Raw genomic sequence first — 72089 nt, forward strand, 5'->3', positions numbered from 1 at the left:
GCCTCCGAGTCTGCCAAGAGTATGTTATGATTCTAGTTATCAGTCCAGCCCTCCTTCTCTGCATTCCTAAGCTACTGAATCGCATCAATAGTTTCCGTCATGGTCTAGCCTTTACGTCTCCATGTAAGAGAAATACTGTATTAATGGTCATTTAATATTCCTCAACACACACTACATGTAGAATAATGCATGCACCAGTCTTAGAGTCTGTTAGCCTTTACCCTGATAACTTTTAGATTCTATCAACATGTTCTCTAAACATCAGATACTAGATAGTGTTTAGGTACATGTCGCTCTGACTCCCCAGACTTCAGTCTCTCCTCCTAGCGCAGAAGTCATAGCCCCCAGCTTCTCCTAGTAACACGTCATTGTCAGTTTGCGCGTACCACTAGGTTAGAGGTCCCGGCTCCTTAGGTAGCCCCCTCCATGTTTCCGCCCCATTTATGACATATTCTGTTACGTTTACATCACATGTCTATGTTCACGCCTCTTGTTACACCTACTTTCAGCCTTATCTTTCGCGACTGTTACAGGCCCCACCCACTATCACGCCTATTGTATGTACTGTAATGCAATTGTTTTAGTATATATACTTGTGTATTGTTATTAAAAGCTAGCGCGCTCATTCCAGATCCTGCCCGACAGCTGTCGGGGCCCCCTGTTGGCTAGCCATCCCAGATTTTGTCCGTGCAGGTTGTCCTGTTCCTGTCCTTTATGCTGTATTAAACCTGCAAACTCCTACTACCTCGAATCTTGACTCTTATTTATTGAGCTATCTGTTATCGTGAAATCCAGTCAAAAATAGGGTATTATTTATTTATTTACCACATAATGGCGCCCGAACAGGAACCTGCCCTTTCCCCACGCGCCGGTGAAGCCACGCAAGCCCCCTGATCCTCTGCAGCCGTGACGGAACCATACCGTGCACGTGCAGATATTTCTGCTTCAAGTATCCCTCAGGCCCACGGAGGAGACGGAGGTTGCGGTCCAGCATCCAGACGAGGCGGTGGAGGAACGCGGCGAGTCCCGACCAGAGCCCAAGCCGAGAGTCCAAGGTCCGAGGTATCCGGAGGCCCACCCGTAACAGAAGTCCGAAGTTCGTCCGTCCGGCGTCGAAGCAGTCCAGTCCAGTCCGAGGCCTTCCGTTCTTGCTGCCCGGTGAGTACTGTTGCTGGGGTAGTATCTAGACAGGGTCAATCTAATTGACTCTGGTCCGTGGGTTTGGTGGTACACAGACCCAACACGAAGTGTCCACTCAGGTGGATGCGGGTCCTGACGTGTCTCTTTATGAGACCGGTAAGTTTCGTACTGTTTTAGCAGTGCATCTAGTTTCTGTTCTAGTCCGTTCTGTTCTCGAGAAATTCTGTATTGTGTTTTCAGTATTCCAGGTAGTATTTTGTCAGAACTGTTATTTTTTGTCATTCATGTATTTTAATGTCGTGGTATGAAAGTGGTGTAATTATCGTGTTTTATTGTGTATTGTATTGTGTCTAGATTACAGTCCAGTCATGCCTTTGTTTTCCAAACTACGTCAGTTAAAAACTAGAAAAGGTCTGTTAGAAGAAGCAGTTCCTGTCCCGCCTAGGGACAGTCCAGGTCATTTTATGTATCAAAAGCATGGCATAAGTGCCATATTATATCTAGATTTATGGGTGGAGTACACCAAAGAGTTAGAAGAAAAGTATAGATGGCCCGTATCAGGTACGTGGGATGCAGAGTGCATCATGCGAGTAGAAGAAGCGTTGTGGAAAAAGAAAGCCAGACAGTCACAGAAAGATGCCATCGAGTTATGGCGCAAAGAATCTCATAAAAGAACCGAAAAAGAAATCAGAAAGTCAGAATTAAGTAGAGAATCCTCAGAAAGAGCCCAAGAAAGGGAATTAATCGAAATAGGTGAACGAGTTAAAACTGAACAGTCAGACAGACAGAGGAATGCCCTCATTAAGGGTATGTATCCTCTTCTTGCCGAGGGCTTGCCAAAAGCAACCCCGGAGGCATCCAGTAATTTCCCGCCACCCTTAGTTCCGACCAAGCTACGTCACAAACCGACCGCAGCTGATATTTTTATTTCGTCCTATTTGGACGACACAGTCCCAGAATATGCAAATCCTGTTCCGCCAGTTCCTGTAAATCATGTAATCCCTGCTCCCCCAGACACCGGGGCACCTCTTGCAGTACCTGCTACGGTACCCCCGGTCCAGCCCGTAGTACAACTTCCCGCCACATCAGTCACTCTGCCAGCACGAAGAGTATCAGTTGACGATTCCAGTATAGGGGCCGCAGGAGGAGGTCCTCCTGGTACCCCGCCGCCACACCAACGTGTAACGTTAGTCGAGTTACATGAACGTGCGTTACAGCGTACGCCTAAATTTAAGTCCGTTGCAGAAATCAGGCGAGCTCTTACTGAATGCTGTTACGATCCAGTCCCAGGCGAGGATAGCATGGTTATATATTCCATACGTATAAGACAGGTGTCCGAGTATTTGGTCACCCTACCGAACATGAAAGAAGATCTAGACAGAATGTATCGTTTCATTCGTACAGGACAAGATCCAGAAAGTATTGCTGACGTCATGTCTCACAGGAAATCCGAAACCCAGTTTATGCTATTAAAGTTTCTGATCAATTGTTTAATACGGGAACAAGATACCCCGACTAAAGATCCGACAGAAATGAGAACCCTGACAAGGTGGAGTGATAATATAGCCGAGGGTAAGCACAAGACACTCAATAGTATAGAGCATATGTACAAGAAAATACGTAAAGAAATAATAAGGTTACACGAACAACGCAAAGAAGCACAAGTAAGCGAGAAAGAAAATGACTCTTTTACTGAAGAGGTAGAGGACGAGAATACTGCCAGAATAGCGTATGTAGGTAAATCTAGATTTCCAGACCGACATTTACGCCTAGAACACAAGAAAGTCTTTCATCTTCCAGCACCAGAACAAGGCTCTCTAGAACAAGTATTTCAAGCTACCGATCACATTCTGAAATCACGAATCGGTTATAGTGAGTTAAGTACCATGCATGAACAAGAACTAGCCCGATCAGCAGTCCGATGGGCTACTGATTCTACCACTTTTCCAGACGAAATAGTGGCACAAATGTTTCTGAAACTGCCCCCAGCCGAGCAGCGACTGGTGGGTATGTATATGATCCAGCACCTCATCACTCTGTATGAGGGTCAACATTCTGATCCAGGTCCGTTACATGATGTCCTGAACGAGTTACTCCAGTATAGGTGGAAAGGTTTAGGTACAGATTTAATTAGTGTCATTCTAGAACAGCGCCACAAATATAGTACGTTTTTGAACCCGCATTTTGTTCATGTCTCACCTCCAGAAAGTAAACCGTTTTACATAGATAGACAGCATCCGCTACGAGAAGTACACCCAGTTAGGACAGCGGCTGGTGAAATGCAACGAGTATTTGTTTACACCCCAGTTACCAAGATGGAACTCTTAGAGATGAAGAAATTAATTCCCTGTCACGACAAAGATCCAGCAGGGTTCCACCGAGAATTAAAAGACATGCTCCGTATGGGAGAATACACGTATCCAGATATTATTAAAATGTTAAAAGTCCTGTTGCCCGCGGGCATATATGAAAAACTCAAGGAAAAAGATTGGGAGGTGGGAGAGAAAAAGATCGATTGGGCAGTTCTAGAAGCTGAAGATAAGACACGAGTACCAGGTACCGGTCTTGGAGACAAATGTAAAGACTTACCAGAATTATTAATACAAGTTTTACCTAGATTATTGGCCACTAAAAAGGAAGACTGGGATGCAATCTCAGCCTGTAAACAGAAACAAGACGAAGACACTAGTGATTTTTATTCTAGATTTGAAAAATGTTTCATAATAAACAGTGGCTTGAAGACGAGTAGTGAGTCATACCCTCATCTTTTTGTTACTAAATTAGTCGAGAATTCAAGTCCACAAGTTAAGAATAGAGTTTTGAAAGTCGAAAGTACATGGCAAGCTAGTACCCCGTCCCAGATGTTACAGATGCTCCAGTATCACCAGAATAGAATCAGAGAAGAGCAAGAACACGAGAGAAGACGTATGAAAGACACGAAAATGAAAGTACTGGTTGCACAATCTGTTCCTCAAGACAGTCAGAAGAGGGGTCCGAATCAAGCCAGTCATCCTGCAGCTCCCGTTAAAGGGACATGCAATTACTGCAAGCAGCCAGGTCATTTTATAAACGAGTGTGCAGTTCTGAAACACAATATAGCCACTGGTAAAACTAAAGAAAGACCACGTCCGCCTAGACAAGAACAAATTTCACAGACTTCTCAGCCACAGAACGCACAACAGACAGTTCCAGCGCCGCAGCCTATTGCTGCAACACAGCATGTTACACAGCAAATGTACCAGTATGCCCAGTCTGAGTATCCAGAGTATCAACAGTATTCATGAAACAGCCTAGAGAGGGAGGTAGGCTTGCTTCTCATCGAGATTCCTGTAGATCAAGAGGGTCCCTATGTTCATAGCCAAGTACTAGGGAAAGACAGAAAGTTTCTGATTGATACAGGGGCAAGTAGGACTACCATAAGTCACGACGAGGTTCCAGGGGCTCCGCTCTCAGGCTCTAGAAATGTTTCCCTTGGATTTTCAGGAAAGCCTATTGTAAACGAGATTTCTAAACCAGTTACTCTAGAAGTAGGTCCATTGTCCCGAACTACTGATCTATTACTTACGAAATCATGTCCAGAAAATTTGTTAGGCATTAAGACACTGAAAGAATTAGGTGCAGTTATTTGCTGTTCCCCAGAGGGAATACGTTTGTTTTTACGTGACTTCAAGGGTCACTATGTATTACGAGATTTTGATCCAAGATTGTCTAATGTCCCGCAGCATCTATGGGCACAAGGTCCAACTGATGTAGGTTTCATGCAAATCACACCCCATCGTGTGACTCTCAAGCAAGGTGTAGTGTTACCACGAATCAGACAGTACAGATTGCCACCTGAGGCTGTAGCGGCCTTATCCAAAATTATTGACGAGCTCATGGCTCAAGGAGTAGTTGTAGAAACTGACTCCAATGTATGTAATTCTCCTATCATTCCAGTCATGAAACGTACTGATCCAAATGCACCCCCAGTATATCGATTAGTGATTGACCTTCGAGAACTCAATAAATGTATTATTCCCCAGTATCCAGTAGTTCCAGATATTTCATCCCTATTGACAGCCATTGATTCTGAGGCAATATTCTTTACCGTAATTGACCTCAAGAACGCATTTTTCAGTGTTCCAATTCATCCAGATAGCCAGTACCTTTTCGGTTTTTGTTTAAATGGAAGGAGCTATAAATTCACACGAGCTCCTCAAGGATTCACAGAAAGTCCTAGTATTTACAGTCAAGCACTTAAGAGACAACTAGACAACATTCACATGCCAACAGACACTGCCCTGCTCCAGTATGTCGATGATCTACTGATCACAGCCCGTTCTGAACGTGCTTGCGAGCGAGCGTCACTTACAGTTCTGTATTTCCTAGCCGAGATGGGGCACAAGGTGTCCCCTTCAAAGCTTCAATTCTGTGTCCAGCAAGTGATCTACTTAGGCCACTTACTGTCCAAGTGGGGTAGGCAGTTGACACCTGATCGCATCCAGTTAATAGCGAGTCTTCCTCAGCCCAAGACACAGAAGGAGGTGCGTGCTTTTATCGGCCTTACTTCTTATTGCAGACAATGGATTCCTCAGTATGCATTTCTAGCCAAGCCACTGATACAGTTAACGACACAGGAGGCAGCCGTATCGACTGTTCTCCCTTGGACATCTGAACATACACTTAGTTTCAATGAGTTAAAGAAAGCTCTATGCCAAGCTCCTGTTCTAGCTACACCGAATTACAGTAAGCCTTTTACACTTTTCGTCACAGAACGTGATGGTACAGCATTATCTGTTCTTACACAAGATCAAGCAGGACAATACAAGCCCTGTGCTTATTTTTCGAGCACATTAGATCCAGTAGCCCAGGCTCTGCCTGCGTGCCTCAAGTCAGTTGCAGCCACAGCACTAGCTATCAGACAAAGTGATTCCCTAGTATTAGGACACTCCTTGACAGTACAAGTTCCACACTCCGTGGAAGTTCTTTTAAACCGAACACAGACTCAGCACTTGACGATTGCACGTTTGACAGGTTATGAACTGACACTGTTCCAGCCACACATAGAAATCAGACGCTGCAACGTTCTAAATCCTGCTACACTGTTACCGTCAGTTAATTCAAATCCTGCCACACATGATTGTGTGGAAGTAGTTAACACTATGACTAAGCCAAGACAAGATCTGACAGATATTCCATTACCAAATCCTGACCTGACACTTTATGTGGATGGTTCATGTATGAGAACAAGTACAGGAGAACTAGTAGCCGCGTATGCAGTGACTACTGACACTGAAGTTATTGAAACACACCGTATTGACACCCTGTCTGCTCAAGCAGCAGAGCTAGTTGCTCTGACCCAAGCCTGCATACACGCCAAGAACCTGAAAGTTAATGTTTACACAGATTCACGTTACGCATTCGGAGTTGTACACGACTTTGGAGTGCTCTGGCAGGAGAGAGGTTTCATGACTTCTCATGGAACCAAGATTCAGCATGGTCTCCTTATTCAAGCTCTGTTAGATGCAATACATTTACCGACATCTATTGCTATCATGAAGTGCAAAGCACACACGAAAGTTACTGACATTATTTCCCAAGGTAATGATCTAGCAGATCGAACAGCCAAGCTTACAGCTCAGACACCAGACATACCAGTTAACAAGACACCGACATCCACTCTAGAACAGACTACTTGTATGACAGTTAAGGACCCCACTCAAGATGTCATAGATATCCAGTTACATGCTACTCCCGATGAAATCAAGAAATGGTCCGAACAAGGAGGGGTCTGGAGTTCTGGACTTTTTGGTTCCGTCCAGAGGTGTCAGGGATAACACCCGAAGACCCCGGAGTTCCACCTGTCTCGGTGCACAAACAAACAGAAACACGGGCTTCTCGATGGTGGCGTCAAAGACCAAAGGTTTATTACTGCAGGGACACAGAAGTCACAGAAACTACACATGGGCAGTATCTAGGAGCCTGTTCGATTTGTACAAAGAGGGTTGCTCCTTATATACTAAATATTGGGCTTCAGGCAAATTCTTTACATGTTACCACAGTTCTAAACATTCGTGTCTTAAACAATAAATATTTGGCGTTGCACAGGGATCGTCAACAGTATCTGATGTCAAAACATTACAAATGAGGGGTTCCCACTAGTCCATCATAATCCCATGTCAATTCTTCATTCAAGACCCGGGCCGCCTCATCGTAAATTTCGTTACCTCCCCCTAATAAAGGCCCCGAAGGAAAGGAGCAGAGCCAGGTGCAGAAGATAGAAAGACAGGATAAGAAATGTTTGTGGGTCGTAAATGGGCACGGTTACCAGCTTCGGCCGCCTAATCATGATCAGGCCAACGAACACAAGAACCAGTATAGCAGGACTGGCCTCAGGCTGGGGAGGCAGTTCTTGCCGAGTCATGCTGCCACAGCGTTGCTGGCCTAAGGTGCACGTGTCACTAGCAAGGTGAATCGCCGGTTAAGGCCTACGTGTCCTTAAATAAAAAGAAGTCATTGCGTGTCCATTGACTATGTGAGGGCAAGGAATACAAAATGGCTTCCGTGTTCTAAGATGGATGCCATGGGTAAATCATAAATGTGTTGGTAACAGGAGTGCTCTTGCTCGTAGCATCGCGAAAATACCAGGGTATACTAAATGGATCATTTGCGGTTCACTGATACCAAAATTATGTATTTACGACAATGTTAAAAACACGAGTCAAATCGTCACGGAACCTCAGACCCTCCTTTTGCCCTTACATAGGCAATTACTCAGTCTATATCAGAGTCAGAGTCTAATTCTATGCTCATTAGGTCACTGACATGTTGTTGTATCATCATCCTGTCTCGTGCCTTTTCTCCTAATGCAGGTGGTTTTCTGAAACAGGTTGCAGCACAGAGGCTACATAGAGCGGGACCGCATTGGATAATAAGACAGCACGAGAACAGAAATACTAGGATGACACCAATAACCATCAGAACCTTCCATCCCCACGCTGATACCAGAGTCCAAAACCACTCCATGAAGGACCAGTTTCCCTTATCTACGTGTATAGAGTCGGAAATCTTATGTAGCTTAGAGATTGCTTCATAGACTGTTGGAGCATTATTTGGAATAAAGACACAGCAGCTCGATTGGATCATTCTGCATACCCCACCTCGATCTGCAAGTATTACGTCTAGAACCATACGGTTCTGCAACGTCATGAGACGATCCGCCTGAAGCTCAGCTGTTAAGTTACTAAGGGCACCAGCAGTTTCTGTAATAGTAGATTCAACTACCCGTGTTAGTTGACGAAGATTTCTACTATTGGCCATAGGCCCCCAAAACGGAAGGAAACCTTTGAAGAAGTCTCCAGCTTCTTGACCAGCGGTATCTTCCTTGCTGAAGACACCTCTTGCTACTCTGGTTTTGTGATAATCTGAAGAAGCAGTGTATGTCGGGGGTAACAATCGAGCAATATAACATGAACCTGAAAAGTCAGCAGGCAGCCATGTATATGCTCTGTCCTGACAAATGAAGTAGGTACCCCTAGCAGTCAGAAAGGCAGGGGAGGAGTTAGACGGAAATACGTAAGTCTCAACGCACTCACTCCTCTCTAGCTGAGCTCTCAGATTTCTCCCATTTCCTTGCAAACAGACCTGACCTCGGTGAGGCACGACCCAAACTGAAGTGGAGCTTTTACGCTTGCTTTCTCCCAAACTAAGGCGATACTCTGTAGAGTTCCAACTCAAATACACCAGTAATTCATCTCTAGGATAAGATGGAGTATTATTGACGTTTTTAATCATGTCAATAATTCCCTGGACTAAAGCTTTGTTGGCTGAGTTGTATTTAGTGGACCGTGGTGGACGCGGAGGATAGGTCTCAAGGGCATATGAAAAAATGGTCTGAAAGGCCTGAAATGATCCATTATAGCTGAAAGGCAAGACTAGATAGGGAATGCCTTTATCCATAGTGTGAGGTATCAAGCCACACACCCAGCAGTCTGTAGTATTAACTATCAGTTGGTGTTGATGCAAGAGCTGTACAAATGTATTGTTAATAAATTCTGAGCGTCGAGCTTGTTCGTGTTCAGGAAATGAGTGAAAAGAATGCATAGAAGAAACCGTAGAAGTAGTAGGATCAAGGGGAGGTACTGTAGTTACTGGCATAAAAATCAAATGTACACCAAAGACGATTCCACCCACCAACGTTATCAAAACAATTAAAAATGTAACTGCACATTGCATTAGAAAGCATTTGCTGTGTAGTATTCTGTACAGTCTATTTCTGCGAACATAAATTACATTTTCTCGTTGTAGCTCAGGAAGCTCCATCTTCTACGACCGTTCGCGACCACTGATGATGTGTACGTAGATGAAAATGCCTCTATCAGCCCTGGGAGTTCCCAGAACTAACAGAAAGATCGACCTTGTGTCTGACCCCCGCAGATTCAACTAGGCACACAGCCACGACCCTACGGCTACCCAGACGGCAAGGCAATTTTAAAACAAAAAAGAAACAATACAAAGTATTAGCAAACTTCCTGGCTGGAGGCAATGTATAGCAAATTCAAATCTGAAAATAGGCAGTTTCCTGCTTTATTTGTCCATATTGCGAGAACGTAAGTTGTATCTCAGTTTTGCAGGAGCTGTCTGATCTGGAAACAATGTATTTTCAGCTGACGTTGCAATGTTCACGTTCGCAGATGGCAAATGTTCATTGGGTGTGGATGACAAATGTTCAGGGTTCAAAAGAGCAGTTTCAGGAGGAGAGTCAGAATTTGGTGAATCCGTGATCAGTTCTGCATCGCTGAAAGGTATGAACCTGGGGATTTGTTCCGTTTCAGAGGCACCGATTCCTTTCTTTACCCAGTTGTCGTAAGGAAGTGGCAGAGGCACACGTTTAGCATGTGTCGTATGGATCCAATTTTTCCTTCCGGCCACACGAATAGCAGTTCTTGTTGCTAGCAGGACTTGGAAAGGGCCAATGAATCTGGGCTGAAGATTTTTTGTTCTTGCAAAATTTCTGATGACCACCTGATCACCCGGTTTCAGCTGATGGCCTGGACTCTCCGGTGGCTTTGGCAATGCATCGAAAACCTGTTGGTGAATAAGACTCAATTTAGCAGTCAAGTCGAAAAGGTAATCAATTAACATTGGGTATTCCAGCTGCTTAAATTCTTTCGGTCTAGGTACCCCCCAAACATTTGCAGGACGGCCCAAAACTATTTCGTAAGGACTAAGCCCTACTCTAGAATGTACAGTTGCTCTTGTTGATAGCAAAGCCAAAGGCAATGCGTCTGGCCAGGACAAACCCGTGGATGCTTGTATCTTAGCGAGTTTCAGTTTAAGGGTGCCATTGTAACCCTCGACTAAACCCGCGGACTGGGGATGATTCGCACTATGAAATTTCTGTCTAATCCCTAGGCCGGCACACACACTCTGCATAACTTTCCCTACGAACTCACTTCCGTTGTCTGACCATACAATCCGTGGCATTCCGTATCTGGGGAAGTATTCTTTAAGAAGAATTTTGGCAGTGGATAAGGCAGTATTGTCCTTCAGTGGGTATGCTTCGATCCATCTGGAGAAAGCACAAACTACCACTAGGACGTATTTCAGATTATTGCAACGATCCATGTGAATGAAGTCTAGCTGGATCACCTCAAAGGGGCAGGAAGGAGGAGCGAAGTGACCTGCAGGTGTGGGGATTCCCTTGCCAGGATTATGCATCAAGCATACCATGCAATTCCTCACCACTCTCTCTGCACACTTACTAATCCCGTCATTCTTCCAGACCGGAGCCAACATCTTACAAATCCCTTTTGAACTGATGTGCGCTGTTCCATGTGCCATCGTTACTACTGCAAGCACATATGCATCAGGCAACATCCAGCGCTGTTGTTCCGACAAGTCAATCCAACACCCACTCGAGTCCAATTTACCCGTGCTCTCTCTCCATGCAAGTTTTTCCTCCTCAGTCGCCTCTTTCTGAATTTCCTTCACGCTTTCCACTGTGTTCTCACACATTCCAGACTCAGAAATCCATCTTGCAGACGTTGCAACATACATTCTACTCATCATATTTCTAGCTGTCTGTTTTGCAATCTCATCAGCAAAAGCATTCCCACGACCAACATCATCCGTGATTGCTTTATGAGCACTGCATTTCACAATCGCAACTTCAGTCGGCAAGGTTAGAGATTCCAACAAGTCATTAACTAGCTGACCATGTTGAATCTTAGTCCCATGGGACGTAATGAAACCTCTTTCTTTCCACAAACGGCCAAAACTATGGGCCACGCCGAACGCGTACTGACTATCTGTGAACACATTCACTCTCTTTCCCTTAGCTAAAACGCACGCTCTTGTTAGCGCGGTCAATTCTGCAGCCTGGGCAGAATTCTGACTTACTCTTGCAGTTTCCACAATCGTACTCAAAGTTGTTACTGCATAAGCAGCAGTCACATCACCATTCTCCAATTTGAAGCAAGACCCGTCAACATACAACGTGCCATCTGGATCTGACAACGGAGTGTCTTTTAGATCGATTCGTCCTTTTGTTTCTTCCTCAGTTTTGAAACAACAGTCGTGTGGTTCGGAATCACTCGACTCTTGGCTAGTCGGCAACAATGTTGCTGGATTCAATACATTGCATCTTTTGATCTGAATATGACTAGCTAACAGTGTCAGTTCATAACCTGATAATCTACCACTGGTAAGGTGTTGCGTCTTGGTTCGGTTCATGAGTGTATCCACAGCATGAGGAACCATAACTACTAGCATGTTGTTCATTACTACACCAGCAGATTGTCGAATGGAAGCTGCAGCTGCGGCTGTAGCTCTCAAGCAACTAGGCAACGCTCTAGCTACTGGATCTAATGTTGATGAAAAATACGCACAAGGGCGTTGTTTATCACCAAATTTCTGCGTCAAAACACTCAATGCACAACCTTCTCTCTCGTGGACATAGGGAAGTTTGACATTTGCTTTCAAAGTTACTACATAGGGTGGAATTTCCAATAGACCTACATCATTAGGACCAGTCGCCCAAAGAGTATCAGGGAGTGAACGCAGCTCTGGTGGGAGCGCATCCATCGACAAGTACATCGGAGAGATTATTCTTTTACCCAACGTAAGCTGTACTCCTGCTGGAGAACAGTACAATGTCGCGTACAGGCGTTTTAACAAGTCTAAACCAAGCAGATTTTCGTTACAACCTGTCGTCAAAATCAGGGGTGCTTTCAATTGACGGGGTCCAACAGAAATAGACAAAGGACCAGAAACAGGGTTGTGAACAGGGGCGCCTGAAAAACCTACTGAAACGTTTGTTGAGCCAGACAAAGGTGCGCCAGGGAGTTTCGCATGTATGATAGAACTTTTTGCTGCACCAGTATCCAACAGAAACGGTTCGACTATACCTGATGTTGCTACTGCGACATAAGGCCCACTCTGATCTACTGGAACTGATACTACTCCCTCTCTTTGTCCATGGCTGTCCTAGTATTCACTTTGCTGAACTTCCTCACTAGCTTCATAATAGTCTTCGACATGATACTGTGGAGACCTATTCTGTTGGGCAGATTGTCCATTTCGCTGGTCGAAATAATTAGAGGGGCGATCACTCGTCTGCGGAGGCATAGCACCTCGTCCTCGACCTCTAGAGTTTTGCATAGAACTACCACGACCTCTCTGAGCTGCCGCAGCATTATTTTGCGTTCGAACTGGACACTCACTTTTGTAATGACCTTCCTTTTTGCAATAAGCACATTGATTCCATTGGTATTGTGGCCTTTGAAAATTATAATCCGTTCTTTGATATGACCCTTGCTGCATATTAGTTTGATTCATGCGAGGCGGATAAGCTTGCTGTAAAAGTACTTTAGTTTTTAAATCTTTCGTCTTTTTATCTGATTTTTCCTTCTCTTCTTTATCCCTATTTTCATAGTACTGAGCAGTCGCAAGTATTTGCGCAGTCGTAGAGACAGCCCACGCACTTTCAGAATTCTTTAATTTACTACTAAGTTCTGGCAACAGATTGTGCACAAATTTATCAACAAATAATCTCTGGCCTCCTTCTGTGCTCATATCCTGACCACTATGATCCACGAAAGTCTCTTCGAATCTTGTGAAAAAGTCGGAGACGCTTTCGTCTTTCTTTTGTTTGCACGCAGACAATTTGTCCCAGTTAACGCGCAATGCTGGCATCAAGGTTTTCATTAAATCGATTATTCTACCAGGCAAATTAGCAATTAAAGGTTCAGGTTTGGAACCACCTATTTGTTGACCATCCGCTGCAATTATAGCTGCCCAGTCACCACCTAGGGCAACTGGATGATTCTCTTTACGAATTTTAGCCCAAATTGGTTGCGGTACTACATTACCAAATAGCAGATCTATGTCAGCCAAATTCAATACACAAGCGTCAACTGTTTGAGCCAACTCTTTGTAGTACCCTGCAGGATTTTTACGCGGATCTGGCAAGGCCTGTTTCACTGCTAATACTTCAGCTCGCTTCCATGGAATATGTATCCAGACTCTCTGGAATTGGGCCGGAGCGGCTGCAATACCAAGGTTTGCGTTAGCTTGCACAGCTTCACGCCAAATTGGTGGAACCTCTCTCATTGGATATTGACGATTTTGTTTCGTACTACGTCTCTCTAATTCTCTCGGTGAACGAAGGGATGGGTCATTCCTATAACTTAAAATCAGTTCCATCGCTTCTTTTATATTTTGTCCAACTATCATACCTGCAGCAAACTCTTTCTGAACATTAATTAATTCTCCTAGATTTGATTCAGGGTTATCCTCTTCCAATTCCTCACGTAGAAGGAAACACATTTCATCGAACACATATCGTTGTGTCGGTTCGTTCCATTGCATAAATGTATCTAATACATCTTGTACATTATATCTTCCAACTTTCGAAACCCATCTAAGAGCAGTGGAATCTAATATTCCTCTTTCTTCAGTACTGGGAAGCTGACTACGTCTCTGCACAGAGTCAGAGGTAGGAGTCTTAATCAGAGTTTTATAGAAGGGAGATAAAATATTAGAGACAGAATCAGTGATTCTTCGACGAACAGAAAGCGGAGTCATAATATTAGCAGAGGCAGTGAATAGAGTAGTAGTTGGAACAGATAGATCAGGAACAGTAGGAGTAGCAGGAAAAATAGCTTGTGAAGTAGCAGGTGTGAGCGACACAGGCATAGGTAAAGAAGCCGGCAACCCTAGAAGAGGGGTTGTCGAAGGAACATTAATATTGACCACAGGAGGTACAGGAACTTGATTCAGGGGAGCGGGAACAGGGACACCAGGTTGTCCAGCAACCGGTAATTGAACATTCGGTATAGGTGGAGCCGTAGCACCCTGTGCATACGGTGGGGGTGATCGTAACAAGTAAGACAACAGGGGATCCTTCTCAGGGTCCTCTACTACCTTAGCCGTACTCGATGGCAAAGCAGGATAGCACTTGTCTATCGCTAAATTATGCTCTCTATCGGCCACCTCCATCGCTTTCTCAGACTCGTTGAGTTGCAGCTGCCTAGCAGACTGTTCTAAAGTCAACTCTTGCTCTTTCTGTTCTTTCTTCAACTTTTTAATTTCTCTCTGTTTAGATTCTTTTCGCCAATAACGGAAAGAATCAAACATTGCCGGCCGGGCTTTCTTCTTAAACAACCTTCTTTCTAGATTATCGAGAACTTCAGGTTCAAAACTACCATGTAGTGGCCAACTAAGGACACCATCTTTCTCTGTGTAATGGATCCATATCTCGTTATAAGAGATAGGGCCCACACCAAACTTGCAATAAAGATCATAAAGGGGAGTTCCAATCGGAGGAACCAAACACGAGTCCTCCAACTGGGAATCACTGTTGCAACTAAAACAAGACAACATACGATTTTTCCGACTTACCATTTTATAATCCGGAACACAAAACAAACAAGACACAAACAGAAAAGATGCGCACTCGAATCAAGAACTTAGGCCTACCAGAACTGACAAATGTATCGATACCTGAACTGAACAGAATGATTATCGTAACCAGAATAACCAGTGATAACCTTACAGAACTGAACTGAACTGAGGACTAAAAGGATTATCCAAATAGGAGCAATCCTTACAAAATAACCAACTAGCAACCACTGAATACTTAACTGAGGCACTGAAGACGTCACCAAGGAGAAACCCGTCACGTTTCGCCGTACTGAGGACTGCACCTCGGGTCCAAGACAGGGCGACGGTCAAGGCAACGGACCACTGCAGCCGTCTGAACGGGAACCCTCGTGGAAGAGGACGTCGGGGCCACTTTTGCGATATGCCGGGATCGATGAAGTGGGGCGCCTCCCTCTGAAATCTTCACACGAAGCTCCTCGAACTCTTCAGGCTTTTGGACCGGTACCGAATGACGTCGCCCCACGTTGGGCGCCAATTGGAGTTCTGGACTTTTTGGTTCCGTCCAGAGGTGTCAGGGATAACACCCGAAGACCCCGGAGTTCCACCTGTCTCGGTGCACAAACAAACAGAAACACGGGCTTCTCGATGGTGGCGTCAAAGACCAAAGGTTTATTACTGCAGGGACACAGAAGTCACAGAAACTACACATGGGCAGTATCTAGGAGCCTGTTCGATTTGTACAAAGAGGGTTGCTCCTTATATACTAAATATTGGGCTTCAGGCAAATTCTTTACATGTTACCACAGTTCTAAACATTCGTGTCTTAAACAATAAATATTTGGCGTTGCACAGGGATCGTCAACAGTATCTGATGTCAAAACATTACAAATGAGGGGTTCCCACTAGTCCATCATAATCCCATGTCAATTCTTCATTCAAGACCCGGGCCGCCTCATCGTAAATTTCGTTACCTCCCCCTAATAAAGGCCCCGAAGGAAAGGAGCAGAGCCAGGTGCAGAAGATAGAAAGACAGGATAAGAAATGTTTGTGGGTCGTAAATGGGCACGGTTACCAGCTTCGGCCGCCTAATCATGATCAGGCCAACGAACACAAGAACCAGTATAGCAGGACTGGCCTCAGGCTGGGGAGGCAGTTCTTGCCGAGTCATGCTGCCACAGCGTTGCTGGCCTAAGGTGCACGTGTCACTAGCAAGGTGAATCGCCGGTTAAGGCCTACGTGTCCTTAAATAAAAAGAAGTCATTGCGTGTCCATTGACTATGTGAGGGCAAGGAATACAAAATGGCTTCCGTGTTCTAAGATGGATGCCATATGTAAATCATAAATGTGTTGGTAACAGGAGTGCTCTTGCTCGTAGCATCGCGAAAATACCAGGGTATACTAAATGGATCATTTGCGGTTCACTGATACCAAAATTATGTATTTACGACAATGTTAAAAACACGAGTCAAATCGTCACGGAACCTCAGGTCCAGACAGATCAGGGATGGGTGACGAAGGGAAAAGCCACATGGTTTCTCCCCGACTCTATGGTTCAAGTCATTATCAATACCGCACATAGTCCAGCACATTTAGGAGAAAAAGCTATGTTAGACAGTATCCAGAACATTTGGTTTAACAAGCATTTACGAGCTGCAGCCAAGCAGAAAGTCCGTACCTGTATGATATGTTGCCAGTTTAATCCAGGTAAAAGTGTCCCGGTGGAACAAGGTGGATTCCAGCCCCCTGACCACCCTTTTGAAGTCCTCCAGATGGATTATATTCAGATGGAGCGATGTCGAGGTTTCAAGTATGTCCTTGTAGTTGTATGCGCTTTGTCCAGGTGGACAGAAGCATATCCAGTCCCAGATTACACAGCCACGACCACTGCCAAGCAGTTGGTTCGTGAATATTTCCCCCGCTATGGACTCCCTAGGGTCGTATATTCTGATAACGGCCAGCCATTCTCATCTGAACTGATGAAACACGTTTCCCTTTTGTTAGGGTACCAGTGGAAGTTCCATTGTGTACGCCATCCTGAAGCAGCCGGTCTCGTAGAGAGACATAATCAAACCTTGAAAATCCGTATTGCCAAAGTGTGTCAAGAAAAAGGTGTGGACTGGTTAGTTGCTCTGCCAGTCGCTCTGTTTTATATGCGCATGGTCGCACATTCCAGATCAGGTCTGTCCCCGTATGAGGTCGTATTCGGCCGCCCCCCAAATATGTGGGGTACACCTAGACCCCGAAGTATTACAGATGTTTCCAGTAATATGCTGACAGATTACCTAGCTTCCTTGATGTCTGCCCTACACTCTTGTCGTTCACAGGTTGCCGCCGCATTTCCAGACAATACCGAGGTGAAACCGCATGAAATCGTTCCAGGAAGCTTGGTTCTCGTGAGGAATTTCGATCGTTCAAGTCCGCTGGAGCCTCGCTGGAAGGAGCCGAAGTTGGTCCTCTTAACCACCCGTACTGCCGTCAAGTTGGAAGGCAGGAAGGGGTGGGTCCACCTGTCGCATGTAAAGACATTTCACGGATCCCGACTACAAACTGTTTCCAAGAACTTTTCCAAGGATTGTCACGATTTTAAAGACTGCCGAGATATTATTCTTAAGGACTGTCCCGCAAATGACATTGATTCCAAGCCCTCCCTGTTAGAGAAAACTCCGCAGCAGGAGTATAAGCAGAAGTTACGGTCTAGTAAAATAAGTCAGCCAGTTTAATTGTCTAAGTCCTCCCCTAGGTGAAACGGTTAGACAGGTATCTGACATGTATGAGATAGACCCCCATAGTGAGAGAGTTAGTCAAAACTCTATCCGATGTATCGTTTTTCTAAGTTTCATATTATTTTTCAGCCTGATGGTTAGCTGCACGAGTTATGCATTTCATTTATGTTTTCCAATTTCTCATGTAAATAAGTCTTCTAATGCTACAGTAGAGCACACGTTTAGTGATCTGCCTCCTCATGAACTATCTTATCGTCTTGCTATGCGCAACAATTCATTTATCCGCATGTTGCATTATTCACACCAGACCAGCAATGCCACTAATTGTTGGGTGTGTGGTCGACTCCCCCCTTTCCAGACACCGAAGGGAGTTCTGCCACTGTTTCCTTATCCATTTTCACATAACGGTTCATGTGGAGCATGGTCCACGTTAACGTCATCCTCAACTGATATGTCCTTTCTGAACAGTACATGTTTTCCAGACAAGCAAGGTCTTCCCCACAGAACAGGGTTAGATCTAGAAAATGAAGTTTATAATTTGGGTAATTATTCTTCGAATTTCATGGTCCTGAATGTTCAGTCTGATTCTACTCCAGACTTACCTGCTATGTCAGTATTACCAGTCAAAGGTGAATTATGTGTCAGAAATAATGGTTCCGTACATATAGGACATAGTGATTGTACTACTATTGTCAAGTATAGTGACAGTGGGAAAACTATTTTCAAAGCTTCACGTCATTCTTATTTTGTTTGTGGTCAGACCGCATATGTTCGTTTGCCCCTCGATTGGGAGGGTACCTGTTACATTGCATTCCTACTGCCACCAGTTTTTCTAGCCCCACCTGATTATCATAGGAACTCCCACCTAGTACATACTAGACACAAGAGAGGACTCCCGATTGTTGATTATACTGAAACTGCTCTAGAACAATATATAGATCTCAATAAAGGTTTCTTTCCCTACTTAGGTACTGTTGTGAATAGTAAACTGATACGTAGATTAACCAGAACCCTTGAAGCGATAGTGATTGAAACTGCCTCTGCCCTAGGTAACCTAACCGAAGAGCAATCTGCTATGAGAGTTGTCGTGCTCCAAAATCGTCTCGTTCTTGACGTCATACTGGCCGATAGAGGAGGAGCATGTAGAGTCATCGGATCTAGTTGCTGCATTTTCATTCCTAATAACGCGCCGTCTGTTTATTCAGCTATAACCAGACTTCATAACATTGCCCATCTGTTACACCAAAATCCAGGCACCTGGACATGGTCCGGTTGGTTCTGGAGTATAATTTCTGCCTGGGGATGGAAAGTATTGTCCTTTCTAGGTATTGCAGTAGCGATCATATTCAGTTGCTGCCTCTGTATACAATGTGGCCCTGCGATTTGCGGCATTTGTGCTACCTCTTGTATTCCTAGTCCCAAGTCCCGTCCTAAATCCCGTTCCAAGACAGTTCGAGACGAGCAAATGATACTGTATGAGATGATAGATGGTATCATGAATATTGATGTTTCCTGATGGAAACGTAGTGACAAGGAGGGAATGTGGAAAAGTAAATTTTGCCATGTTCTGTGTCCCTACGTGTTCCCCATCTTATGTTGTATGTGCATGATTAATATGCATATGTATTCCCCATGTTCAATTAAAGACGCAATTACAGTTGTGTCCATCTCTAGTATGCCAGTTCCAGTTCTCGTGAAAGCTACGAGTATTAGGCCTATGTAAAGTTACGTTGCCACGTTTCTCAGTGTGCACGTTATTTCATTGTAAAGTCCCTGTTTCTAGGCCTCAAAAGGGCCCGGACTCAGATTCAGCTCCTGTCTTCTGAACCCTCGCTGAGGAGCGATACAGCCCCCACCTGTATCCCTGACCCTTCACTTACTTCCTGCCTCACAGTGCCCGGCTCGGCCTGGCCCTGCCTCCGAGTCTGCCAAGAGTATGTTATGATTCTAGTTATCAGTCCAGCCCTCCTTCTCTGCATTCCTAAGCTACTGAATCGCATCAATAGTTTCCGTCATGGTCTAGCCTTTACGTCTCCATGTAAGAGAAATACTGTATTAATGGTCATTTAATATTCCTCAACACACACTACATGTAGAATAATGCATGCACCAGTCTTAGAGTCTGTTAGCCTTTACCCTGATAACTTTTGGATTCTATCAACATGTTCTCTAAACATCAGATACTAGATAGTGTTTAGGTACATGTCGCTCTGACTCCCCAGACTTCAGTCTCTCCTCCTAGTGCAGAAGTCATAGCCCCCAGCTTCTCCTAGTAACACGTCATTGTCAGTTTGCGCGTACCACTAGGTTAGAGGTCCCGGCTCCTTAGGTAGCCCCCTCCATGTTTCCGCCCCATTTATGACATATTCTGTTACGTTTACATCACATGTCTATGTTCACGCCTCTTGTTACACCTACTTTCAGCCTTATCTTTCGCGACTGTTACAGGCCCCACCCACTATCACGCCTATTGTATGTACTGTAATGCAATTGTTTTAGTATATATACTTGTGTATTGTTATTAAAAGCTAGCGCGCTCATTCCAGATCCTGCCCGACAGCTGTCGGGGCCCCCTGTTGGCTAGCCATCCCAGATTTTGTCCGTGCAGGTTGTCCTGTTCTTTATGCTGTATTAAACCTGCAAACTCCTACTACCTCGAATCTTGACTCTTATTTATTGAGCTATCTGTTATCGTGAAATCCAGTCAAAAATAGGGTATTATTTATTTATTTACCACAGTACAATGATGCATGTCATCATATACGCGCTTAAATTCAATATATTACAATTTTATATTTATTCGGATAAGTGAAAGGCTGCCCTCACCGGTGTATAACAATTGTGAAACTAAATGCGTCAAAGGAAAACTTAGCAATGAGATGGAACTTTTCTCATTCTCAAAGTACCTTTCATAGGAATACATGTTGAGCTACTCAAAGAGCGGCAGTGAGACTGACAACAAGTACCATTAAAGAACGTAAAAAGACGTGGTGTTTTATGAACGAGAATTTAGTTCAGTTGTTCTAAATCTTAAATGCTGCCTTGAGCAGTTTGTATTAGGAACATTTAATTGTCGGGTCAAAATTGCATTTTAAAATATGCTGCTTAAGTTTTATTAAAAATAAACGTTGTACTTTTTCGTGTATAAATTCCTTATAATGCGACATGGGTAATAGTTATAAATTAGCCAAATATGCATTGTTCAATTACGCTGAGAAAAAAGGCGATAATGACAGTCGGGTGTTATCACTCCAGATTCCCAGGCTGCTCATTTGGAAGAATTCGCGATATTCCATAGACATTTACTTTTTTTTGTATATTTTTACCATCTTAAAGTCGTGCTTGAGGTGAGGAAATCCTTTCTTAAAAATCACGGATCAATCGCACTTGAGGAAATACCAACTAACAACACTGACACTTGAGGGTCTATATCATCACATCAGCTCTTTGATAACTTCTCATAACCGTGTTTACAATCATGTGTCAGTATTATTTACAGTTTATCCAAGCAGACAATTTTGGCACATACGAAGAGAGCTGTTAAAGCAATGAATGGCTGGCCCTTTTCTAATAAACAGGGAAGCTGCACATAGTGCCAGTGATTTTCTCTATTTACATTGCGATAAATAACAGCAGGAACTGTCCAGACCAATATGCAAGTTCACAAGTTTCAAGTGTGTGTTCTTGAGTCAATTGGTAGCCTGACGGAATTTAGACATCAGAACTTCCCGTAACGGAAGAGAAGGGAGCCAGGCAGCGCGCTGCCCGGGTCCTGGACTGGTAATTGAGCCCGAGCCGGTGATGTCTAAATCAGGCGGGGAGACGGGGGGTGAGCCAGAGAGCGGCAGAGCAGCTCCCCGGGCCGGCAGGAAGGAGCCGCACACGGCGTCTATGCCTGTGTGCACGTGAGGAGGACGCGCGCCCGACAAACACACTGCTAGATGGTGAACGCGCGCACACCATCTGGAATGCATTACACGGCCACCCTGACAGCTCCTAATTAAGATAAATGCACTTTCGAGCACGTAACCGCACGAAATATGCCCAAAATGGCGCCCGAACTTTCCAACTGCCCAATAGCATCAAGAACACTAAAAATACATCACCGCGAACACCAATGACCATTCAGATAATAAAAAAATTCAGGAATGTGTCTTTCCCAAGGCCTTAACACACTTTTTTTTCTTTCTGTAGTAATAGGATCTCGGGCTCCGCCCGAGCCCTAAAAAGGTGCAAGAAAGGCTACTTGCAAGTAAAAAAACAACCTTGCAAGAAGTTATTGATATTACTAGAGGGATAGAAAGGTCATTAATATCTACAAGAGAGTTATCCAATGCTAGTGGTAATACAAATGTATTTTACCTGCAGGAAAAAAGGAAAGGGGACAGCGTGAAAGGTGAGAAAAGTTGGGGTGAGTGAAAAACAGGAGGTAAGCAATTAAGCTGTTTCAGGTGTGAATCAAAAGAACATCTTGCGGATAGCAAAACATGCCCAGCAATTAATAAGAAATGTATTAAATGCAAAAAGTATGGACATTTAACAACTTTGTGCAAAACAAAAAGAGTCTATAGTAAAGTGAATGTCAATACTGTTCGGGATTTTGACGAGGAAATGTGTGCAAACATTATATTATATGTAGAAATGGAAGATGGTAAGATAAAAGGGCCCATTGGTGAAGGGAAAATTGGTGAAATTGAGTTACAGTTTACTGCAGATTCCGGGTCACCCATAACCACTATTTCTGATAAAATGTTTGAAGATAAATGGTCAAAGGTAGAGTTAATTGAAACAGATGTCAACCCGAAAGCATTCGGCGAAAAAGACATAAACATGCTAGGATATTTTCATGATACTGTCACCTTTAGAGGTAGGATGATTGAAACTAAAGTGTATGTTGCTGAAAAAGGGAGAATTTTAATTGGATGGAGAGATTTAGCTAAATTAGGAGTAATGTTGGTACCTGGAGCTAAAGATCCTATAGTTTTGAGAGAAGATTGGGTGAACAGCGTGAGTTTGGAGGACATCAGGAATGATCTAAAAAGTACGTTGGATAATTTTAAGGAAGTGTTTACGAATGAGATTGGGTGTGTAAAAGGTTTTGTCCATAACATAAAATTGAAAAATGGAGCCATTCCCAGTAAACATAAGGTAAGGTCCATACCCCTGTCAATTAAGAAGGAGTTGAAAGATGTGTTGGACAAATTATCTAGAGAGGGAGTCATTGAGGAGGCAGATGAATCAGAATGGGTTTCTGCTATCGTTGTGTCCAAGAAGAAAAAGACAGGAGACCTTAGGCTATGTGTGGATCTAAGGTCCCTGAACAAGAACATAATTGTAAATTGTCACCCTCTCCCCAAAATCAAAGAAATTTTACAGTCTGTATCTGGCTCGAAATTTTTCAGTTTAATTGACTTGAAAGCAGCCTACCACCAGGTATGTCTGACTGATGAATCTAAAAAACTGACAACTTTTGTAACACCATTTGGGGCATACAGATATGTTCGCTTACCGTTTGGATTAGCCTCCTCATCTGGAGTTTTCCAGAAATTAATGGATGTTTTGTTTAATGGCTTAAGTTAAGTAGATAGGATTGAGTTTTCACAAAGACAAAATAGAAATATAGACTCAAATCAGTACTATATTAGCAAGATTTTCAGTACCCAGCCGGGCCTGAATTTTTATTTTCAAATATAAGTAAATTTTAAAAGACCATCAAGAAGGTCTAATGTAGCAGTTAATAGGGTACAAGCCTGTACCTATCCAAAAGTACACTCAAGAAAAATTCAAGAGTAGGAAGAGAGCAAAAAAAGAGAAGGTAAAGAATATCAGGCAAAAAAAGCTGCGGAGCCAATTGTCCCTTGCAACAATAACAGATTAGCACTGCAAGTTCAGACAACCAATTCATGTAACATTATAAACACAATGGACAGGTTACATAATCGGAATGAGTGTCGACGGCGTTTCGATCCCCGGCTCCTAGTGAACTGGGATCATCATCAGGACAGTAAAAATGTATTGCCTGTATGTGCTTTCTTTACAACCTGTTAGGAATTACAATTTACAGAAATGGGAAAAAGAAGAAAAAGGGAGAAGAAAATTCTGTTTAAATACAGCACTATTTACAGGAAAATGCACGTGGTGTTCATTTTTGTCATGCTATTGTGATCAAAACGTCCTTTAGTGTTCAAAACACATGCTTAATCTAGGAAAGTGCAAGAGCCGTTTAAGGCAAAGCCGAATCGGGAAATAATACCGTGAGCATTTAACCGCTAACGTCGTTGCGCCTGTTAGAGCGAACGTGACTATATGTGTCGCTTTCAAGGATGCCATAGTGGTGAAGCCGTGTGTGGCGCTGATTCTGTGTCTGGCAATAAGTGAAAATAAAACCTTTCCAGATCGTGGCGGCGGTGGCTAAGGTGCTAGGGTGGTAAAATCATGCATCACGATTGCCTGGTTTCTTTGCATGCCTCTTAACATGGCCATAATGATACCAAATTAATAATTGAAGGCGCACCTTGTAGGCATTTTACATCAGCCTTCTAGTAGTTATAAGGATAGTTGAATCGAAGGGCTGGTACCTACAGTGAACAAAACAAATTAGCCAACAGTGCTGGTAAAATACGCTAATAGTGAGAGCAGGGGGAAACATAACGTTACCTCGGTGTCCTATTAGGTGGGTTTTGGGGGTGCTGCCATAATTTTCTATCATGAAGTTGATGAAGATTCCAATTATTCTTGGAACTTTGGTCGTGTGTATTCCGTAATGGGCATATACACAGGGACTCGAGGGTCTGCAATAAACGGGGATTAGAGCGTTAGGGCAAAAGAATACTGATGGCCCATGGTATTAACGCGCAGAGGGTGGGAGGAAGGTCGAGAGCCCTTACCTTGGCGAGGAGACAATAGTCCTGGTGCTCGCGGTCCGGTTTGGCAGCAGGCGGTGTGCACAATGGTAACGCGCCGGCTTCACGAAGATACGGAAGTCAGCCCGTGCACCACCGCGTGTGATTAAATAAACAGTGAAGAGGGAGTAAGCGCAAAGGGAGGAGAAGTGTCCCCGTGGCGGCCATCTTAACATGGTGTTTGTTTACTCACGTTAGGTGCAAGTGCTCGTTGTCATGCAATGTGCTGAGATTACAGAGCAATTTCAATTTCAATTTACAGGGCAAAACGAATTACAAGATGAGAAATTCTGCCGCCTTATCAGCACCCCGCTCGTTGTCATGTAATGTGCTGGAATTACAGAGCAATTTCAATAACAAGGCAAAACGAATTACATGATGAGAAATTCTGCAGCTTTTTCATCACCCCGCATTAGACTCAGCATGTACACTTTTTCAGTTTTGGAAAGCATGATTTAGAATTTCAAGGGCAGACAGCATTATGTTAGAACACATCATACATTAAGCTATTGAGCAATATGTTGGTAAAAATCCGGAAATTTTTGACACTGTCATAAGTCAAAGTCTGGCAATTCATAGCAGTCCTGCCCAATCCTCAGTCCGGTTGAGACCATTCCGGATTGTGTCCAGAAGCAAAATACATTTCAGTTCCTCTTTGTTTAGGAGTTGAGCCATACAACCACCTCTGTGTGGTAACCTTAGTGCCTTTAGCACAGTCCATTTTAAGTCATTTTCTGTGTGTTTGGCACTGGCAAAATGTTCCACGAGCGGTGCATTCTGGGTTTGACAACGGATGCGGCTCTTGTGCTGGCAGATCCTTGTTTTCACCTTCTGCGATGTTTGACCCACATACATTTTCATACATGGACATTGAACCAAGTAAATAACATTACAGGTGTTACAATTAGAAAGTGAAGAGCTGGTAAAGGTGATATTATTAAATACCCTGGTTTTCCCTTCAATGGTTATGTCACATACACTACAGTTGCCACATTTCACATGTCCTACAACGGGGGACAGACCCCATATGCTTTCAAGTGTAGAGGATTGAGCGGGGCTTGGCAGTGCTGCTCGGACTAGATGGTCCTTCAGATTTTTGCTCTTTTTAAAAGCAAATAAGGGGCGCTCAATTTCTAGCATGCCCGCATTAATGACAGGCCAGTGACGGAGTATCATCTTTCTCATTTTGTTTGACACGGGAGAAAAAGTGGTTACACAAGCTATTCTCTCCTGTGGGGTCTTAGCGGTGGGTGTCAGTAAGGTTTCTCTAGGTCTATACCAAGCCCTTTTGAGGGCATTTTTAACAATACGCCTCGGGTAGCCCCTGTTTTTTAGTTTTTCTGTTAGGATGGCCCCTTCTTTGAAATAATCCTGCCTACACGAGCAATTTCTCCTGATTCGCAGGAACTGAGAGAATGGGAGGGAATCCCGTAGTGCTCTGGGATGGTTGCTGGAATAATCTAAAAGTGTATTCCGCTCTGTAGTTTTTCTGAACAAGCGTGTCAGGAGAACTCCCTCTTGATGGAAGATGGAAAGGTCTAGGAAGTCGATAGAGGTCTTATTCGAGGTTAAGGTAAAGTGAAGACCACAGCAGTTGTGATCCATCCAGTGTTGGAAATGGCGCAGATCATTGACTTCGCATCTCCAGATCATGAATATGTCGTCAATGTATCTACGCCATAGTACAATTCCTGGATAGAATGGATTACATGGGCAAAGTATCACCTCCTTTTCAATTTCATTCATGAAAAGTATAGCCAAATTTGGGGCAAAAATAGCCCCCATACTGGTGCCCTTGATCTGCTGGTAAAAGAGGCCATTAAATGTGAAGAAGTTTTTGGTTAGGCAGATTTCAAGCAACTGTAGAATAAAAGATGTTGGAATTGCGTGAGGGCGGGGACGTGTGTCTAGAGTTTTTTGAATCACCTTCAGGGCCGCTATCTGAGGGATTTTGGTATAAAGCGACTCCACGTCCATGGTGCAGAGCGTGTCAGTCACTGGATTAAAAGGCAAGTTTTCAACTAGTGAGATCATGGCCATGGAGTCTCTGACATAACAGGGTGTGGAGGGGACAAACTCCTTTATAAAGAAGTCAATAAAGGCTCCTAATGGCTCTAAAATAGAGCCACAAGCAGATACAATCGGCCGTCCAGGGGGTGCAGTAAGGCTCTTATGGATTTTTGGAAGAGTATATATCACTGGTGTTCTCGGGCTTTTGATATTTAGATAATTAAACTCTTTTTTAGATAAGAAACCTTCTCTCATTGCGTCCGTGGTAATGTTCCTTATTAATTCCTGAATTTCCTTTGTAGGATTGGATGCTAGCCTTTGATAGTGTTCCCTATTGTCTAGCTGCCTTTGTATTTCAGCGGTGTAGGACTCGAGATCCTGAAGAACGATTCCACCGCCCTTGTCTGCACTCTTGATGATCAGAGAATTGTTCATTTTGAGAGTGGTAATTGCCTGTTTTTCTCTTAGCGTGATATTGTATGGGATGAAACTGCGGGTGTTTTGTAAGGTGGAGAGATCTTTTAAGACCAACTTCTCGAAAGTAATTATCTCTGGTGGAATCATCCCGGAAGTGGGAGAAAAGTTAGAGGGAGGCCGGAAAGGTGTTAGGGCATTACTCTCCTGACTGGGATGTAGTTGAAAAAATGCCTTTAACCGAACTCGTCTGAAAAATCTCATCAGTTCGGTTTGTAATTCCAAAAAATTGGGCGGGATTGTGGGCACAAAAGTGAGTCCTTTTTTAAGAAGGGAAATTTCATCCTCCTTCAAGGAGTAGTTGGAGATGTTAAAGATAGGGATTATTTCTGTGCTAGGGGAAGCGGAGTCTACCACTGGTAGAAATTGTTCCTCGTCCGTCGTTCCCCTGGTGGATTGACCCATCTCTGGGTTTTCTTGACTTTCCCTCTCTGGGGTGTGCCTTGTTGGCCTCTCTGTAAAAAAGAATTTGTACCACCTGTCTGATGTGAGCCGCCTCGTCGAGATGTACTACTGCCTTCACCCGCGTCCGAGTTATCGGAAGATTCGGCTGAGGTTTCTGAGAATCCTACCAGGTTCCGCCGTCTGTTATATCTACCCCAGGGCCTGAATTGTTGGGGGTTAGAATATGCCCGATTTGTATAGAAGTCTTTTTGTAGGTACGGGTATGTCACTTCTATATTATAAGCTTTGATATCTTTTTTGATTTTGTTGGATTTTTTATTTTGTTCTATTCTTTGATATTCTGCAATGGTTTTATCGACCTGTTCCAGGAGTTTCTTGCTATCTTCAGTGGTACCTGAGTCCTGGATTTGTTTTAAAATATCCGCGATCTCAGTTTCGAGTGATTTCAATGTCTCTACGGCAGTGTCGATCCCTAGTGCAAGCCAATGGCGTGAGCACGTGGTTCCTATGTAGCTAAAGCTAGTTGTGTATTTCGGATTGTCTGTGAAAATTCCTGGTACGTTACGGACTTGTAATCCTACAGGGATTACCTCGGCCTTTAAATAGTCCGTCAGCATCAGTATCATCAATTGCAGGCGGACTTGTTTTTTACGAAGTTTCTCTAATTGTTCCGGGATTGTGGTGTTCTCCTGGCTGGGGGTTTCTGAGTTATCTGACAGGAGGGATGGGCCAGAGCAAAGTTGCTTTAAGTACTCATCTGTATAGAGGGGTGCATGACCTGACATAGTGCAATAGAGTAAGAAGAAATAGAGGGATCTCGAGTCCTACACCGCTGAAATACAAAGGCAGCTAGACAATAGGGAACACTATCAAAGGCTAGCATCCAATCCTACAAAGGAAATTCAGGAATTAATAAGGAACATTACCACGGACGCAATGAGAGAAGGTTTCTTATCTAAAAAAGAGTTTAATTATCTAAATATCAAAAGCCCGAGAACACCAGTGATATATACTCTTCCAAAAATCCATAAGAGCCTTACTGCACCCCCTGGACGGCCGATTGTATCTGCTTGTGGCTCTATTTTAGAGCCATTAGGAGCCTTTATTGACTTCTTTATAAAGGAGTTTGTCCCCTCCACACCCTGTTATGTCAGAGACTCCATGGCCATGATCTCACTAGTTGAAAACTTGCCTTTTAATCCAGTGACTGACACGCTCTGCACCATGGACGTGGAGTCGCTTTATACCAAAATCCCTCAGATAGCGGCCCTGAAGGTGATTCAAAAAACTCTAGACACACGTCCCCGCCCTCACGCAATTCCAACATCTTTTATTCTACAGTTGCTTGAAATCTGCCTAACCAAAAACTTCTTCACATTTAATGGCCTCTTTTACCAGCAGATCAAGGGCACCAGTATGGGGGCTATTTTTGCCCCAAATTTGGCTATACTTTTCATGAATGAAATTGAAAAGGAGGTGATACTTTGCCCATGTAATCCATTCTATCCAGGAATTGTACTATGGCGTAGATACATTGACGACATATTCATGATCTGGAGATGCGAAGTCAATGATCTGCGCCATTTCCAACACTGGATGGATCACAACTGCTGTGGTCTTCACTTTACCTTAACCTCGAATAAGACCTCTATCGACTTCCTAGACCTTTCCATCTTCCATCAAGAGGGAGTTCTCCTGACACGCTTGTTCAGAAAAACTACAGAGCGGAATACACTTTTAGATTATTCCAGCAACCATCCCAGAGCACTACGGGATTCCCTCCCATTCTCTCAGTTCCTGCGAATCAGGAGAAATTGCTCGTGTAGGCAGGATTATTTCAAAGAAGGGGCCATCCTAACAGAAAAACTAAAAAACAGGGGCTACCCGAGGCGTATTGTTAAAAATGCCCTCAAAAGGGCTTGGTATAGACCTAGAGAAACCTTACTGACACCCACCGCTAAGACCCCACAGGAGAGAATAGCTTGTGTAACCACTTTTTCTCCCGTGTCAAACAAAATGAGAAAGATGATACTCCGTCACTGGCCTGTCATTAATGCGGGCATGCTAGAAATTGAGCGCCCCTTATTTGCTTTTAAAAAGAGCAAAAATCTGAAGGACCATCTAGTCCGAGCAGCACTGCCAAGCCCCGCTCAATCCTCTACACTTGAAAGCATATGGGGTCTGTCCCCCGTTGTAGGACATGTGAAATGTGGCAACTGTAGTGTATGTGACATAACCATTGAAGGGAAAACCAGGGTATTTAATAATATCACCTTTACCAGCTCTTCACTTTCTAATTGTAACACCTGTAATGTTATTTACTTGGTTCAATGTCCATGTATGAAAATGTATGTGGGTCAAACATCGCAGAAGGTGAAAACAATGATCTGCCAGCACAAGAGCCGCATCCGTTGTCAAACCCAGAATGCACCGCTCGTGGAACATTTTGCCAGTGCCAAACACACAGAAAATGACTTAAAATGGACTGTGCTAAAGGCACTAAGGTTACCACACAGAGGTGGTTGTATGGCTCAACTCCTAAACAAAGAGGAACTGAAATGTATTTTGCTTCTGGACACAATCCGGAATGGTCTCAACCGGACTGAGGATTGGGCAGGACTGCTATGAATTGCCAGACTTTGACTTATGACAGTGTCAAAAATTTCCGGATTTTTACCAACATATTGCTCAATAGCTTAATGTATGATGTGTTCTAACATAATGCTGTCTGCCCTTGAAATTCTAAATCATGCTTTCCAAAACTGAAAAAGTGTACATGCTGAGTCTAATGCGGGGTGATGAAAAAGCTGCAGAATTTCTCATCATGTAATTCGTTTTGCCTTGTTATTGAAATTGCTCTGTAATTCCAGCACATTACATGACAACGAGCGGGGTGCTGATAAGGCGGCAGAATTTCTCATCTTGTAATTCGTTTTGCCCTGTAAATTGAAATTGAAATTGCTCTGTAATCTCAGCACATTGCATGACAACGAGCATTTGCACCTAACGTGAGTAAACAAACACCATGTTAAGATGGCCGCCACGGGGACACTTCTCCTCCCTTTGCGCTTACTCCCTCTTCACTGTTTATTTAATCACACGCGGTGGTGCACGGGCTGACTTCCGTATCTTCGTGAAGCCGGCGCGTTACCATTGTGCACACCGCCTGCTGCCAAACCGGACCGCGAGCACCAGGACTATTGTCTCCTCGCCAAGGTAAGGGCTCTCGACCTTCCTCCCACCCTCTGCGCGTTAATACCATGGGCCATCAGTATTCTTTTGCCCTAACGCTCTAATCCCCGTTTATTGCAGACCCTCGAGTCCCTGTGTATATGCCCATTACGGAATACACACGACCAAAGTTCCAAGAATAATTGGAATCTTCATCAACTTCATGATAGAAAATTATGGCAGCACCCCCAAAACCCACCTAATAGGACACCGAGGTAACGTTATGTTTCCCCCTGCTCTCACTATTAGCGTATTTTACCAGCACTGTTGGCTAATTTGTTTTGTTCACTGTAGGTACCAGCCCTTCGATTCAACTATCCTTATAACTACTAGAAGGCTGATGTAAAATGCCTACAAGGTGCGCCTTCAATTATTAATTTGGTATCATTATGGCCATGTTAAGAGGCATGCAAAGAAACCAGGCAATCGTGATGCATGATTTTACCACCCTAGCACCTTAGCCACCGCCGCCACGATCTGGAAAGGTTTTATTTTCACTTATTGCCAGACACAGAATCAGCGCCACACACGGCTTCACCACTATGGCATCCTTGAAAGCGACACATATAGTCACGTTCGCTCTAACAGGCGCAACGACGTTAGCGGTTAAATGCTCACGGTATTATTTCCCGATTCGGCTTTGCCTTAAACGGCTCTTGCACTTTCCTAGATTAAGCATGTGTTTTGAACACTAAAGGACGTTTTGATCACAATAGCATGACAAAAATGAACACCACGTGCATTTTCCTGTAAATAGTGCTGTATTTAAACAGAATTTTCTTCTCCCTTTTTCTTCTTTTTCCCATTTCTGTAAATTGTAATTCCTAACAGGTTGTAAAGAAAGCACATACAGGCAATACATTTTTACTGTCCTGATGATGATCCCAGTTCACTAGGAGCCGGGGATCGAAACGCCGTCGACACTCATTCCGATTATGTAACCTGTCCATTGTGTTTATAATGTTACATGAATTGGTTGTCTGAACTTGCAGTGCTAATCTGTTATTGTTGCAAGGGACAATTGGCTCCGCAGCTTTTTTTGCCTGATATTCTATACCTTCTCTTTTTTTGCTCTCTTCCTACTCTTGAATTTTTCTTGAGTGTACTTTTGGATAGGTACAGGCTTGTACCCTATTAACTGCTACATTAGACCTTCTTGATGGTCTTTTAAAATTTACTTATATTTGAAAATAAAAATTCAGGCCCGGCTGGGTACTGAAAATCTTGCTAATATAGTACTGATTTGAGTCTATATTTCTATTTTGTCTTTGTGAAAACTCAATCCTATGGACCACTGTCTTTCATAATAATTGATTGCCCAAGGTCCCTAGGCACCCATTGGGTCTCCCTTGTTCTCTGAAAATTTAAGTTAAGTAGAGGCATTCCAGGACGACATCTTGGTGCATACCAAAACGGAAAAAGAGCACCTGGATTTGATACGAAAAGTTTTGAGCATACTGAAAAAGAGAGGAATGACTGTATCGAAGGAAAAATGCAAATTTATGACAGAAAAAGTGGAATATTTAGGTCATGTATTGACTTCTGAGGGTATCACTCCTAAAGATGATCTTGTAATGGCAATAAGAGATTCACCAGAACCTAAAGACAAAGAAAAACTTAAGTCATTTTTGGGCCTTAGTGAATATTATGCCAAATTCATACAAGGGTATGCTGAAAAAGTTGAACCTCTCAGGAAGCTATTAAGAAAGAATGTGTCCTACAATTGGTTGGATGAGCAAGTGCAAGCCTTCAAAATTGTGAAGGAGGAAATAGCAGGAGCTCCTGCCCTAAAACCCTATAACCCTGAACTTGAGAATGTTGTAACTGTCGATGCCAGTGCTGAAGGAATAGGTGCTGTGTTCTGTCAGCTAGAAGGAAAAAAAGAAAACACCATCGCTTTTATTTCAAGGAAGTTGAACGAAACTGAAGTAAATTATAGTACTATCGAAAGGGAGGCATTGGCTTGTGTATGGGCTGTACATAAATTAAAAGATTATTTATGGGGAAAAAGGTTCACCATTGTCACGGACCATAAACCATTGATTTACATGATGGATGGTGAGGGTCGTGGCAACGGCAAGGCGAGCTCAAGACTAATAAGGCTGTTATCTAAGCTCCAAGAATACAATTTTGGGATCCAACATATTAAGGGGGCATGAACTACAGAGCAGATTGTTTGTCTCGCTTACCAGTTGATGTGAAAGGAGAAGAGGCACTTGATGACATTGAGTGTGTGGTGGCATTGATTGACGCCACTGTTATGTGTGAAGGTTCTATAACTGAAGATGAATGGCAAGAAAACATGGAGAAAGACCCTACATTGAAAAAAGTGATGGGCTTAGTGAGAACCAAGTGGCCTCATATCAGGAATTTGCAGAATGAATTAAAGAGTTACCGGCAAGTGAGCAATGAATTGTCATTGGAGAATGGTTTTCTAAAAAGAGGAGAACTTTTTGTACCGCCAAATGGTTTGAGGAAGAAAATAATTTCTCTTGCTCATAAGGGTCATTCAGGAAGTACAGCAACTAGAAATATCCTCAAGATGAACTACTGGTGGCCCGGGGTAGATAAGGAAATAAAAGAGTTCATTGACAAATGTGAGCAATGTTTGAAATCTGATAAACTATGGCGAATAGAAAAGAACGAACTGCAAATGGTGGAAATTCCAAGTGGACCTTGGGACAAAGTCGCTATTGATTTTGCTGGTCCTTTCCAAGTTTTACCTAATGACTGTAAAAATCTGATTGTTCTCACTGATTACTACTCGAAGTGGGTTTATTACAAATTTGTAAATGCAGTATCAACTGAGGTGGTAATAAGATTTTTGAAGAAAGTATTTGACAAAGAAGGCCAGCCTAAAGTTTTAGTATCTGACAACGGTTCACAGTTGGTTTCTAAACAAATGACTGATTTTCTAGGAAAAGCAGGAATCGAACAGGTAAAAACACCTTTGTATAGCCCAAAAAGTAACGGCCAGGTGGAGAGGGTAAACAAGTACATAAAGGAAGGCATCCAAATGGCTGTGGCTTCTGATATGGACGTGAAAGAGTTCATAAGGGTGAAAATCAATGCATATAACAATACACCTAATGAAACTACTAAGCATACACCGTTCTTTCTAATGAGAGGGAGGAAATGTAACAATCAAATTACACCCAAATTCAGTGACTGGAACAGAGAATGTGTAACCTCAGAAGAGGTAGATGACAGAAACCTTATGGTAAAGGAAAAAATAGTGGAAAAGCAGAAAAAAGCAAAGAAGTACTCTGACATGGTTAACAGAGTTAAAGTAAAGGATGTACAACCTGGTGATTGGGTGTTATTGAGGAAACCTGGTTTGGTGTCGAAGGGTGAGACAAAATTCAGTAAGCCAGTTAAAGTTTGCGAAGCATCTAAAGGTGCCGTTCATGTTGAAGGAGGTGGATGGCGGAGCAAAGACGATGTGATAATCTTAAAGCCGGGTCAGGAAAAAATAATAATGAGAAATAAGGAAAGCGAGGAGAGAAGTCTAGACGATAGTGTTCTGGAATGGGAGAACGTATCTGAAAACCAAAGCTACTCCAACCTGGATTTTAGCCCTAATGTTACTTTGGAAAAGGGGGAGAGATCGAGGAGTTGCATGACTGACACAGATAGTGGGGCTATAGACAATGATACGTATGTGTCAGTTAGGAGCATGGACAGAGCTGTATCCCCCAAGGGACACGGAACTGACATTGTGTGCCCTGGTACATCTGGCGTGCAGTCCAAGAGTGGAAGAATTGTTAGGATGCCTAAACACTTCGATGACTATGTTATGGAATAACTTATATTTTCTTTCAGCAGTTGTATTTGGGGGGAAAGGGAGATGTTGAACTCTTATCTTGTACCTGATTGTAATGTGTTGTTTATTTCCATGCAAGTACGTCACCGATTACCAGCCAATGCTCTTAGGGCTATTATATGTGACGTCACAGGTGTCACTTGCCATCTGACAGCTGTCACGGCGACTTGCTGCCTGCTTTTCCCCTAGCTCCCCGTGGGCCTTTATGCCCAATAAATATAGTTGTTAAACATCTTATTAGTGGTGTTATTATTCGCCCCCACTACAGCCATCCCCCTGGCCAGGCAAACTGTACCTGCATGGAGTCACAAAATCACAGACAGGCACTTGCCTGACCTAGAGCGCCCACCACTATTGGCTACGTGCACTGTAAACGTCACCAGGAAGATGACGCGAGGTGTCCTGGCTCGTGAAAGCGCTCGAGCTCGAGTGTGGCTCCGTGACAGACACCCGAGGACCTCTCGATGCCAATCCAACCTGCCGGAAACTCCAATAGCGAGCGTTAAAATGTTAGGAACACAACATGGAGACGAAGAAGATGCTTCACCGAAGTGTATCCCATAAGACGAGGAGCGCTGGAACGTGCCTTCCAGCATGAGCGTCCCGAAGCAACTGCCACCGAGAGCCGTTGCCCGGAACACGTCATGCGGAAGGATGAAAAATTGTCTAGCATTCGCGACAAAGAATTTTCAATTCTATTAAGGACACGGAGGCGAGGATTATGCTTCTCTTATCTTTACTGACCAAACAGCAGCCAATAAACAACTTTAAACTTGCATGACCCCGGAAGGACAACCCCCTCCACTAGTCTGCACCAATCATTATCAAGTCCTGCACAATAATAGTCCATGTAAAACCGGAACCTTCCTCTTTCTTTGCGATGTCTTCCGCAGTCCAACCAAGACTGTAGCCCAACGTGGCAACTATCGCATTCTCTTGTCCGAAGGGGAAAACTGCTCCACAGCTGAGACCCAGCTCAGTCCACAGGATTCGTATTCAGGTCTGTTTGTGCTGATCTCCTGAAACGAAAAAATATGTCGTAATGGCTATTCCAACAACCAGGAATACAACAAGCCATAACATCATTTGGGTGGGAAAATATACATCACCATTTCAAACGATATACCAATTACATCATTGGCACCCGGGTGGGATAATCCTCGCCTCCGTGTCCTTAATAGAATTGAAAATTCTTTGTCGCGAATGCTAGACAATTTTTCATTCTATGTCAGTCCACGGAGGCTCTGATTATGCTAGTTTAAAGTGTCTCTACCACCACCGAGGCCACATCCACAATAGGTTTATGATAAAACGTTTTAAAAGTAGATTCAGAGGACCAATCAGCCGCAGTCATGATGTCCTGAAGCCGAGAACCGGCACCCAAGGATTTTGAGGCCATAGCCCCCCTCACAGAATGAGCTCCAAACTTGGAAGAATCAATACCCGCCAGGTCCAACAACCATGAAACCCACCTGGCCAGAGTAGCATTAGCGACTGGGCGGAAGGGTCTTTGTAGCGAAATCAATAATTGCCCAAAGTCCTTCCTAAACTCTCTAGTACAATCCTCATAAACTTTTAGACATTTCACTACACACAATTTGCTGTGATGAGGAAAGGCAGGGTAAGAAATACATTTTGAGTGAGATTTAGTACGTTTTGAAATAGTAAAGGAAACTCCCGTAGGAGTAAATACTCTACCTGCCAAATCCAGCGCTCGAATGTCCGAGACTCGTCTACAAGAAATCAAGCATAGCAGCATCGCAAGCTTCGCTGAGAGTTGCTTCCTAGACAAACCCTCATTAGCCGGCCACGCCGACAAAAAACGCAAGACGATGGAAACATCCCAAAGCTCCGTATACCTTGGTTGCGGAGGATTCAGCATTCGGATCCCCCTGACAACCTTACACACCAGAGGGTGTTCCCCGACAGGTCTACCATCCACGTGTGGATGCCCCGCCGAAATAGCTGACCGGAAAGTGTTTACCGATCTGTATGCCAAGCCTGAACGAGCCAAATCTGACAAGAAACTTGCAATCATAGAGATCTGAGATCCCACCGGATCACCCTGTCGCTCGTGACACCAACCAACCCATCGTCTCCAAGCAGACTCATATCGTTTATGGGTGGAAGGCGCCCATGCCTGTGACAAGAAAAAGAGAGTGTCTTGAGAAACGCCCGGCATTTGCCAATGTCTCCTGAAAGTCTCCACGCCATGAGAGACAACTGATCCAGAAGGACCAGCGGATGTCGAAGGCCCACCGGATCTGTCAGAAGGTCTGGAAACGATGAGATCCGCACCGGGGGTGCGCATGTCAGGCTCATCGCGACCGGAAACCACGCTTGGGTTTTCCAACACGGGGAGATCAAGATCACTTCGGCCTTCTGTCTCCGGATCTGGGCAAGGACCCTCGGGATCATGATAAACGGTGGAAATGCATAAAGAATGCCCATCGTCCATGACTGAAGAAAGGCGTCCGAGCTGATCGCCAGAGGGTCCGGACGCCAACTGAAAAAATTTGGTAACTGTCTGTTGAGCCGTGAGGCAAACAGATCTATCACACATGGACCCCACCGTTGGTCCAAAGCCCTGAATATTCTGGGATGCAGCATCCAATCGCTGGCATCCCTCAAATACCGCGAGTTCCAGTCCGCTGTCACGTTGACTGAACCCGGAATGTATTCCGCTGTAACTGAAATCTGACGATCCAGGCAATAATGCCAAAAGTCCTTGGCAATCTCCGCTAGGAGACGAGACCTGGTGCCCCCGAGGCGATTGATGTATCGTACTGCGGACACATTGTCCATGCGTAGTAGAATACAACACGAAATCTTCTGCGGGGAAAGTGTCCGTATTGCAAAAGAACCCGCTAGGAGTTCCAGACAATTGATGTGGAGTTTCAACTCGTCGCGGGACCACCGGCCCCCGGTCTCCACCGAGCCGCAACGGGCTCCCCAGCCCCATCGACTCGCATCCGATTCTATCACAACCTCTGGGGTGGCAGCAAAGATGGCTCTGCCGTTCCAGGCTTCCAGATGCTCCAACCACCAGTTCATCTCCGTGCGTGCGTCCGTCGATAGTTGAACCTGCTGGGCGTAAGTCACACCCTTGCGAAGATGCAAGGCCTTCAATCGTTGCATCGCCCTGTAGTGCAAGGGACCCGGGAAGATCGCCTGGATGGACGAGGCCAACAGGCCCACCAGGCGAGCCAAAGTCCTCAAGGAAATTGTCGGAGATGCCAACGCTCTCCTCAACTCCTTCTTGATTGCCAACCTCTTCTTGAGCGGGAGGAGCAATTGGGCCTTCACCGAGTCCACCTGGAATCCCAAGAATTCCATTGCTTGTGAAGGGGACAGAATGGACTTCTGCAAATTCAACAGGAACCCCAGGTCCTGAAGTAGACAAATCGTCCAAGACAAATGGAGGGTTACTATCTCCGGAGAGGACCCCAGAATCAGGATGTCGTCTAGGTAGATGATCATCCTCACTCCCCTCTCCCTCAAGTACTGAACCACAGGTTTCATCAGTTTGGTGAAACACCAAGGAGCGGATGAGAGGCCAAAGGACATGGCGGCAAACTCGAACCACTTGTCGCGCCATTGAAATTGAAGAAACCGTCGATGCGGTGGAAAAATGGGCACAGTCAGGTAAGCGTCCTTCAAATCCAGACGCACCATCCAATCGTTCTCCAACAGGATGTCTCGCAGTAGGTGTATGCCTTCCATTTTGAAGTGTCGATACACCACCCATGCGTTGAAATCCTTTAGATTTAAAACTAATCGAAAACCCTGGTCTTTTTTGGGGACCACGAAGACCGTGCTCAGAAAGCCGTGAGCATGCGGCAAAGATTCCACTATCGCCCCTTTCTCGAGCAAGTCCAGCACCTCCCTGTCTATGAAACTCTGCTCTAGTAGGGAAAAATGCAGTGGCGCGGGCGCTTGACGCTGCGCGGGGGAGGCATAAAACTCTATCTGATACCCCTGGACTGATTGTAGCACCCAGGGATCTGATGTCAGTTCTCGCCACTTGTGGACAAACAAGGCCAGTCTGCCTCCCACCTTGTGATCTGTTGCACAAAGAATTCGTACCTGAATAGGAATTGTCTCCAGAGTTGTGTTGCTGTCCTCTGTAGTTTCCTCTCTGTCCTCCGCCACGACCTCCTCGATTACGGGAGGGGTAGAAATTGGGACGTCGATATCCTCTGCCTCTCTGTTCGCCTCCACGAGAGGTCTGATTGGAACCTCGGCCGGACCCTCGACCTCGCTGGCGTCCGGCCCGGTCAAAAACACCGGTGTGAAGCACCCTCTTTATTGTGGATTGCGCCTTGTCAAGCGCTGAAAAGGTGGCTACGTATTTGCCCATTTCTTTCACGAATTTGTCTCCGAAGAGCATGCCATTAGCCAAGGAGCCAGGCTCGTTGGTGGCCATCTCCGCCAATTGAGAGTCTATAGGCATCAGAAACGAGCGTCACCGTTCAGTAGACAACGCCACATTCGCGTTCCCCAGAAAGCACATAGCGCGCTGGGCCCATTCCATGACGTCAGAGGCGTCCAAAGGCACGCCCTGTTCTTTGGCCTTGACTGCCGCCTCAAGAATTTTAGTAAGGGGTCCAGAGACGTCCAGAAGCTTGTCCTGGCACCCCCGCCAAGCCCTATCCAGTCCCTTCTTAGGGTCCTTGGCAAACTTTCGCATGAATGCAGTCATTGTGGGGTCAAGGTCCGGAGTATCCGCCACCTTCCCCGTAACTGAAGGTCTGGGGCATTCTGATCTCAGAGTGGCACGAACCCCACTCTCAAAACCCTGGCGCAAGTTGTTAGTGACATAATGCGCAACCTCGGCACAAGGCACCCATTCCGCAGATCTAGGGTGAACTATGTTACTGGGGTCAAAAAGCAGGTTCCTCGGGACCTGGCTATCGTCCGCCTTGTAAGCTGTATGTTTAGTTTTCTTAAACTTCTTTCTAGGAGCTAAAGAATCTACATCTGAGTCGGAAGTGTCAGGCGGTGTCGAGGAGGAGTCCCCCGATGTCTGAACGGCCATAGAGCCATGGTCCCTCATCACTGACTTAGCCATCTCCGCTATCCTGTGGGCTTGGGGTTGACCTGAGGCGTCCCCCTTACGTGAGGTCTTACTCTTCCTCTTGCCCGAGTGATGGGACTTAGTAAAAGGCTTTAACGCCTTAATCAGGGCCTTACTTACAGAGCTCCGGTCGTGGGTAGCCAGAGCCTCACCTAAATTCTCCTCCAAAACTTCTTCTTCAGGCTCATACTCATTGTACTCATCAAATTCGACCCACTGGCCGTCCTCCTCGGCGTAATACGCCATATCTGATGCACAGGAGGTATGGAAGAGATTAACAGGGGGGGAGAGCCCAGGGGTGTAGCCTCGACACACACACAAGCAACTCTAGTCGTCACACACACCACAGAGGCAAAATGATCTAAGGTGGAAGGAGACCCCTTTCAGCGTATACAGAACTCCCCTCGAGCAAAGCTCTGGTCCGGAGACGCTCCGGTCAGCGTTATTATGAGGCCAGGGATTGATGCAGTGTATAGCGCGCCAAACGCGAGGAGCCGGCAGAGTCAAAGCGAAACTCGGCTCCTCGCGCATGCGCGTATCGCTAGGGGCACACTCGACTGCTCCCTGTGCGCGGCGAAGCCGCGTCTGCCTCCTCCTACTCCACCGCCCCCTAACGCGCTCAGGTGCTCAGCGCACGCCGCCGGTCGGCGGACCGGGAACACAAAACCCGACGAAGGGCAACCACAACACGCTCGCAAGGCGCACCGACGGAAAGCGCAAAGCGCAATAAACAGGTGCGCACTCGATTACACACGTTCAACATGAAATTCAATCACCAACACCATAAACCCTCATTCAGAACAAAATAAGGGAAAGGCACTTAACTCGCTGCTGCAGCAGCAAAGAAAGAGGAAGGTTCCGGTTTTACATGGACTATTATTGTGCAGGACTTGATAATGATTGGTGCAGACTAGTGGAGGGGGTTGTCCTTCCGGGGTCATGCAAGTTTAAAGTTGTTTATTGGCTGCTGTTTGGTCAGTAAAGATAAGAGAAGCATAATCAGAGCCTCCGTGGACTGACATAGAATTCCAAATACAAACAACGTTTACAAAGAACACTCGCAACAGTAAATCACCACATAACAATTCTATATTTAAGGTCATGTATGTAACACGCTATTTTATCTTTGCGTTATTAAAAACCAATCCAAAACGAAAACACAGCTCGCCACGTGCGCGCGTTTGTTTTGAGAAAGCGACGACGCGGGTATGCTTTCCTAACGTCACGGACGCGGCCGTAGAGGATTGGGTAGAGGTGCTGCCAGTTATAGGATAGGCGGGGTTTGCGGAAACTCACTGTAGCGATTTGTTGCCAGGCAGCCATGATGGCCTTGGTAGAGATGCATATAGTTCTTACGGATATTGCGGTATGCGGAAGTTTGGGTTGTTGTTGTTCCGTTGACAGGCGGCCATGATGGCTTGGGTAGAGGTGCATAGCGTTCTGACTGCTATTGCGGTATGCGGAAGCTTCGCTTGTTGCTGTTCCGTTGTCAGGCGGCCATGATGGCTTGGGTAAAGGTGCCTAGCGTTCTGACTACTATTGCGGTATGCGGAAGCTCGTGTTGTTGCTATTCCGTTGACAGGCGGCCATGATGCATTGGGGTGAGGTGCATTGAGTCGTACGGAGCATGCGGCGTTAGGCGGAAGCTCGCCTCGGCGCTGCTCTGTTGACAAGCTGCCAGTGCTGAGCTGGCGCAGCTGATGGAGCGGCGTCTGGCAGAGTTCAGAGCCGCGCAGAGAAGGGCTAACCCCGGCGGAGACCGCGCTGCCGAGCCGTACTCCGCGATGGGGGTCCCTCGAGGGGAGAGCCGTGGCCCGGGCCCGCCTCTCGAGCCGGAGGAGAGGGGGGAACCGCTCAGACCAGAGGTGAGGACGGCAGACGGTCACAGCTCACCCGCCACAGCCCGGCGGTGGGAAGAGTACAGCCCAGAGACCCCCAGCGCCAAGGCAAAGATCCAGCCCTGAAGCCCCTGCGCACGGGAGGGCAGGGGTGCAGCGGCCCAGTGGCTTATCCAGGCCCAGACACGCGCATTGCACACTGGGACTTGAAGTCCTGTTTATTTCATTACAAAACCTGGACCACAATTCCCAGAATGCAAAGCACAACCTTGGACGGGAAACTTGCGAGCTTTGCACACAAGATAATACAGACTGGCCCACACGGGCTGCACATAACTGAACATTGAGGGGAGAGATGGGTGTTCAGGGCAGAGGAACGAGCAGAACCCCTCCCCCACCCCTTTTGTACCCGTTCAATTTCTTCAGCTTAACTTCCTAGAGGAGGGCCAGCTTGTCCGAATCTTGTAGTTTCCCACATACCTGTGATCAGTTGTTCTGCCTCCTTAGAGTAGGCAGACTTGTGCTTGTGAGCTGCTATTCTTCCCCTAGCATATCTTGTGCCAGGAGGGAGCACCGTAGGCCACCAAGTACATTCACTGCCAGATGGGGCTTCAGGCCTCGGAGGCGGAAACAGATGCGCTTTGTAGGGTCGGGCCTTAGGCCCTCATGCTGGCAATAACTGCAGACACAGGACACACTGAATACATGGTGCAGCTGGCCCAGAGCACGTGCGCTCTGCCACTTTTATTAGAGATGGGCCACCTGACCAGTGACATCAGTGATGGGTGTTTAGTGTGAATACATATTCAGCACTAAAATGCTAACTGTGACTGAGTCCTTACACTCTTCATTCGCTCTTGATCGGCCACTAGTCAAGTAGGTTACATTACCTTGTACTGGGAGCGATACTTAAGACCCACCTCCCTCATACGATGTTCAGGCTCGCTAGAGGATGCACAAACCCTTAGCCAAGAGGAAAGCAAGGCCGCTCTCTAGTTGCGCCAGAGGAGAGGAATAGCATAGTCCACCGCTTGGGAACCTGTTACTGCACCACCTGTGGTAGTCACTGGCTACACAAACCGTTTTGCCCACTTCGGTAGGTCAACTACCAGATGGCCCAAACATTAGAGCCATTTATTAGGTCTCGCCTGTCGATGCGCATGCGCATCGAGCTTGCGAGCCTATTGCGGCTTAAACAACTTTTAACTAAGCAGCAAGGAATCGTGGCGATTCCTTGCAGTGCCCGTGACTTTTAAGCTCAATGCGCATGTGCATTGAGCTTAAAAGCGCGTGCACAGCCGCAATCACCGTCAGCCGCATTCCTCCGACACCTTTTGAAGTGAAGCTTAGCTTCACTTCAAAGGCCCGGCCTCTTAACACCCACATGCCGCTCTCCCCGCTCCGCCCCCTCCCCTGAGCGCCTTGTGCATTTCTCCTACACCCCCTCCCCACAGCAATGCCCTCCGTCTGTTGTACAATCCACATGCCGCTCTCCCCGCTCCGCCCCCTCCCCTGAGTCATCCTGCCTGCCCAGACTTCTCCTCCCCCTCGCAATCGCTTTTCACTTTAGCGATCGCGTTCACGTTCGGCATTGCCAACCTTTTCATGACATTCATATCTCGTTTCATCATCTGTTCCCTCCTGTTGGACCACCACTTCCCCCTCCCGCCCCAATGATTGTTTCTTAAAGGCACCTTCTCAACGTTAATAGCTGCTCTGCTCAACCTCGTTAACTGATAAAAATGTTTGGAGAAAGTGCCTGGTGGCGGCGGCCATGGCTTGTCCTTCGCTGGCTTTGTGACTGCAGTGCGGCTAAGCGCTTCAGAGCTTCCCTTCTCCCACGTCCTCTCAGAAATGCGTGTTTATAGAGAGCAGTGTGTTTGATTATGGCCAATAAACAACTACTGGCAGCTTAAATTTGCCTCATGTTTTTTTTATGTCCCTTTTGACTCTTAAATTCTTAAATTTTGCAGAAGAATTGCATGTTGGTCTCCGAGTACACAGAGCCAAGCCCCGGCTGATCTGATAAGAGGCACGGTTTACTGTTTTCTCAGTGGGTGAATGCATCACTTGTTTTTATGGGGACTTGAAGGGAAGCTTGGTTGACTTAGGAATTTCGTTTGAGCCAATGGTTTAGTTTTGCAACAGCTCCTCCGCTGTACCAACAGCTTTGCTTTCGATTTCGCTACGGCATTTGTCAAATTGCAGTAGTAGTCCTCCGTGACTCCTCATAAAATACTTAGCGTTTTTTTTTTACTTTCCGTTTCTGCTATCGTATTTCTTAGTCTGCATTTTTTGTTGTTTTTGCTCCGCTAAAGCAACTGCTTTGCTTTGGCCATGTTTTACATTCAATTTTCGCTATCGCATTTATCAGCCCACATTATTAGTGCTTTTTGGTCCAAAGTAGCAACTGCTTTGCTTTTGGTGTGTTTTTGATTCGTTTTTCCCTACCCCATTTCTCAACCCGCATTATTAGTGTCCTATTGCTAATGTCTCAAATGTTTCTGCTGGCAAAAATAGTGTTCCAATTACACTTTTTTGGGGTAATTACTGCTAATCGCATAATGTTTATAAATGTAAAATAGTTTTCGCGTACAGCTATCATGTGATTCCTCTGCACACAAAGTTTTTTTTAAAACTAAATTTGTGTCTGTCCTAACATCCGTTTTCTTCTAGCCACAGATTGAAAATGAACAGCCCTCATTTTCATTCTGTGCTTCTCTTTTACAATACAAACGCATCATTGCACCCTTGCTGCTTGTTAAACTTCTTTGGCTGTGTCCGATTCTTGCTCCAGGCAAGAATCGGACGCAGCCAAAGAATCGGGCGGTCCAACCCCACTCATCCACGCAACGCCACTCACACACGCAACGCCACTCACACACGCAACGCCACTCACACACGCAACGCCACTCACACACGCAACGCCACTCACACACGCTACGCCACTCACATACGCAACGCCACTCACACACGCAACGCCACTCACACACGCCACTCATCCACGCAACGCCACTCATCCACGCAACGCCACTCATCCATGCAACACCACTCTTCCATGCAACACCACTCTTCCATTTGCAAAACGAAAAATGTCTAACTATTCTATTGCGAGACCTATTGCATTTCCAATGCTTGTTTACATCAGAGAGTCCACATGAAAAAGATTGTGCAAGGACGTAACATAAAGTCAGAACATAAAGCAAAACGGGCAATTCATTTGTCTTTTATATCCTTGTATATCCTTTTATTCTTGTACTCATACAGGGTAAGTAAAAGTGCAGCCAACGTGTTTCGCCCTTTCACAGGCTTCCTTAGGGCAAGTTCCATTAAAAATGTTGTCGGGTGCAGTATAAGGATTTTGGTGCTTACATTTTTAGTGTATTAATGATTGATGGCTAGGTATTGAAGTAAATTATGTTAAAAGAAAAACATGTATTATAGCTTACTGTATCCAATTGCTGAAAAAGAAGTAGCAAGCGTAAATAGTTGCGTTACCGAATTACCGAGCATAGTAAGAAGTTCTGACCCAAACTAGAAAAGTTGTTACGAAAAAAATAACCACTTTTATTAGGTCTGCACGATACTTTAGTACTGCAAAGTCTGCAGAAAGCTTCTAGCAGAACTTTATTAAAAGGTTCCACCTTTGAGTTCTCTTCATTGAGCCCTGGGACAATTGTAGGCTACTGGACAGTACCCATGGCCAGTACTGTAATTCACAACTGGGTCCCAGGCAGCAGCTTCGGCTACAAGATATGATCCCAAACCCTATACAGCATTCACGTATGAAACACATCTCAATGTCACCCTGTGGGGAGAGTGCTCATTTTCTGCTTCTTTTGGGAGCCCCCAGGTTAACTGTTGTTGTTTCTTTTTTTTTGTTTTTACTGTCGGGCAACAAGTGTGGCTAAGGAGCAAGATGTAGATAAGCAGTTATCCAGCTCCATACATATCTACCCTGTTAATCCTGGATCAAAGAGGGACTGCTCTTTAGTGCTTCACTCTGTGGTAACTTGGCAGAGCAGTTTGAGGCTATTCAAGGTGGTTATGTAGGTTGTAAGACACTTTAATGTCCTTTAACAAACGTTTGCCAGTTATTGATTTTATTTATAAAAGCAAGATACTTTAACATACACAGGAACATCTTTCTACAAACAAAGCAGTGATTAGCCTTGCCTCGTGTCCCTGCAGCATTTGCTCCAGAATGGACATTCTGTGACTACCCTAGTATTTAGAAAGCTGTCAATGTAACTTTCAAGGGAAAGGCATTTCTTGTAAAGAGAGAAGCCAAAAGACAGCAGTGCATCTGGTGGATTTAGCTACCACACTCTAAGCGCTAGGGATGTCTAAGCACTGGAAGAAGCAGCACCTGGGTTGAAAGTGGCAGGGCCTGTTTGATGAGCTGGAGTTAAAAGATGCAAATAAAAAAGGTTAATCAACCCATGGAACCTGGAAGATGAGGCCTTACGTCCCCGGTCGCCATCTGAGGTCAAGCAATCAAAACCTTTTAGTTCCGTGTAAGATCAATAAATCGAGAATGGGAGGGCGTACATTTTCCTATCTTGCCCCCTTTCACTGAAACAGTTTACCGGTAGAGATACACCGCTGTACCTCTCTTGGACACTTCAAGAAAAGCCTAAAAACCTGTTTTTTTTAGGGGTGTGTGTTGGTTGTGGTTCCTGCCAGTGTCTTGCCAAGGCGCCGAGAGATCCCCCTGGGGATGATTCGTTGCGCCATATAAGTGTTAAATAAATAAATAAATAAATAAACCTGACTATTTAAAGTTGACACCACCAAGAGGAATCCAAGCACGTGCAACTGAGAAACCGACGGAGGCCTGCATTACAAGCTGCATAACAATGATGTCCATTTGAGAAACGACCCCCCATGGATCTTGTGACTCAATCTAGGATTGCCTACTCTGGAAAGTGTTGCAATGTACCCTCTGTGAGCTTTAACGATATGGATTGAGGTGCACCTGAAAATCTTTACTTAGTGTAGAGATGATTTTTACCCTGTCTGACCTTACAGGAACTTTCATTTTCTTGTCGCTAAAACTTGATAAGCATGACAAGAAATGGTAGTACCCAGTAGAGGTAGCGAGGCCAATCGCAGTGTTTGCTTGCTGGGGCCAAAACATTCTGTCGTCTCTGAAGAGTAAGTTCGACCTGGTCCAGGAGAAATGTAGTCTGTGGCCAATGAACATGCTCATGTCTTTACATATGTAGGTCACAGCAGGAAGGGTGGGAGGAGCAGGTGTGCTCTGGCAAGTGCATTGTAGCTACTTCAAAGACCAACCTCCCACAAGAACAACTATCTTGGCACAGGAGGAAAAGGAATACACAACGTGCAGGCTTCCAGATCCTGAGTGGTCCCGGGTAGCCAGTACCCAAAGCCAGATACCATCTGGTTTCATTCTGTTTGGTGTTCATGCAACACGTGTGTATTTTTAAAAAGGGACTTTTATTACCGAAATATAAAAAAAAATGTACCTTCGCCACATGATAACATGTGAAATAGACATTTTAAGCAAACCTTTGCTGTTTTCCAAGGCAACGCTATAAGTGTGATCTTTTGTTAACAATTAGGCTTTGTCGTAGACTATTGTAATTTTGCCTACGAAGTGATAATCCACTTTTGGCATTGAGGGCATACTTTCATTTACCTTTTAGCACGTCTATGCAGTTAATCACATTTATATATTAAGCCCCAGCCTTGTGGACTTGCAGGGCACACTTGGATCAGATTTCACTATGTATAAGAGTACGTTTTTGTACATGGCTGAATACTTATTTTTAACACGTGTTACTGTTGTGGTTTAAAGCTGCAGCCAAGCAGGACCAAATAGTGTTCTCTGCAGCTATACATTTTAGTGATAAATGCAGGTGGTGCAAATATACCCTGCTGCCCTCGTGATTCCCTGGGGCATTTTCTACGGCTACTTTCCAAGGCCTTACTAGAAAATTAGATGAATCTGTTGGGTGTAAAAATATTTACATAATGTTTGCAAAGAAACGGCATACACATTACGACACTGAATGTCCGTCACAGCACAGAGTGATAATACCAGCCAGAAACATTGAATAAATAAAAGAGAAAAATATATAGAGACCACACAGAAAAGTGAATTACTACAATACAATGTGGAATGTACCACTCACCTGGGAAAGTTGAGGCCCCCACTTATAAAGGACTATGCAGATGGGGTGGGCCGGTAGGATGGTTCCAAAGTAGCGTTGGTTGTGTTAAAAAGTGAGCACTATATGTCAGTCAATTTTTTGAGTCTGTGAGAGTCTGATCAGTGAGGCAGAAACTTTTCAATTGTTCTTCCTTGGTGACCATTCCGATGCCAGCAACGTCATCACCACATAGCTATTACTGATGGTCTTGAATTTATTTTCAATCACTCAATCAATCAGGACATTTGTAAAGCGCACAACATACCTGTAAGGGTCTCAAGGCGCTGGGGGGTAGGGGTGCTGCTACTGATCGAAGAGCCAGGTCTTGAGGAGTCTTCAGAAGGCCAGTAGGTCTTGGGTCTGCCGTAGGTTGGTGGGGAAGGTGTTCCAGATCTTGGCGGCGAGGTGGGAGAAGGATCTGCCGCCGGCGGTCGTTCTTCGGATGCGGGGGACTGTGGCGAGGATGAGGCCGGCGGAGCGGAGCTGGCGGGTGGGGGTGTAGAAGCAGAGTCGTCTGTTGAGGTATGCTGGGCCGGTGTTGTGGAGAGCTTTGTGTGCGTGGATGAGGAGCTTGAAGGTTATCCTCTTGTTGACGGGGAGCCAGTGCAGGTCTCTCAAGTGGGGTGTGATGTGGCTGCGGCGATGGATGTCGAGCAGAGGCGTTCTGGATGCGTTGGAGCCGTCTCAGGAGCTTGGCCGGCGTTCCTGCGTAGAGGGCGTTTCCGTAGTCCAGCCTGCTGCTGACGAGGGCCTGGGTGACTGTTCTTCTTGTTTCGGTGAGGATCCACTTGAAGATCCTGCGGAGCATTTGGAGGGTGTTGAAGCAGGATGAGGAGACGGCGTTGACCTGCTTAGTCAAGTTTATTTATTTATGATTTTGAAACTCAAATGAGATCCACATAAAGAAACAACAGATGCAAGTACATTTACAATACAATCACAAATAAAGATTGCAAAAAAGAATAAACAATTAAAACCCTCTAATATATTTCTAGAAAATTTTAAAAAAAGTTAAACATTTTATGACAGAACATTTCATTAGAGGGATTATAGATGGAATCTAACAAGGCTGAGAAAATACTTAATTGAAGACAAATTGGTCTCAGCCATTTATGCCTATAAGGGATTAAAGCTTTACTTTTTGATACATTTATCTTCAAATAATGTGCCTCAGCATATGCATAAAGTAGCTTCAGACGATTATTTAATCCTTTTGGTGTTAAATCCAGAATTAATATATCGTCAGCATATAACAGACAAACAATTGGTAAACCCCCCAGGATAGGTGCAATTCCTTCACTTGTGGACAAGACATAAGGGAGATCAGATATATAAAGGGAAACTAGTAAGGGGGCCAGTAAACAGCCTTGTTTTAACCCATTAGCAGAAGGGATTACTTGGGACAGTCCTCTTTCCCCACCTAGCAAGATTCTACACCAGGTGTTAGAGTGGAGAGCCTGAACTGGATCCAAAAGAATGGACGGCATACCAAGGTCCGATAGCTTCCTCCACAGCAAAGACCGATCTACTTTGTCAAAAGCTGTGGAGAAATCTATAAACGCTCCATAGACTCTCCCTCCTCGAACCTTGATATATTTTTCACTTATGATCTGCAATGCCGTCAAATTGTCCATGGTACCATGCCTTTGTCTAAAACCCGTTTGCTCAAGGGGCAGGATTTCCTCCTTAACCACCCAATCATTAATCAACTTAAGCAGACATTTCGCAAAAACCTTGCCTATGGCATCCAAAAGGGCAATTTGACGGTAATTGTTTGGGGCATCCCGTTTTCCCTTCTTATGAAGGGGAACCAATATGCTCCCCGTCCAGGAGGGGAGAACCAATTTACGGGTGAAACATAAGTTAAAAACCGGGAAGAGAATTTTGCTCCACATCTCACGGTTTTGTTTTATAACTGAGATGGGAAGCTCATCCGGACCCATTGCTCCAGAGGATCGCAAGCCCTTTATAGCCAATTCAATATCCTTTTCGGATGGAGGTCCATATTGGGAGCTATCCACATACGTTCTACCATATTCATGCACCATTCCATTACTAGCATATAAATTCGCAATGTACCCAACCCAAATTTGTTCTTCAATTGGGATTGGTAGTGGTCTAGATCTTAATCCGCAACCTTCCCCAATAAGTGACCAAAATGTCCTAGCTAGACCCTTGCAAACTGCTTCCCGTAGTTTAACCCATAAAGAATCTTCACTCTCACGTTTCAATTTGGCCTTCGCCCTACTCCTCCTTCTTCTTAATAAAACTATTCTGTGGTATCTTTCAGGAGAATAGATCAAATACTGTTCCCTTACTAATTTATTTATTTCGATATTAAGATTCCGAAGACAACTGGGAGTTGCTTTAATATTACTTATTGGATAGGATTTTTTTGCCATAGAAGTTACTCTAGTCATAAAATCGGCAAAGCTTATAAGTTCAGAGCCCTTCCAATAAATCAGATTCTCCACAGTTGCCTCTAAGATACTTGCCATCCCCTTAATAGCCCTGAAATTCCAATGGCATCTAGCAGATTTGTCTCCAAAGCTTAACAATTCACTATTTAGTGACCACGAGTCCGTTGACGGTAGGTTCAAATTTACTGTAATAGTGAGTACCTTGTGATCACTAAATACGGTATTGGAGACCGACAGGTCTTTCAGAATGGAAAAGGAAGAACTTCCTACTACCACATAATCAAGGATGGATTCACTATTGTTGGACTTGTGAGTAAAATTTGCCGGGGTATCAGAGGTCATCCTTCCATTAACTATAATACCATCTACTTCTAACAATTCTTCCAAAAGTAATTTCCCTCTCTTATTAGTTTTATATTGCCCGGAAATATGGCTTGAGGTATCTGTAGGGATTCTTCCTTAAGCACATTTCTAAAGAGCTCCAAACTACAATTAGAGATTTTACAATTAAAATCCCCTATTAAAATTATGTGGGGAGAAGGATCGGGATCGAGGAGTTGGCCTAACAGCTAGGGCGCTCGACCTCGGACCTGGGGATCTGGGTTCGAATCTCGGTAACGACGCTAAAACCTCCTGTGATTTTGGGCAAATCACTTAATCTCCCCGTGCCTAAAATGAAAGTGTGTCCTCATGTAACTGGAAAATATGTAAAGCGCTCTGATACCTGATTCGGTTCGGGTGTAGTTCGCGCTATATAAAACTGAAAAAAAAAAAGAAAAAAAGTATTTTCTTTATATAAGAGAAAACCTTCTTTAAGCCTACATTATAACATGTTTCTGGGGGAATATAGACATTTATCACTATAATTTGTTTACTAGGGTTGTCGTTTACGACATTGCGCAGTGTTATTGCTTGAAAGAAATTACTAGGATCTAAGTAGTGAGCAAAATTCCATTGTATCTTGTTAGACAACAAACAAGCTACTCCACCCTTAGCATGGCCTCTCCTAGAAGAAGTGGCTCTACCATCTAGCGAATAGTAATCCTTACCCGCAAATAATTTCACATCACACCAGGTCTCTTGGAGACAAATCATGTTGGCATCTAGGGTGTGCAGGTATTGTAACTTTTCCGGACTATTCTTTATACCGGCCACATTCCAGGATATTATTTTTAGGTCAATGCTAAAGATGAGGACCTGCTTAGTCATGGAGAGGTTGGAGTCGAGGATGACGCCTAGGTTGCGTGCGTGGTCGATGGGTGTCAGGGCTGTTCCTAGTGTTGTCGGCCACCAGGAGTCTTCCTAAGCTGAAGGGGTAGAGCCTAGGATGAGGACCTCCGTCTTGTCTGAGTTCAGTTTCAGTTTGCTGATCCTCATCCATTCGGCGACGGCCTACATTCCTTCGTGGAGGTTGGTTTTGGCGGTGTGAGGCTCTCTGGTGAGGGAGAGGATAAGCTGGGTGTCGTCGGCGTAGGATATGATGTTACGGTCGTGCTGTCGGGCGACGTGGGCGAGGGGTGCCCTGTAGATGTTGAACAGCGTTGGGCTGAGTGATGAGCTCTGGGGTACGCCGCCGATGATCTCGGTGGCATCAGAGCGGAAGGGGTGGGTGGGCGCTCTGTGCTCTGCCGGAGAGGAAGGAGGTGGTCCAGTCTAGAGCCTTCTCTTGGATCCCGGCGTTGTGTAGGCGTGTTCATAGTGTGCGGCGGCAGACCGCATCGAAGGTGGCTGACAGGGCCAGGAGGATGAGGGCCACTGTTTCTCCGTTGTCTAGCTGCGTCCTGATGTCGTCAGTGGCGGCGATGAGGGCGGTTTCGCTTTCGCTGCTATGGTTGCTGCGGAACCCGGACTGGGACGGGTCCAGGATGCTGTTCTCCTCGAGGTAGCGGGTCAGTTGTTTGACGGTTTTCTCGATGATATTCGACAGGAACTGGAGCATGGAAATGGGCCGGAACTTCTTGAGGTCCTTGTGGTCCGCCTTGGGCTTCTTGAGTAAGGCGTTGATCTCGGCGTGTTTCCAGCTTTCCAGGAAGGTTGCTGTCTTGAAGGAGATGTTGATTACTTTCCGGAGATGGGGTGCGATGGCTGTGCTGGCTTTGTTGAAGATGTGGTGTGACCATTGCTCTAACGGTGATCGGTGGGGATGGTGTTCATGATCTTGCTGGTGTCCTCGTCGTTGATGCAGGTTCAGGAGAGCAGGCGGTTGGTGCCGTGGTGGCGGATGTCTCAGTGGTATTTGGGGCGGTCGTAACGTTGAAGCTGTCGTTGATGTCGGCGATCTTGCGGTCGAAGAAGGTGGCCAGCGAGTCGCACAGGTCTTGCGAAGGTGGGATGTCGTTGGTGTTGAAGCGTTCTTTCACGATGTTGAAGAGCTCTTTGCTGTTGTGTGCGTTGTTGTCTCGGCAGTCTATGAAGGAGGCCCTCTTGGCGGCTCTGATGAGGTGATGGTGTCTGCGGGTGGCGTTCTTGTGGGCTGCGTAGCTATCCGGTGTTCGTTTGCGGAGCCAGTTCATCTCCAGTTTTTGGCATGTTTGTTTGGAGGCCTGGAGGTCTTCGGTGAACCAGGTGGCTTTCTTGCTGGTGTGGGTGTTGGAGGGTTTTTTGAGCGGGGCGAGGGTGTTGGCGCAGTCGTCGATCCACTGTCTTAGGTTGCGGGCGGCGGTGTCGGCGGGTGGCCTCTGGGCGAGGGTGGTGTTTAGCTGGTCTTCGGTGACTTTGCCCCAGTTGTGACAAGGCATCTGTTGGGTGCGGTGGTGCGTGGTGGGTTTCCTGAAGGTGAAATGGATGCAGTGATGGTCGGTCCAGTGGGGTTCGGTGGTGTGGTTGAAGGAGATGTGAGGGCTTGCGGAGAAGATGGGGTCAAGCGTGTGGCCGGCGGCGTGGGTGGGTGTTGTCACGAGTTGCCTGAGGGTGGCGAGGTTGTCGATCAGTGTGGTGGAGTTGGTGTCGTTGTTGTTCTCGAGATGGAAGTTCAGGTTCTTGAGGAGGATTTAGTCCTTGGAGGCGAGGGCCTGTGTGCTGATGAAGTTGGCGATTGAGTCACTGAACTGTGGACGGGGGCCGAGGGGTCTGTAGATGACGGTTCCTCTGAGGGTGGTGTTGGGGTCGGTGTGGATTTGGAAGTGCGGGTGCTCGGCGGTGCTGAGGGATTCGTCGGTGTTGGTCGAGACTCTGAGAGTGTTCCTGTGGACGATGGCAATTTCTCCTCCTTCTCCGTTGGTGCGGTCCCTGTGGGTGATCTTGTAGCCTTCTGGGATGGCTATGGCGATGTCGGGTGTTGAGGAGGTGTTCAGCCAGGTCTCCGTCAGGAAGGCGACATCTGGGGATGTTGAGTCGAGGAGGTCCCAGAGTTCAACAGCGTGTTTGCGGGTGGAGCGGGTGTTGAGGAGGATGCATCTGAGGTAGTTGGGCTCTTTCTTGGGCGGAGGTTTGGCAGGGCGGATGCTGGTGAAGCTGCAGTTCCAGCAGGTGAAGGGTCCTTGGGTGCGCTTCAGGGTGGCCTGGTAGCAGGTGTGTTCTCGTCCGGAGTTGAGTGCGTGGAGGGTGCTGGCATCGTAGCGGAGTCAGGTGTCATGGCGTAAGCGGTGGCCAGGGGGTCTGGCGCTGGGCTCGGACGGGTGCAGACGGGCTTGCCTTAGGCGCGCCAGCTGCACGCAGCCGCACAGCGACCGCCATATATGGGGAGGAGGGAGGGAGGAGCAGCTGGGAGGCAGGAGTCTGTAGGAAGGGGCAGCGAATGGGCGGTCAGGGGGCGGGGCCGCAGCGGCGGGAACGGGAGCGGTGGATGGCTAGGGGGCAAGGGTAAAGAATCACGGACACAGTAGAGAAAACGGGGCACAGATCGGGGGCACACAGTGAAAATGACAAGAACGGGGCACAGATCGGGGGCACACAGTGAAAATGACAAGAATGGGGCACAGATCAGGGGGCACACAGTGAAAATGACACAACGGGACCCAGAGTGGAGTGGAGTGGAGTGGTGTGGCTCACTGGTTAGAGGTGGCAGACCCGGGAGCAGAGGACGGCCCGGGACCAGGGTTCAATTCCCGACGCGGCAAGGTCTTGGACCAGGGTCAACGGACTCGATAATTCTCACCTCGGTGCCTACTCTAACTAGGGATCACACTCGGCAACTCTGGGCATTAGCTTGCCTCATCTCCACAACGGCCCCCCACATACGCCGGGGATGCCTGGTTTCACCTTGGAGATACCCAGTAGGGACCATCTCACAGGGAAAACCAGGACGGGTTCCCCAGCGGTCTACAGCGCAGAGATACTCCTTCGGGAGTCGATTCTAGCGCTTTACAAACCCACAATCAATCAATCAGATCAGGGGGCATACAGTGAAACAACGGGGCACAGATCAGGTGGAACAGAACTAACCTCAGCAGCGGCAGGAGCAGGACGCACAGGCAGTGCTGTGCGGAGGGGAGCGACCTCTCAACAAGGTCAGTGTTTCCCAGTTCCTCCTTCCAAGTCCACATAGTACAACAATGAGGTGCTGTTAGATGCAGGCATGATCATGGCATTAGTGGGTATGTTAAGTTGCCTATGGGTTATGGTCTCTTAAAGGGATATTTACTATTTCCAAGGTAGCGTATAGATGTCACATTCTTGATCCAGATAACGCCTTTATTCTCATTTCCAGTGTGGGGAAGAAAACGATAACAAGCCTCACAAGGCTGTTGAAAAGTGGAACATTGGCTAGCTTCATTAATACACATTGCATTAAGGAAGGAATTTAACAATTTCATGCTGAGTCCATCAGTTATCATCTTTCAGATAAAACAAACACACCCCATGTGCCACATTTCCAGATTTGGGAATGAGAGACCATTCGTCCTGTGGCCCACTGTGTATCCTTCTCTAAAGCGGCGTTCAGCATTGTTGTGTTGCCTTCCTCTAAGAAGCATCATAGCAATTGAATAGCTAGGATATTCCTAAGCGCCTCACTTCTTTTAGAAACTTGACAATGTATGATCCTGCTCCTAGTGTGAAGGGGGGAACTGTGGGACAGCAAATACAGGAAGGCGGAGTGGGACTCCCTGATAATCCAACCTCTTTTATCTTTTTGTGTCTAGTAGCCCAGCTGCTAGACAACTGAGATACATCGCAGTGGTCTATGAAGATACAGGTCCTAACGCAGAGAAGTGATCCAACGCACTGCATGCTTCTTCATCACTTGCAATCCTTCCATTCATGCATCGTGCTGGAAAAGTGTCCTGCAGTGCATCATCAGGCATACCCATTTACGTTATTCAAATGCACACTGCACATTGTAGCTCGGTGCATGGCTGTTGGCACTGCACACGCTGTACGGGCGGCATGTATTGGAGAATTGGCTTCTATCCTGTCTATCGGCAGCGCCTGGTGACTCCTCAGCCATGCGCTGTCAGCCAGAATGGGAAGGAACTGAAGCTCTTGCGATCCCTTATCCCCAGAATTGAGGTGAACCTTATTCAAGAACGAGATCCGATCCAAGGTCTGCCGTTGTTTGTGAGTGTGTTAATTAACAATCTGCCTGAACACCAGTCCACTGTTAGGAACTGTGTGTAACAGTACTGACTAATGGGGGTGTGCCCAATGAAGCAGACACTACGTGAATTCTGCTGATGAAGTAGGGTAACACTACTTGAAGTTATGTCAATGCATTAGTAATTACATTTCTTGTTGATTGACACTGAAACACTTGGGAATCATATCTCTTTGCTCTGTTTTCTTCTTTTGTTTCCCCTTACTTCCTGGTTATTAAATAAAGTCATATTCTTTCTGAAAGGAAATAACACTGAGTGGACATTGTCGTATATTGTGTGTGGTTACTCTGCCATGCTGTACCTGCACCCCAACCTGAGTCACCCCGTTGCCTGCTCATGTAGAGTACCATTTGGAAGTCAAGCATACAGAGTGTCTTGACTAGCGCAATAGTGCCTCAGACCTTGGGATGCTAAGTAGGCAATAGCTGGCCAAGTATTTTGAGAAAACGTCTATTTTCTGTCCTTGCAGCACTGTTTGCATTGATCTTTCAGTTATGCATACTTTAGCTCTGTGGTTGGGATTTACACTTGTGCACGGTATGTCCCTCTCAGCCTCAGTCCTTCAGGAAGTGTCTGCTGTAGGGGGCGAGATGTTCACTACGCGTCGTCCATCTTTTCAGCCCCTCCATCCTAAAGTTTTCAAGAAGTACTCCAGGTATATTGGTGATTTATGAATGTGCATGGCTTACCTTAGTAAGCTGAGTAGTTGCCTGCTCACACCTTCAAATGACTCCCCCCCGCACCCCCCTCATTCGGTTTCTCCATACTCCTATTCACTTTTTCAACATTCGTGTTACTGAGAAGTTAATGCTCCCTGGTGTTTGCTACTTTTGTTTTTACTGTCGAGCGTCTTCGCTGTCGCTAACATACACAACTGTGAGCCTGTTAAACATGGCCATATGATAATGGGTTGTGCCTTCAGCTCATGTTCCCTTTAAAAACTTTTGCCCTTGAATTTCTTTTTTAATTAATTAATATAAGATTCAAGTCATGGTAAGCAAATGTGTTATTCCACTTAAATATATGTGGGTCTGTTTGTTTTTGGTGTACCCTGTTTCTCCTTGTGGAGGAGTGTGGCTCAATGGTTAGAGCGGCAGACCCTGATGCAGAGCTCTGGCCCGGGACCAGGGTTCAATTCCCGCCTCGGCGGGTCTTGGGCTCAATTTCCTCGGACCTGACAATTCTCGCCTTGGTGCCTATTCTAATCATGGGCCCCACGCTGCAACTCTGGGCAATAGCTTGCTTAACCTCCACACCGGCCCCCACAGCGCTAGGATGCCTGGCTTCACCCTGGGGGTGCCCAGGAGTGGACACTTCACAGGGAAAGCCAGGATGGGTTCCTCAGCGGTATGAGTAATAGCGCCAGGAAACCGCTTGGTGACAGTGCGCTCTACAAACACCTTGACATTTACATTTACATTTTGGTTTATTCCCACTTCTAAGATCATATATAAAGTATACACAGGTACAATAACCGGATTATATTTGCACATTTCACAGCATTTCTGTTCTTTCCTTTCAGTGTGTTTTCAAGAAGTGTTTTTCTGAATACCAGTTATCTCTTTGCTAATTCGCTTTTCTTGTGTTTTAGATGGCACCTTTACTCCCGGGCAGTTCTTTCGAAGATGGTTCATGCCCTCAGCAGTCCAAGTCTCTGCTGACAAAGACTCTTTTTCTAAAGTTTCTCCTCTGGTTGGTTCTCCTGGGCCTGTTTGTGGAACTTGAGTTTGGCCTGGTCTACTTTGTTCTATCCATGTTTTATTGGATATATGAAGGCATGCGTGGGCCTGGAGAGAAGAAAGCCGGGGAGAAGAGTGCGTACTCTGTCTTTAATCCAGGCTGTGAGTCCATCCAAGGAACTCTGACCGCTGAACAGCTTGAAAGGGAACTGCAGTATCGACCCTTGATTGGATTTTAGGTCTGTATTTACCGAAAGGGTTGGTTGCGTAATAAACACACAGCATCACTTTATGTGTGGGAGACCCAAGGACCATTGCCTTTTTGAAAGTCACGTGAGCGTTGACCTTTTACTTACAAAGAATGGCATCAGAGCAGTTGCTGGACGGATTCTATGCATCCGCATACCCAACTGCGCTCTGTGGATCCCATGTTATTGTTGATTCATTCTACTTACTCAGGGCCAGTACGACACCCGTTCAAATAAAGGACCACCAATGTATACTGGTGCATGTGTCTTTGCTGCTGGATATCCCATTATTCTATAAGCATTGGGTGGCCTTCTACATTGTATGTTATTACCTGGCCTTGCCTTAGTTGAGAAGATTGATTGTATCTGAGTTCTATGCTGTGCTTTTCAGTCAAACTAAACAAGCTTTGCAAACAGTCATTAACTGTGTTCAGCTCAAGTCCCATTACATCTTAAATGTTTAAGTAAATGCCAGTGACTGCATAATAACATTCACAATATTCCATATTACGGGAATTGATGATTAATGATCATAAAAAGCCAACCCTCCTTGCCTAGATGGAAAAGAAGGAACCAACTAAATAAACAAGGTAATTTAAGCATACACAACACCCACTTTATTTTAGTAGTTCAGGTGTGTTAGTCGAATTCTGTTTGCAGCCTTCATGCTTCATGCATTTGTCTGGGGTTAATTAATTGCAGTTTTGCTTTAGTTGTTAACATCCATTGCAGCACTGGTTGTACAGCAGTTTTTATTTACTTTAATTTTAGATCTCTAATTATAGAGTGTCTGTTACTGTGAAATGTCATATCTGTTTTGAAAATAAGAGTTTGTTCAGTGTTTTTACACAGAGAATAGGAACCCTGCAGAAGATTAGAATGTCCTTGTTGTGCGGCGCTTTCATACTCCAATCAAGAACAGAGAGTGACAAGGGGTTATTAAGTGGATGCACTGTTAATGTTTAAAAAGGTAGCCATGTTGTCGATATACATTTAAAAACACATAGTAAGGGATTGTTAAGGATCTTGGCAAATATTGCCCTTGGGTATTTTATATATAGAATATTGTTGAAATGATTACATAAAATTCACTGAATTTATTTTTCTAGAAATGCTAGAAAAACGTACAACCATGTGCTAGACATTGGATTTATTGATATGAAAAAAACTTAAAAATGCCATGAAGGAAAATCCCAAAGCAACTGATGCCAGCACCAGCTCCATTTTGAAGGAGGGTTCCAGAACACCCCCGCTGTCTGACCGAACAAGTACCAGTTTGTGACCGTGCTACCGATGACCCACAACAAGCAACCTACAAACGCCTCACCCGCCATGTGAGATTCTTGATGAATTAGGGACACTGCAGGATATTTTCTTCACAGGGATACATGTCCATAGGGGGGACCATAACTGTATCAGGGAAACACCCAATCTTGCAGTTGAATGGTTCACTTGGCTTTCTGTAGGTAAGCGCTCTAAAGAGAAGGAAGGGGATGTTGGTTGTTCTTCAGGGGCATCTTTTCCCCTTTTCTGGTTATCTTTGGGGCAACGAGGCTGTTGAATGTCATTAAAGAGGAATAGGTCCTAATGATAAAACTCTAGCCTTCTGTCTTAGATTGAAATGTAGGATACTGTCCCAAAAAGAACACTTGCTGAGATGGGGCAAGGATAGAATGAAACCTATTCATATTAGGAAGCCATAGTATCGTTAGAACCGATCCTCTTTTTTTTCTTTTCAGAGTTTTATATAGCGCAAACTTGACCCGAAGGATTACTTGAGCACCAGTTGCTACACAATGATCTTGGTACGCACGGGGAGATTATGTGATTGAGCGTCATGCTGAGATACGAACTCGGTTCCCCCAGATTTGAGGTCAATTGCTCTAGCCATTAGGCCGCATCCTCTCTTTAACTCAGAAAGATTTACACTATCAACTGGATAATAAATAATAGATACCGGCTAATCTGCAACCTTCTGTCAAACAAAATACTTAAGATTGAAACTAAATTCACAACCAAATAAAAAAATAAATAGAAAAATAAGTTGAAATCCAGCTACACAAACATTTCAATTGCCAGCATCTTCGCCGAAGCAAGAGAACATGCAGTGGAAACCAACAAGACGTGTTTCCTTTTTGTAGAAGAAGTAAAGGAATACTAACAGAGGTGCTGGGATACTTTTAGGAAACAGTTAAGTGGTTACAAAGAGGTCAGTATTCAAGAAATTGTGCGCATGGATTATTGCTTTGGAAATACTGGTAAAATTAGGTATTTAAATGTTTATATAACAGAAGCGAGACCCAGGCACAGCTGTACAATAAAAAAATAGATAACAATTTTTGGCTGTTTTAGAAGTGTTTCATGCATTGGCAAGTTTGGTTGCGTGGATGGATGAATGTGATCATAAGTCCATGGTTGGATGGATGAATGATTGTGTGCATGAATACGTATCTACGTAAAGGGATCGATTTAGGGCGAGTTTATACTTTAAGGAATGGTTGAATAAGTGAGGGCATTGACGGATGAACTTGTAAATTCACAAATGGATTAATGAATGAGTGCATACATGTTACAAGCAGATGCCCCAGACATCAGTAGTAATTGTGTTTTAAAAGTGCAAAGAGTTATCACTGTTCTGCCAGTGCATACATTAAAGAGCGCCTTCTTGCACAAAATACCCAGAACGTTTAAGGAATGCATTATGCCAGTGCAAGCTGATTTAGAGTGTCGGTGATGTAGGTGCTCTGTGAAAAGGAGCAGCTCTCTGGTGTTTGGACTGGAGGAACACCAAATCCACAGAAGCCCACAACAACTTCAGAGCGGTCACCAAAGTCCACCACCAACTCAGAAAACTAGGAAAATAGCGATTAAAGACAGAATCTCCACCCATGCACACAACAGCAAAGCACTCTTCAACATCATCAAGGAGTTCACCCAACCTACCAGCGAGTCCACCAACATCCCACAAGACCTCTGAGATAAACCCAGCACCTTTCCACCACAAAATCAAGAGCACCTACGACAACTTCGACGAAGACAACCAACACACCGAACCCTCACCCACCACCCCGATACCATGAAGCCAGCGATCGACAACTGGACAGCCCTCACCACCGAAAACACATTAAAGATGATGAACTCAATCCACTACGGGACCCCCACAGACCCCCGCTCCCACCACATATTTTTTTTTTTTAATAAGAATTTTTATTGAGCAGAGCTTTCAGAGAAAACATTCCATGTTGACGCATTACAAAAAATTCACAATTAGAGTATGCCATTTCACAGCTAGTAATACAAAATAAACCACATTTTCAACAGAGCCGCCGACACCATCGCACCCATGCTCCGCCACACCATCAACCAATCCCTGGCAACCGCATAATTCCCCGACGACTGGAAATACGCCGATATCAACCCCCACCTTAAGAAACCCTCGGCGGACCCCACCGACCTCAAAAACTACAGACCCATCTCCCTGCTCCCCGTTCCCAGTGAAAGTCATCGAGAAAGCCATCAACAGCCAACTTGCCCCATTCATCGAAGAGCACAACATCCTCGACTCCTCCCAATCTGGCTTCAGATAAAACCACAGCACGGAAACCGCCCTCCTCGCTGCAACAGACAACATCCACACCCTACTGGACAAAGGAGAAACAGCAGCCCTCATCCTCCTCAACCTCTCAGCGGTGTTCGACACAGTATCTCACCGCACTCTAATACGCAGACTCCAAGATGTAGGGATTCAAGACATGGCCCTCGACTGGATCAGCTCCTTTCACTCTAGTAGAACGCAAAGGGTCAGACTCCCCCTTTCCTCTTGGACCCTATACCAACCACCTGCGGAGTCCCCCACTACAGGCAACCTTCTGAAAGATACTGAAATATTTAATATTCCCCAAAGAGCAGTATCAGAAGATTTACTTCTACTTGCGGGTGCAGATTTTAAACTTTTTGGAATTCAGCAATTCCAATTGGAATCAGCACAGAAAGCAACACCCAGTGCATTGTTTCCATGTGGATTCCATTGGATATCATGATTCCTAACTTGTGTTTCCACCTCCTTCGTACAGAGTTCTCAGTGGGAATGGATTCCCTCTTGCGAATGCACTTTTTTGTGTTTTTTTCCTCGGAGTGGAAACATTTTTACCAGTTAAGAAACCCTTCCCTGAAACCCCATCTAATGTGGGGTTGATCAGTTTTCCTTGAGTAAACTTCTAACCAAATCCAGGATGGAAGTAAGTCTGGTCATAGTATGAAAATACCAACAAAATTCCATGTTTTTGAGTGTTTCCAGACTTTCAATGCAAACCATGACTTGAAATGGCCATTTTCCCACACTCTCAGTGGATTTATACTGTATATCTCTGCACTCATGGCCGGGAGTGGTAGAGCGCTCCTTCACCGTAAATAGGCATATACCTTCCAGGAATCACTTTGTGAGTTCCTGGAATCAGTAGAAGAGGAATGTTTGGTCATACACCTTAGTTAACAATCAATTTACCTTTGTCAACAGGGCCCATGAATATTATGTTACAGAAATAATTGCATGAGGAATGTTAATATGAAAAACATTTTGAAGGAACCAGGCTCTCTAAAATCCACTGGAAATATTGTGTAGTATCAGTGTATTGTGCGTAGCCCAGTCCTAACTAATAATGCAAAATCAACATTTCACAGCAGATCACAGGGCACACAAGTAGTAAGTGTAAAGCCAAAGGAGGAGGCTCCCAAGGGGTCCTTACCCCTGGATTTGCTTCATATTGCCTTTTCCCTGAGTGCTTACAGTTAAGGTAGACAGCTGCTGCACATTAAAAACACAGCCTGAGTCACCGTTCCACCCACATTTGGCCATTGTTTGCACTACATGTGTGCATATAATAAAAGGACAGCATCAGTGGTGTAGCTAACATTAGTGCAGTGGGTTCAATGGCACTGGGACCCACTGAACACTCATAATTACTGTATATACCTACGCCAAAAGCTGTCAAAGATGCAATTTTCCTTGCTTGAACCACGGCATCCTCACTACGCTAGTAGACAGCAAACAATTGAAAGTATCATGGTTTTCTAGAGTTACCACCTGGCTGGTATGCTGGCAATAGCAGCATTTTAATGTCCGAACGGTACAAAAATTAGAAACATCTTGTGAAGCTAGTAATGTTTCCCCATATCACCTTATCAGTACGTACTTTAAAAAGTAAATGTAACATAATATCCCTTTAAAATGTGTTCCTCACCTGCCCTAATGCTCCTTATATCCTACTTATAATGCAGACAACAACCTTTTCTCGTCACTTCTATATAATTTAGAGGTGGACTAGCACCACCCTGGGTGCCTTTGTATTATAACCAAAGGAGGGTGAGCATTACCCTCCTCATGCCACACAGCTACACAAAGCTTCGCAATGGCTGAACATTTGTTGGAAATGTGATTCCCCGTGGGCTGAGGGTTGCATCAAAGCCCAGCAGGAACCCCACTCCCACATAAAAGAGGGGAGGTGCACTCCCCGAAATAACGCCGGCTCCTCCATGTAGTACTGTAGCCAGGGCAGACAGGCTTACTTTCTAGTTGGCGCGCCAAGCATTTCGGACTACGCACAGTACTAGAGGAGACCCACTACAGATGGACGCGACACAGGGTTTTAGTAAAAATATCCGATTCTTTATATAACTTTCTCATAAGGTTCATAACGATAACAATCCACAAGGTTACTTCAAGACGAGGCTTTAGTTGTCTCGTTTAAGAATTTTTAGGTTGGTTTAGTCCAGGTCAGGGTAGGGTAGGTCCTTGAGCCGCGCCACTTGTACTCACAGTATCTCAAGGTAACTGTGGGATCACCGGGAACCCGGCCCCTTCAGCTGGGGCGACGTTGAACAAAGGACCAGGCCCCTTCTGCGGGGCGACGTTGAACAAAGGACCAGGCCCCCTCAGCTGGGGTGACGTTGAACAAAAAGGCCAGGCCCCTCCCGCGGGGGCGATGTTGAAAGGCCAGGCTGCACACCCCTTGTGCGGGTGGTCGGTCCGAGGCGCACCGGCTGATCTGATTATATACGACGGGCCCAGGCTGGGGAGTGTAGACAGTACAAGGCGTACTGTTCAAGGATGCATATGAGGCGCACCAGCGGGTGCGGGCCAGGAGTACGGAGCGTACTCTTCGTTCCTGGATGGCAGGTTTCGATGTGCCCCAGCGGGTGCGGGCCAGGAGTACGGAGCGTAGTCTACGTTCCTGGATGGCAGGTTTCGAGGCGCACCAGCGGGGGCGGGCCAGGAGTACAGAGCGTACTCTACGTTCCTGAATGGCAGGTTTCGAGGTGCACCAGCGGGTGCGGGCCAGGAGTACGGAGCGTACTCTACGTTCCTGGCTGGCAGGATTTGATGCGCACCAGTGGGTGCGGGCCAGGAGTACGGAGCGTACTTTACGTTCCTGGATGGCAGGATTCAATGCGCACCAGCGGGTGTGGGCCAGGAGTACGGAGCGTACTTTACGTTCCTGGATGGCAGGATTTGATGCGCACCAGTGGGTGCGGGCCAGGAGTACGGAGCGTACTCTACGTTCCTGGATGGCAGGATTCGATGCGCACCAGCGGGTGCGTGCCAGGAGTACGGAGTGTACTCTAATGCTCGTAATTCACTGAGGAACGACGCGATTGAGCCGCAACGCGGTCAGCAGGGCTCTTGGAGTTGCGGGGACAAGGAGCCGCGACGAGGTCAGCAGGGCTCGTGAAGTTGCGTAGACATGGAGCCGCGACAAGGTCAGCAGGGCTCGTGAAGTTGCGTGGACATGCAGCCGCGACGAGGTCAGCAGGGCTCTTGGAGTTGCGGGGACAAGGAGCCGCGACGAGGTCAGCAGGGCTCGTGAAGTTGCGTAGACATGGAGCCGCGACAAGGTCAGCAGGGCTCGTGAAGTTGCGTGGACATGCAGCCGCGACGAGGTCAGCAGGGCTCTTGATGTGGCGTGGACATGGAGCCGCGACGAGGTCAGCAGGGCTCCTGTTGTTGCGTGCACAGGGAGCTGCGATGAGGTCAGCAGGGCTCTTCCGTTCTTTCTAAAGTAATCTCCGTCTCTAGTGCAAGGCTCTCTCCTTTATCCCCCAAAAATGTCTTTGAAGTCATTGATGTAGGCAGGGAGTTCCCCTCCCAGATCCGGGTGGTGGGTGTCCACTGTCATGGGACACCTCACCTCGTGAAGCAGGAAGGCAGGGTCATCAGCCGCCCAGCAGGAAGCGGCGTCGGCATTGTGGAGAGCAGGACACCACCCTGAAACTACTCCTCCCCTTGATCTAAAATGCAGACAGCTACCAACAGATGCTGGAGTTTCCCCAGGCCCTGTCATGATCTCCAGACGGGGAATACACATTCCAACAGCAGCCCCCAGCCCGAGTGGACGAGGAGACTATCACTTCCTAAAAGTACTATTTCCCCACTCAGACGGTAGAAATCATCCATCCTCAAGAGTGCACTAATTAATTCTGAATTCCGGGACGCTAGTCTGATATTTTTACCATGTTCCCTGGGTCAGATAAATATTAAGAGGTAATAATCAAAAGCTAATAAAACGAAGATGGCTGTAAAGTATTACTAGGTCATGCAGGGCATGACCTACCTTCCACTGACAATGCACCCTGCCCAAGGGCCGACCATAGGGGTGCCTGATTGTTAGAAATTCGACCCCAGGGGAGACAGAAGGTGTCTGACTGTCCGCCCCGAGTCCCACCTCTCTCTGTGGAATAGGCCGAGCGCCGTAGGGAGGCCTCCTTGGCGAGGCTCCGCTCCTACAATCGTAACCGCAGAGCAATCACACTACTTACAGATAGACACCACACAGGAAGGATATTCACAAGAATCTTTATATAAGTAATCAAGGCAAGTTCTTGGCAGGGTAGCGGCAAGGATCGAGGGATCCGTAATGTCGTGGTCTCGGGGAAAGGGGGTAGCGGGACAGTCTTGGCACCCACTGGTGCGTGGATAGTTCAAGGGTTCAGGCCGCGACAGCGTCAGCAGGGCCTCGGAGATAGTTCAGCTTGGACAGGCCGCGACAGCGTCAGCAGGGCCTCGAAGATAGTTTGAGTTTGGTCAGGCTGCGACAGCGTCAGCAGGGCCTCGAAGGTGGTTTAGCTTGGTCAGGCCGCGACAGCGTCAGCAGGGCCTCGGAGATAGTTCAGCTTGGACAGGCCGCGACAGCGTCAGCAGGGCCTCGAAGATAGTTTAGTTTGGTCAGGCCGCGACAGCGTCAGCAGGGCCTCGAAGGTGGTTTAGCTTGGTCAGGCCGCGACAGCGTCAGCAGGGCCTCGAAGGTGGTTTAGTTTGGTCAGGTCGCGACAGCGTCAGCAGGGCCTCGAAGGTGGTTTAGCTTGGTCAGGCCGCGACAGCGTCAGCAGGGCCTCGAAGGTGGTTTAGCTTGGTCAGGCCGCGACAGCAGGGCCTCGAAGATAGTTCCAGGTGCAAGAGTTCGGATCAGGATCAGCCGCGACGAGGTCAGCAGGGCTTCGACTCCAGATACAACTGCCGTCTTAATCCGGGGCTGGCCCAGATATAGGACTGGAGGGCTTTGATGTCCGGACCCTCGCGCCTGGGGGTCAGAGGGGCCGGGATGAAGGTGTCCAGACACCCAGCAGGGGGGCGGAGCCAGCGCCCAGGGAGCCGGGGGAGCGATCGATACCAGGCGTCCGGGGGCGGTGGAAGGCCCATCAAGACTCTCCTCCTCCGGGGTCTGGTCGAGTGGCCACTTTACCACCTGGGAGGATCCTGGTGCCTCAATGTCTGGGCTTCGCTGGGGCCGGGCCCGGGATGGCTGCGGCCACGTGTTCGGGGCGTGAGAGTCCCAAGATGGAGTCGGGCCGGAAAGGGTGGCCTGGTCAGGGTGCCAGGCTGGCAGCGTTGGCGAGCAGGTTCTGCCGGGGTACCAGGGAGGGGGAGAGCTGTAGGTAGCCGGGGAGGCTGCTCGCGCCGATGGTTCGTGAATGTGCGTGTCAGGGGGGTCGATAGTAGGTAAATGGAGGGCCGATGTCGTCCCGGGCCCTCCATGCGGACGGGGTCGGACCACGCCACGAGGCCGTGTCCAACACACGTCCCCTCCAGCTGAAGGCGGGGAGAGTCACCCATCTTCCTGGGGGCTCTCTTCGTCGAGGCGGAAAAACCAGGACAGGCCGTCAGCGTTGGCGTGGTCACTGCCAGGGCGATGCTCCACAGTGAAATCCATGCCTTGGAGGGAGATGGACCATCGCAGCAGTTTGGGATTTTCGCCACGCATGTGCATCAGCCACCTTAGGGGCCGGTGGTCAGTCTGCACCCGGAAGTGGGTGCCGAAGAGGTAGGGCCTGAGTTTCTTGAGGGCCCACACGACAGCGAATTCTTCTCTCTCGATGGTGCTCCATCGCTGCTCTCGGGCCAGCAGCCGCCGGCTGATGAAGGCCACAGGATGGTCAGTTCCCACGGAGTCCATTTGCGATAGGACCGCCCCGATGCCGTGTTCCGAGGCGTCGGTCTGGACCACAAACTCTCGGCTGTAGTCGGGGGCCTGGAGCACAGGGGCGGTACACATGGCTGCTTTCAAGGTCTCGAAGGCCACCTGACACGCGGGTGTCCACTGCACTTTCTGTGGCCGGTTCTTCGAGGTCAGTTCCGTGAGGGGCCCCACAATGCTCCCATAGTTCTTGATAAAACGCCGATAGTACCCCCTGAGCCCCAGGAAGGCTCGGACGGCGGTCTGGTTGACCGGGGGTTCCCAGGCTAGGATGGCGTCGATCTTGGGTTGGAGGGGAGCCACTTGGCCGCTCCCCACTTGGTGTCCCAGATAGGTCACGGACCCTTGGCCTATCTGGCATTTGCTGGCCTTCACAGTTAGCCCGGCCCGGCGGAGGGCGGCCAGGACTTCCCAGAGGTGTTTCAGGTGCTCAGCCCAGTGGAGGCTGTAGACCGCAATGTCGTCTAGGTAGGCGGCACTGAACTCTTCTAGCCCCGCCAGTACTTTGTTTACTAGTCTCTGGAAGGTGGCCGGGGCGTTTTTCATGCCGAAGGGCATCACCTTGAACTGGAAGTGGCCGTCGGGCGTGGAGAAGGCGGAGCGCTCCTGGGCGCCAGGGGTGAGGCCGATCTGCCAATACCCGGCGGTGAGGTCGAAGGTACTGAGGTACTTGGCGGCCCCCAGGCGGTCGATCAGTTCATCGGCCCGGGGGATGGGATGTGCGTCGGTTCTCGTAACAGCATTCAGCCCCCGGTAGTCGACGCAAAACCGGAGTTCTGGCGGGGTGCCAGGTGCGGCGGCCTTGGGGAACAGGACCACTGGGCTGGCCCAGGGACTGTCGGAGGGTTCGACTACCCCCAGGGCCAGCATCTTGGTGACTTCCGTCTGGATGCAGGCCCGAACTCGGTCGGGGACCCGGTAGGCCCGGTGTCGTACTGGCTGACTGTCCCCGGTGTCGACATCGTGGACACACCATTGGGTAACCCCGGGGGTGAGGGAGAACAGATCTGTGAATTGTCCCAACAGCTCTTGACAGTCCCGGCGCTGTGCGGGGGTCAGGTCGGGGGAGAGAGAGATCCCTTCGACGGAGCCGTCCTTCTCAGTGCACTTTAGGAGGTCGGGCAAGGGCTCGGAGTCGTCTTCGGTCCCATCGTCAGTAGCGAGTAGCAGGCTTAGTTCGGTGCGGGCAAAATGAGGTTTGAGCCGGTTGGCGTGCAGAACCCGGAGGGGGTTCCGGGGAGACTCCATATCCACGAGGTAAGTGACGGGGCTCTTGCGCTCGATCACCTTGAAGGGCCCCGACCATTTGTCCTGGAGGGCACATGGTTCGACCGGGGACATGACCCAGACCCGCTGGCCCGGCTCGAACTCGATGGAGGAGGAGTGCTGGTCGTACCAGCGTTTCATGTCCTCCTGACTGGCCTCCAGGTTGGCCTCTGCCAGGGCCCGGAACTTCCGAGTCTGGTTTCGGAGGGTCAGGAGGTACCGGTAGACATCCGGTGGTGCGCCTTGGACGGTAGTTTCCCAGCCCTCTTTGACTAGGCTGAGCGGACCTCGGACAGGGTGTCCGTACAAGAGTTCAAAGGGGCTGAACCCCAGGGATTTCTGTGGTACCTCCCGATAGGCAAACAGGAGGCAGGGCAGCAGGACATCCCATTTGCGTCGTAGTGGCTCTTCTAGGCCCTGGATCATTCCCTTGAGTGTCCGGTTGAACCGCTCCACAAGTCCATTCCCTTGGGGATGATACGGGGTGGTGAACTTGTATGTGACCCCGCACTGTTGCCACAGGGACCGCATATACTTAGATATAAAGTTCGTGCCCCGATCGCTCACGACCTCCCGGGGGAATCCTACTCGGGAGAAGATCCCCATCAAGGCTCGCCCCACCACGGGAGCGGTGATGGTTCTGAGGGGGATGGCCTCAGGATAGCGGGTGGCGTGGTCCACTAGGACAAGTATGAAGCGATGCCCTTGCGAGGTTTGAGGGTCCAGGGGCCCCACAATGTCTATTCCCACTCGCTCGAAGGGGGTGGTCACTACTGGAAAAGGTTGGAGCGGGGCCTTCACCTTCCCCCGCTCTTTCCGCTGGCTTGGCATGTCGGGCAGGTGCGGCAGTGGTTATGTACATCAGTGCGCATTTTGGGCCAGTAGAAATGGGTCACCAGGCGGCTGTAAGTTTTGTCCTGCCCCAGGTGCCCTGCGAGGGGCACATCGTGCGCCAGGTTCAAAAGGAAGTCTCTGAATCGCAGGGGAACCACTAGCACTCGGCTGGCCCCCAGCTCGGCAATTTTCTGTTCACTATATAGGAGGTCGTGGTCCCAGTAGACCCAGTGGGACCCTGAGGTGTCCCCGGTAGCTTGGGCAGCGGCTTGTTGGCGGGTCCCCTCGAGGGAAGGGCAGGTCTTCTGTTCCTGCCGCAACTGTTCTCGGGTGGGACCACCCTCTTGGCGCCATTGGGCGAGTTCGGGGATGTCGCTGAGCTCGTGGTGGTTTCCGGGCTCCGAGGGCCTGGTCTCGGAGTCGCATTCTTCATGGATGGCAGAGGGTGGTGGCTCGGGCCACTCCGGCTCTTCGGTCGGGGCGGCCTCGGTCGCTGCCGGGGCTCGGGCCGCCATAGATCGGGTCGTCGCACAGACCCACTCTGGTAATCCCATCATTCCTAGGTGCTCTCTCCGCTCGACTTGGGCCCAGGGAGAGCTCTCGAGGTCGTTCCCAAGGAGGCAGTCCACGGGGGCGTCGTCCCGGACGGTCACCTTGAGGGTGCCCGACACTCCCCCCCCATTCGAAGGGAATTCGGGCCATCTGGCATAGAGTTTCGGAGTTGTCGGCGGCCCTCACGGGGCAGCGTACGTTCGGGATGATCTGTTCGGGGGTCACCAAGTGGCAGCGGACGGCCGTCACACTGGCTCCCGTGTCTTGGAGGGCTTCGGTCCGTCGTCCATTGATGTGGACCCACTGACGGTATTTTCGAGTGTTGCTCGGTAGTGGGGCCTGGGGGACCAGGTCTCTATTGCCCAGGCAGGCTAGGGCCATGGCGGCCGGTTCATACTCGATTTGATCTTCCTCGTAGACCCCTACGTCTTCTTCTCCCTCTTCTCCCAGAGCTGCAGCAGCGAACTGGCGGGTCGGAGGCCCCGTGGTGCCGGGACGCTGGTTCATGGGGCAGAGGGGGTCACTGGCATAGTGACCGGTCCGCTGGCATCTGTGGCAAGTAATGTTCGGGTGGGGCCCCGGCCGTGCTGGGGGGGTCCCTCTTCAGGGACGGCGAAGTGTTACTCGGGGGGGACCTTGGAGGGGGGCCCCGGTCCGAGGCCGGCGGGAAGCTTCGGCTCTGGTTCTGTCCTCCTCCGCCTCCCCGCTGGCGGGGGTGCCCCCGGCCTCCCTGACCGGTTTCTCCTATCGGTGTTCGGGGGACCCGGGTGTTCACCCATCGATCCGCCTCGACGGCGAGTTTCCGGGGCTCGGTTAGCTTGCTGTCGAGTAGATGCTGTCTGAGCTCGACAAAGCAGTTGTTGGAGAAGTACTCCCAAACGATGAGGTCGAACAGCTGCTCGTAGGTGGACACTTTGCTGCCCTTTATCCACCCTTCCAGGGCCCTGCTATAAAAGTTCACGTACTCGACCCACGTGGTACCGGGGATTTTCTTGCAGTCTCTGAATCTCTGCCGGTACATCTCGGGGGTGAGGCCATACCGGACAAGCAGGGCGTCCTTCATGTGGTCATAGGAGGACATTACGTCGTCGGCCAGCTCCAGCAGGGTGTCTCTTCCTTCGCTGACGAATCTCCCCCATAAGCCGGCACCCCAGTCCTTTCGCGGAATGCGGTGCGCGGTCATGGCAACTTCGTACGCCGTGAACCATTGCTGGATATCGTCATTCTTGTAGTACTCCTTGACGATATCCTTCGGGATGTGGACCTTTGGGTCGGCAGGAGGTGGGGGGTTCCGGGCTACCGTGGCGCCAGCCTCTTCGAGTTTGGCTTTGATTTCGAGTTCTTTGAGGCCACGCTCGTGTTCGTATGCGAGTTTTTTTTCTTCTAATTCTCTTTGCCGCCGCCTCTCTTCCAGATCTCCCTCTAATCGCAGTTGTTCAAGGGCCATTTTCTTTTCTGCTAATTGGAGTTCTCCGTCCAGCCGGAGTCGGGCGAGCTCTAGTTCATGGAGCCGACTCCTCTCTCGCTCCCGGGCGTCTTCGTGGGAGAGGCCCGGGTCCCTGTTGGCGGTTCTTCCCTCTATGGGGGCTATGACGGTACTCACGGGTACTTCTCGGACAATGTCATCGTTCGTTTGGGGTGGGGTCTCTCTGGTCTCCACCCAGGTTTGCAGCGCTTCTTTGAAATCGTCCTTTGTGCTTAGTCCGGTGGTAGCAATACCCAAGTCTTTGCAGAATTGTTTAAGTTCTTTATGGGTATACTCCTCTAACAGGTCTTTCTGGAATTCTGCAGTCGTTCCGGCTTCCTTAGTAGTCATCGTGGCTGTGGGTCTCTGTCAGTAGTGACGTGTTACTCGCTGTACGATTTGCGTGGGCTCGGATCCCGTCGCTTGCCACCAATGTTAGAAAGGCGACCCCAGGGGAGACAGAAGGTGTCTGACTGTCCGCCCCGAGTCCCACCTCTCTCTGTGGAATAGGCCGAGCGCCGTAGGGAGGCCTCCTTGGCGAGGCTCCGCTCCTACAATCGTACCCGCAGAGCAATCACACTACTTACAGATAGACACCACACAGGAAGGATATTCACAAGAATCTTTATATAAGTAATCAAGGCAAGTTCTTGGCAGGGTAGCGGCAAGGATCGAGGGATCCGTAATGTCGTGGTCTCGGGGAAAGGGGGTAGCGGGACAGTCTTGGCACCCACTGGTGCGTGGATAGTTCAAGGGTTCAGGCCGCGACAGCGTCAGCAGGGCCTCGGAGATAGTTCAGCTTGGACAGGCCGCGACAGCGTCAGCAGGGCCTCGAAGATAGTTTAGTTTGGTCAGGCCGCGACAGCGTCAGCAGGGCCTCGAAGGTGGTTTAGCTTGGTCAGGCCGCGACAGCGTCAGCAGGGCCTCGGAGATAGTTCAGCTTGGACAGGCCGCGACAG

The 72089-nt window shown here is 47.1% G+C and overlaps 1 protein-coding gene across 1 annotated transcript; it reads left to right on the forward strand.

Moving 5' to 3' along the window:
* Positions 1-41251: 41251 nt before the first annotated feature.
* On the forward strand, positions 41252-58155 carry SAYSD1 (SAYSVFN motif domain containing 1). Its single transcript, XM_078647342.1, has 2 exons — positions 41252-41513; positions 57211-58155. The coding sequence occupies exons 1-2, from the start codon at positions 41349-41351 to the stop codon at positions 57535-57537; spliced, it is 492 nt and encodes a 163-aa protein (XP_078503468.1). The 5' UTR covers positions 41252-41348; the 3' UTR covers positions 57538-58155.
* The last annotated feature ends 13934 nt before the right edge of the window (positions 58156-72089 follow it).

The sequence above is a fragment of the Lissotriton helveticus genome, chromosome 6, assembly GCF_964261635.1.
Source record: "Lissotriton helveticus chromosome 6, aLisHel1.1, whole genome shotgun sequence".
Lineage (NCBI taxonomy): Eukaryota > Metazoa > Chordata > Amphibia > Caudata > Salamandridae > Lissotriton > Lissotriton helveticus.

Excerpts from the sequence above, each read along its gene's own strand:
- SAYSD1 (XM_078647342.1), top strand. The coding sequence starts at position 41,349 with ATGGAGCGGCGTCTGGCAGAGTTCAGAGCCGCGCAGAGAAGGGCTAAC. Across the intron at positions 41,514-57,210 it reads GGGAACCGCTCAGACCAGAG|ATGGCACCTTTACTCCCGGG; the intron begins GTGAGGACGGCA and ends CTTGTGTTTTAG.